Source organism: Schistocerca gregaria, chromosome 3, assembly GCF_023897955.1.
Source record: "Schistocerca gregaria isolate iqSchGreg1 chromosome 3, iqSchGreg1.2, whole genome shotgun sequence".
In the NCBI taxonomy this organism is placed as follows: Eukaryota; Metazoa; Arthropoda; class Insecta; order Orthoptera; family Acrididae; genus Schistocerca; species Schistocerca gregaria.
Window position 1 is genome coordinate 567,631,721 of NC_064922.1, and position 72,089 is coordinate 567,703,809.

Genomic DNA, 72,089 nt, shown 5'->3' on the forward strand with positions numbered 1-72,089 from the left:
ATGGTACCAAATGCATCGTGAATGTGTCCGGCTCTAGTATTATATTATTCTGCAGGTTAGGACTTTTGCTGTTATCTTTTTTCTATGCTTAAACCAGGAGTAATTAGTTGGAGAATTGTTGATTATGGCCGCCCCTATCCCAATCAGCGTCAAAAATTTAAATAAATTAAACTGAATCACTGTAAGTTCAAATGTGTTCAAATGTGTGTGAATTCCTAAGGGACCAAGCTGCTGAGGTCAACGGTCCCTAGACTTACACACTACAACTAACTCATACTATGAACAACACACACACCGAAGCCCAAGGGATACTAGAAACCCCGGACTGAGGGGCAGCGCAGTCCGTGACACGGCGCTTAGACCGCGCGGTCACCCCGCGCGGCTCACTGTAAGTAGTTTAACGTGTTTCAACGTGAGTCTCCCACGAAACCAAAAATGACATTTCTTACCGTTTCGCAGTCTGCTATTCGATGGGAGATTGGAACGACAAACTTGATTGGGCCACAGGAAGTTTCCATCAAACGGACTATCAGAGCAGAAAGGAGATGGATTAGTGAATCCACCTCCAAGTAACGTACATTATGCGCAATCGAAAACAAAGTGTCCAGGCTATCCATTTATACTGTAAAGTAAGTTAATAGCAAAATCTGACTGCTAACTCAATTAGGTATGTGATCTAGAGGCATGGCCCTACTGTTGGGAAATAGTACTATGTTGACGTTTGTGAACACGATAATTTGACAGTTTTGCTATAGTTTAGGTACATCACAATGCATATATGTTCCAAACACACTCAACAAAGTTGCTCTCCGCTGTCAACTGCGCACTGAAACATTTCTTAATTTACTTCACAGAGTGAGGAAGGTTTCGCCTCCAATGGTTTTTATTGGACTCTGTGTTGCCTTCCAGACCGATACCTTTCACTCGTCTAGTTACAGCGCCTACGCAATTACATCCAGCGAGCTTTGACGTTCCTATGTTCTAACGTTTATGGTAAGTTCTACAAGCTGAAATAATGGCCATATGTTAACTTCATAATGTAATCTTTTGGTGAAAGTTGTGTATAGTGTTTTTATCTGTCACAATACTGACATTGGAGGCTAAGGATAACGTGTCTCCCCTTGGGTTTTCTGGTTGCCATCTTTCGATTGTTAGTTTCTAAGTGTACATTATCGCAATAGCTTCTTAATCTGTTCATCTGATGTTATCTGACTGCTGTAAAATATTAGTGAGAATCCGCAACATGCAAACTTTAATCGTCATCAAAGGAAATCCCGAGTCCTTATCTTGAAACCATGTTCCGATGTACGTTCTACTTTGGGGAAGTTTTATGTTGCTCAATCGTATAATCGTTTCTGTGTTATCTTCAAGGTAACAGTGACCTCCAATTCAGAGCATAGATCTTATCTTGATCTTGATTCTTAGGGAGATGATTAGGTCTACGTAAAATGACGAAATCCCTTTTGAATTAAAACTTACTATTACCAGTTGCTTTTATGGCTCCAACTGTCATTATACACTGTTACAAATGATGGCACCAACTTATTCCATTGAGCTGAACACTTCACTAAAATAAAACTTATTCGATAAAGTTGCTATTATATTTTAATGTGGGTCTTGTGCCCGCAGTATTCTGTGTCACATACACTGACAGAAGAAAAGATCGCAGCACCAAACGATAATTAATTTAGAGTAATGAAATTTAGGGAATACATTTGTCTAGGTAACATATTTAAGCCATTAACGTTGCAAGATAACGGGATAAAGTAAGCGCACGAGAAGCCGTTGCAAGTACGAAATGCTGGTACATTAATAATCAGTGTAACCGCCAAAATGTTGAATTCAAGCATGCAAATGTGCATGCATTGTGTTGTACAAGTGCCGGATGTCAGTTTGTGGGATTCAGTTGCATGCCTATTGGACTTGCTTGCTCAATACAAGGGTGGTTAATACTGTTCGTTGATGACGCTATAGCTGTCGACCAATGATGTCCCATATATAGTCGAGTGAAGACAGATCTGATGATCGAGTAGATCAAGGCAACATGTCGACGCTCTGTAGAGCAGCTTGGGTTACAATAATGGTAAGTGGGCGAGAGTTAATCTGGTGGAAAACACCGAGTCGAATGTTGTTCATGAATGGCAGCACAACAGATAGAATCACCAGATTGACGTACAAATGGGATTACTATGAGTGTGCTCCGACCGTCATACGAAACCGCACCCAGACCATAACTCGAAGTGCACATGTAGCATGTCCAGCACACAGACAGACTGGTTGCAGGGCCTCAATTTGCCTCCTTCTAGCCAACACAAGGGTGCCACTGGCAACGGGGTGGGACCAGCTTCATCAGAAAACACAACACATCTCCACTCTACCCCCATTGAATTCTCGCTTGACGCCACCGAAGTCGCTAATGGTGGTAGTTTGGGGATAGTGAAATGCACGCTAGAGAGCGTTTGGCTCGGAGCTGGCTTAGAAGTAACCGATTTGTAACAGTTCGTTGTGTGACTGTGGTGCCAACTGCTCCCCAAATTGCTGAAGCAGGTGCAGTACGATCCAGCAGAGCCATACGCCGAGCACCATTTTTTTCCTCTGTAGTGCCAGGTGGCTGTCCGGAAACTGGTCTTCTTGCGACAGTACATTCCAGGGACCACCACTGGCCGTGATTATGTGCGGTGGCTACATTCTGCCAAGTCTTTCTCCAGTATCAGACAGCATATCCAGCTTCTCGCTCGAAGTCAGTGAGGTATTGATAATGGCGACTTTGTCACCTTAAAGGCATTATTCACTAACATCAAATCACGACGTGCAGTCTCAAAGGAAAATAAAGCTCGCTACGGTTATACTGTGTGCTATCAGCGCCACTCTTATGTGACTGGCGTCAACAAACATAACTTTTCAAATGTAGAAACACGCCTACCAACTTAATCTTATGTCGCATAACTCCTTGGTTTTATGTTTTTTTCTTCTGTCAGTGTATTTTTCTCAAATATTTCCAAGGCACTCCCACACCACTTACGTTCTTCGCTCCTCCGCTCATCACCATGGACGTCCGACGCCGTTACACTCATTTGCTGTTACGTGCTGTAACACTACTTGGTGGTCCGCTCCCTCAATTTTCGTCGCTGTGTCGCCCGCCTGACTTCCCACCAGTTACATCGCATAGCCTCACGTAATTTGCCGATGAATACAGTATTCTTTCAAAGACTTTCCTTTTATTACTGGTGTTCTCTTGTTATCAAGCTCCTGCATAAATTTGGGGCTGAGCGCAGAGTGAGTTAACATATTCATTTGCCTATACAAAAGTTCTAATGATGTCTCAATTAATAAAAAAAAATGTGACGTAGCATCGAAGATTTCCGAAGATACAGTCAACTTAGAACTTGCACGGTTTATGTTAGGGATGCTGAGAGACGCCACATCCACAGGAATTGATGGGGATTCTTTATGCGTCAGCCGAAACCACAGTGTAAACGTCAGGATAGAGCATTCAAAAGACGACGATTTGTGAATGTGGTTTTGTGTGAACGAAGCAGAATTATCTAATCCCAGGAAAGAATTTGGTAATATTTCAGCTCGCAAGGGCATAGTGCCTGAACAGTACGTCTATGGATTTCGTAAATAAACGAAGTTCGTACGTAACAGCGGAAGTTTATTAGACCATGTTTTGGAATGACTGACGTATTGTCCATATAGCCCCAGCTTACTAATGTTCTCGATGTTGCTTTATGGGTTGTCGATCTTTCTGCGTCGACGGTTCGACCCATTCTGCAATCAGCTGCTCTGGCAGCATGCAAGCTGTTTTGCCAACTTTCTGTAGCTAGAAATATATTCTCGAATAACGCAATAGACATGTAAACGTCGTCTCTGCTGCGGTGGGTTGTACTATGCAGTTTCCAGTATAGTTTAGTGTCAACTTGATTCTACAGTGATAGTCATATTTCTCTTCCATGCCCACACTATGACTGCAACCTGTCAGTTTACATCGTTTTGCGGCATAGCACAAATATCACGTGTGTAACAGTTCAAGAAACCAATCTGTTGAGGAAAATCAGAGCATCTATCGCTAAAAAAACATAATACAGTCACATACCTTGCAGCCCTGGACGATATACAGTCATCTATGGTGAGAATTGTGCGAGAAATTTCTGTAAGACTGAAGGGTACCACTGCTCTCACGATCTACATAATCGCTTGTCTTTTCGCTCATCGATATGTGTAGAGCACAGTCCATAGTCAGACCTTTTCGTGGACACAAATTACAGTGTCTCTTTCATTTCAAACCACGACGTTTAGAGAGTCTGGTTAGAGCATGGAACAGCCTCAATTTTCTTCATAAATACACTGCCCAGTCACATTAATGTGACCGCCTGCCAAGAGCCTGGAATGATCGATAAGGATAGATGCGTTCATGTGTTGATCCACAGTAGCGCCCCTTTGCGCCCTTAGACATCTCAGCAGCAGTCGATCAAAATTGTAAAATATGGCCGTTTTGCTTCATAGTTGCTTTGGCGCTGGTTCTGGGTAGCACCATTTTGCTATGCACGGCATACTTTAACCACAGCGACACGCGAACTGTATAAAAACTTACTATTTCGCATTGCCTGAGTTGTTCAGAAGTACGATGCAAAGTGCCTTCGGACATGCATAAAATGATCGTTTTCATTCGCCGAAACCCGGCAAGCTACAGCGAATTAAAAATGTATCTCCTCTACAGAAATATATATAACAGATGTAAGAGTGCAGGTTGTAGATAAATGGTTGATGACACTTGGAAGTTTTGGTCTGGCTTTGAGTCGTGCTCGGATAGCCTAATGGTAAGACATCCTCTGGCGATAAGTGGGAAATCCGGGCTCGAATCCGTGTCCGGCACAAATTTTCAGTGCCGTCATTCCATTATACTGGTGGAATACACTTCATGTTTACAGACTTACCGTTTCTGAAATCCAACCACCCTTGTCCCAAAAGCCAATAATCATGTTCTTTTGGAGGTCAGATAAACCGCTTGGTTTCCGCATTACAACATCTGCACTGTTTTCCGCTTTCAGCAACAAGCTTTACATACCCTCCAATGCTAGTTCTGCCAGCCGCTGGCTTATGTGACAGTGAACACAGAAACATGGTTAGCTGGTTGACACACTTGTAATCCGAATACTTGCATTAATAATGAAACCACTGTGTTTGCAATATAATGGTAAGGTAAACATTCACCTTATTCTTCTTTTTCCACGTATGAAGCGTACCACACTTTGCATACTTGTTTATACTCTCATAGGGAGGACCAAATACGTTTTTTTTATTTTTAAAACTCCGTCCGAACAAGCCTTGGAAGGCCTAACGGTACCGACCGGCAGCCGTGTGATCCTCAGCCCACAGGCGTCACTGGATGCGGATATGGAGGAACATGTGGCCAGCACACCGCTCTTCCGGCCGTATGTCAGTTTACGAGGCTGGAGCCACTTCTCAATCAAGTAGCTCCTCAGTTTTGTCTTACAAGGGCTGAGTGTACCCCGCTTGCCAACAGCTCTCAACAAACAGGATGGTCAACCATCCAAGTGCTAGCCCTGCCCGACAGCGCTTAACTTCGGCGATCTGGTGGGAACCGGTGTTACCACTACGGCAAGACCCTTGGGTTATTTTTAAAACACTATATTTTTAATATTTCGCTCAACGGGTCAGACTGAATAAATCCTCTTGTCGACAATGACTTCTCTGAAGGAATTAGCTAAGGTTTCTGATAGAAAAAAAGTTCAAATGTGTGTGAAATCTTATGGGACTTAACTGCTAAGGACATCAGTCCCTAATCTTACACACTACTTAACCTAAATTATCCTAAGGACAAACACACACACCCATACATGAGGGAGGACTTGAACCTCCGCCGGGACCAGCCGCACAGTCCATGACTGCAGCGCCTAAGACCGCTCGGCTAATCCCTTGCGGCTAACGTTTCTGTTACTCTGCAAGATGATTAATGTCAATGCCATGACACCACACAAAAAAATGAAAAGAACACTTCATGACTTAATCGATGTTACAGGAAAACTGTATTTAAAGCGGAGTAGGAAGTAAACTAATTCGAGATTCCTTCGGTGAACATTGCCTGAGTCAGTCGAACCAAATTGTGAACCGAGAAAGCAGTTAACTCTGAGAATTCTTAATCGTCAAAATGCGTGTCTGTATAGTGTTTGGATTGACAGAAATAGTTTTTTAAAACTCCTATGTTTCCCTACTCGAACTGTCCTTCCTCTGTTCAATGGTGCCTCCCTTATCAGTTGAGTAACAGGCGCCAGCATGTTATCTAATCAGGTTATACCCGCTACCAGCTGACCTGCATATAAGAGCCTCCGCTCCAGAGTCAGCTTCACTAATCGCCCATTGGCGCCACGATCCGTTGGAAGCACCAGCAGACATGGAGTTGAGACTTTCATCGTGTCTATGGTTAACGCTCTTCACCGTAGCATCTTTAGCCCAGGTGAATATCGTACACATTGTTTCAGTAGAAACACTTGTCAGTTTAGAAAGTGATCAGATGAGTGTATTCGTATTACATGGACTCACAAGATATTTAAGTGCGGAATATTTACTCGAACGTGACCAGGAGTAGATTTCTGTTACAGAGGGAATGCGTATATCCTTACACAGTATTTCGTAGTTTTTCTAAAGCACTTTTCTGTACTGTTTTAGACTTTCCACGCAAGCAGGATACTGAAAATTAGTTTCGTTATGCAAAGAACGTGTAAACGAACAGTTTGGATAAAAATTCGTTATATTTCGATAATTTAGTGACTTGTTAATCGCCATACTAGCTTTAAGCGGTTTCTGCGAGTTGTGCGTTACGCTGTACAAAGTCCTGTTTCAGGTGTCGTTAATTGTACCCGATGGACGCTGAGACCTGGCCAGACATGCGTACACTATTTTGACCTCAGAAACTTTCTTCATGTTCTACATTGACCTGTTTGTAATGACGTGAATGCCAACAGTATGTTAAGATTGTAACCCTTCACTATTTGTACGTCTTCCGTTTCCGAGCCATTTTTCGGAAGGGGCATAAACTGGGAGTATATAGCTTATAGTCACTCCATGACTGGAGAGAATATCACCTTTTTAAATTAATAGATTCATGGGGTAGAAAGGACCGTGACCGATATAAACTGGACCATTGATGACACACAATGTAGGTTATTATGTAGGTTGAGATGCGGCATGCGGAGAGAACCGTAGGACCCCCACCATTATATGTACGGGGACTCTCCCCTGAGGGTCGCCAGGCGCATTCTCTCTGGTATTTCAGCAGATACTTGCAATTTAGTTTTTGCATCGTACAGCTGGAGTCAGCCCAAACAAATGCCGGTGGTCACGTCCTTTACGTAACACCCAGTTTCGTCTGAAAGCGTCAATTTGTTTCCCATTACAAACAAAATGATTTTTAAGTGGACTTTTACCTGCCCATTCGATACAGTGGTCCCAGATTAGTCTGGTGTGATATTTGTTCCATCGATGTGCATTAACAGGAACAGTGGAACTCTGAGAACATCCAGTTCTCCAGCAGTGACAGCACTACCCTGGCCCGCGTTGACTGCTAGTGCCAAGCACGAAACGCTGCAGCTTCTTCGCTGGATTGCAGGTTATTTTTGTAGTTTTACTGTCCCTAGTACCACAAGCCGATGAAACGAGTATCACATTAGACTAACTTAGGAATGTGAACTTTAACTGCGGAAACAGTCCATCTTAAGGACGTGGGGAAAATGCTGAAATTTAATTAATTATTTGTGTATTTATTTTGTAAAATTCTTTTGATGGTGCAGAGTTTTATCCGGTCAATTTATGTGGAGAAAATATTTTTCATCTACTAACATCTTACACATGGTTGCTGCTGAACTTCACCTCTTTTCCAGGCACCGAGCGAGGTACCGCAGTGGTTAGCAGTTGTTGTTGTTGTGGTCTTCAGTCCTGAGATTGGTTTGATGCAGCTCTCGATGCTACTCTATCCTGTGCAAGCTTCTTCATCTCCCAGTACCTACTGCAGCATACATCCTTCTGAATCTGCGTAGTGTATTCATCTCTTGGTCTCCCTCTACGATTTTTACCCTCCACGTTGCCTCCAATACTATATTGGTGATCCCTCGATGTCTCGGAACATGTCTTACCAACCGATCCCTTCTTCTAGTCAAGTTGTGCCACAAGCTTCCCTTCTCCCCAATTCTATTCAATACCTCCTCATTAGTTATGTGATCTACCCACCTAATCTTCAGCATTCTTCTGTAGCACCACATTTCAAAAGTTTCTATTCTCTTTTTGTCTAAACTATTTATCGTCCACGTTTCACTTCCATACCTGGTGATTAGCAGACTGGACTCCAATTCTGGAGTACGACATTTCACATCCGCGCCTCCGCGCCCGTTTTCCGTGTCCTTAAATCGCTGAAGGCAAATCCTGAGATGCTTCCTTTCAAAAACCACGGACGATTTCCCTCCATATCCTTCTTAATCCGACCTTGTTCTCCGTCTCCCATCGCGTCATTGTCGACGGGGCGTTAAACATTGATCTTGCTTGATTTTTTTTTGTTCCAGGGAGAGGATGTGCTGGTGACTGTCAAACAAGGAGTGCTAAGGGGGACTACATCCACGAGCGTCTACAACGTGTCTTACACGTCCTTTGTGGGCATCCCATATGCTACGCCTCCACTAGGGAAACTCCGGTTCCAGGTAAGTGTTCACCTGATGGAGAGTACATCTGCACATTTGTGACGAAGTATCTCGCAGCACAATCTCTAAGCTACATTTGTGCCAGTAGAACGAGAACTGTTCAAAAGCTGCAAAACAAAAAGGTATCGAAACATAGTTAACATTTTTGAAAATGAAATCTGAAGACGTGGTTTCTGAAAAATAATTAATATTGAAACATAGAAAGCATTTGAAACTGACGAATGTGACGTGCCAGTTTACGATAATTCAACTAACTTCCACACGAAATGTGATTATGCTTCACATAATTTTGCACTTGATGTGAGTCACGAAATTGATATAGGCTGTGTGCAGGGCCTATAAACAACTAAATTCTGAACGCAAATAAATTACGTCACAAATTCATATCATGGATTTCATCGATAACATTAATTAATTAAACTGGCTACAGCCAATACGGGAAATTGCTGTAAGAGTTTACTTACGCTAAAGGTGCTGTGTTCCATCTAACAGATAATACGACAAAACATTGATTAAAAGTACGTAGTTTATTAAGAAATACAATTCCTTGAGTTCCCAATTCACAATAAAGGTCATCAGCCATGTTTTTCCTTGTTACCAACTTAATTTCGGCAGGCCTGTTCAAAAAACTAAGTTTTGGAAATCTCAGCATCACTTCAGAATTGGATGTGGTTTCCCTTAAAAACCTATGCCTCTAGCCATCAGATTAAGGATTGTGAGGTCACAAAAACAAGTATCAATATGTACTCATAGAATAAGTTAGCTGTCAAGAAGAAAGCACTAATTTAATTCATGGTACTTTGAACATGAAAGAGATTGAACGTAAAATTAGTTAGAATGTATAAAAAAAATGTTCAGCAAAAATATCTGAGCCAGTCATTCTATCCATGAATCTCCTCTTGTCCTAGTAAATTAAAATAAAAGTAATACTTAAAAACTTTAGAATGAGTGAAATGACGTGCAAAGTATCTCCCCTTAAAGGAATTGTTGTACTGATTAAAAATGGGTCTTTGGATTTTGGAGATCAGTAATGTTTCCAAAATTTGTGAAGAATTTAATACTGTAGGTAATATTTTGTCAATATTAATTCGCTTGATGGGAGAGTGGGGGAATGGAGGGGGGAACCCATCATGTCTTCAGTGCAGTGTTGCCACATCTACACCAAGGGGAAGGGGAGAGGGCTTGATAGAAGGTCGGTCATCTTGAACAAATTAAAATTGGCGTCGTTCTGTCTTTATGTCCCCTACTAGTATGATGCAGGCTGGCTATCCAGCAGTAGCTGACACTAGAGCTGGATGAGCACCTCCGTGACAATTTCGCGCATGCTAAATCAACCAGTAACGAAACGTGCTACTCTTCTTTGAATCTCATTATTTCGTCTATCAATCCCATCTGGTATGGATTCCGAACTGACAATTAGTATTAAAATATTGGTCAAGCGAATGGTTGGTGAGCGATACCTCTTTTGTCTCCTCTGGATTCTTCCAATGATTCTCAGTTTGGCATGTGACTTACCCATCGTGAATTGTCATTTCGCTTCATATTGTTTCGTATGCATAGTCCTGTATATTTTATGGAAGTAACTGCTTCCTGCAATTTTTCTGCAATCTGCTGTCCAAACAACCTATTTAATATTGCCTGGAAGTGTCGGGTGTAAAAATTATAGGGGCGGGGCGGACGAAGAGATGAATACAGTAAGCCGATCCTTATGAATTCAAAAGAATGTAGATTGCAGTAGTTATTAAGACATGAAGAGGCTTGCACACTGTAGAGTAGGATGGACAGTTGTAACAAACCAGTCTTTGACCTGAAGACAACAATAACAACAAAGCGTCAAAACGGCGTTAACGAAACGTGTTAGGGAAGTGGAACTATAAAAGGCACACAGGGACCCCAGAAAATAAGTTACAATGTCGTCCCCAGCTAATGTCACTGAACAACAAGAGTGGTGTATTTTCAGACCTGCGTACCAGCCACTGGGTTTCCAGCAGACCCGTGCATCACAGTGTGGGAGTTACGTGAAGCGGCAATCATAAATGTACTCCAAAGTTGAAATACGTGGGCTAGTAGGATTCTCGTGTGCAAAACGTCTAAATTTCACCCAGATTCAGAAATGTTGCCAACAACTTGACCAAGCTCGCAAAGAAGTTGGTGACGCTGATCGGGGAGGGAGGCTATGTACTCCGGTCACATACGACTGCGTTCAGGCAATCGAGGATCTGATTCTCAGCAACCGAACAAGAAAGAGATTTCCCAACGATGAGGATGTTCACGCGGCAGTTCTCGGATGTCGGATAGTCCAGGAACTTAACGATAGGTAGAATGTTTCGAGAGGGTTTAGAGGAACTTGGTGACAATGTTAAAAATTAGTATCATGAATGTTTGACACTTTGAAGTGCAGTTAAAACAGTGACAAGAATATGTTTCTCTTTGAAGGATAGTGCAGGATTCAATAATACTTTGAAACCTTCCCGTCTAATATTGGATGAACGTTTGCTTGCTGACTGAACGCTGCGTCTCTTAAAATCTTTTAACTGCTGCTCTGTCAAGACTACCTGCTGATTATTACGACGAAACATAAAATGTGTTGTCGCCGTGGCCCTCAGTCGTTACCTGAAATTATTAAGACTGATTCTTACCTTTAATTATTTATACTGGATCGCCATCTGACTGCTACAGCAAACTGTGGAATGAATATACTTACTTCTCTTTAACATAATTATAAGCTGCTGGTGGAGTTTCATAATACTTTGTGACTGGAATTCTTTAAGTTGAAGTTAATTTAGATTTGATAAAAGCTGAAGCTCAGTTTAGACTTTTCTTTTAAGATAACAATAAATTCCGTAAAGCATTTACGTGAATGATTTTGGGATAGAAAATTCTTAATGCATTTAATCTGGTAGAAGTTAACTATATTCTGAGAACGATCTTGACAAACAATTACAAGGGGTATAGTTCTTTACAAAAATTCTTAAAAAGTAGCGTTGCGCTACATACCTAATTTTCCATCAAAATTACATAACTATATTCTGAGAACGATCTTGACAAACAATTACAAGGGGCATAGTTCTTTACAAAAATTCTTAAAAACTAGCATTGCGCTACATATAGCGAGTGGCTGGCGAGCACACCGCTTCTTTCGAAGTGTTAATTCATACCTCGCTTACAGCGACCTCCTCTCATGTCTCGCTAGCTACGACTGCCTCGTCTCACATCTTACTCGCAATTGCTCGCTTCCAACGCTCAATGCTACAAAAGTGCGGTCTCGCCGCCAACAATGGTTTTTGGTGCAGACAATCCCTGCTACCATTACAGATGTATTACTGCGCGCTGTTTCCCGCTCTTTCTCAAAATGTATCTATGCGCGGTTTCCCGCTCTTTCTCAATAATACACAATGCAATTTAATTAACAAAACAATTTAAATAAGAAACAGTTCAGATAATTACATGCTAAAACAGTTTAAATACGCCTATTACATAATTACAACTTGGCACGCCATAAAAAGTGTAGCTTAACTTTAAATGTCCGCTCTTACTGAATTGTCAATGTTGTTTGCCTCCATTTGTTACTTTCATTAAATGGTAGTTGCTATCGTTAATAGGGATGTTAAAAACAATTCTCCTTTTCATTGACGTGCTACGCCTGGTGTCTGTAAAATAATTTTGTTTATCTCTAACACTCATTTTTTCTTCCCTCCATTTCCATCCTGGTGTGTTTGAAGGTGTGAAAGTGAGTTCGGGGTAAATATAGGGAGATCAGGTCTGACGAGTGATACTAGCGGCCTAGTAGAGTCTGTACCAAGTTTACCCTGTGAGCAAAATCAGCAAAGGGAAGCTAGCACCAAAGATAAACGAAGTTAGCAGATAACAGGGTTCATATTGCTCACCGCCGAGGAGAAACAACACCTCCCTCCCCTCACTGAATTCGAACAGATAGCCGTTGCCTTCTAGTTCCGCCCTTTAGGACAAACTTGGGCTGGCTATTATGGTAAAAAGAAGGTATCAGAATGTACCGTTTAGTCGTGCACAAAGCTAACACTGTTACCTTCAGGGTCACTTCAGTCAGAAGTGAAATATTGAAACACCGACACCAATTTTGTGGGGAAATTTTACTGCAATTTGAGTGTTTCCTTTGTGCTTCGTATCCGCCTGTGTCTACATGTTATTTATTATTGTGCCAGATCAAGGCACTCCTAGAGATCCAATTTAATAATTTTATGTTTCGCCCGAGCTTATTTGAGTGCTGTTTATTGTCGATGACACGTTTCGTACAGGGCGTTTGATCAATTTGAAGTGATTTTGTTTTAAGTCCAGCTTGACCAAGGGTTCTCACGTTTAGCGTCCACCGTATGTTTAATGTAGACAACGCAACCATTATTAATCCTCTCGAATCCACTTGAAATTCAACTTATGTTCAAGTTTAAGTATTGATTTTTTATTTCTTATTTATTTATTTATTTATGTTTGCTTTTTGTTTTGACGTTCAGACCTCTCCTTGTCGTTCTATCTGAGTATCAGGTTTGAGGCCACGTGCATAGATTTCACTGTGCATTTTCATGTTGCTATTAAACTGACTGAAAGAATATTATGCAGATTATACGAAATAAATGGAACCAGTGGCATGTTACTCCAATTCTAACGGACTTGCCGCAGTGGTATACCGGCTCATGTCGTATCACCGAAGTTAAGCCTTGATGAGATTGACTAGCACTTGGATAGATCGTCGATAGGTCTGACGAGCGCTGTTGGCAAGCAGGGTGCACTCAGCCAATTGAGGTGGTATTTGTATCAGAAGTAGCGGCTCCGCTTACGAAAATTGACAATGGCTGGGAGAGGAGGCCGCTGACGACGTGTCCCTCCGTATCCGCATCCAACGACGCTTATTAGGTTGTGACCAGTCAAAGAGTTAGAGAACATGTGTCTAATGGTCACATATAGCCGAGTGAAGTTCGTAGCACTGTTGACGTTGATCTTTACATTACGTAGTTTTTGATACACGTCCTGTATCGCACTAATAGCATGGGAGAGGATGTGACGTGGCGTGCTTGTTGTGTTGATGAGTGTGATATTCGCATCTCACTCCTCTCCCATCGATAAATCACGTGCGACTGTAGTCGTATTCCTATAGATACCAAACTTAAAAGTCGTTGAAGGCACATTCTGTGAGCTTGAATAATGAGGCAAAGTGTCAATAAGTGTTCTTTTGCTTCGAGATAAAATAAACTTTAATCTCAATAAAGGTAGACCTTTTCATTGCTACTTCCCCTAATCTAAGTCCAATGGAAATAATTTAATCGAATAATCACTCTTCTAGCCATTGGTAATGAAAGTGTTATCCTCATTAGCTAATCAAAATAGAAACCCTGTAAGAAAGCAATCTATGGCAATTACAAAGTGTTACAAGCTACTGTGCTGTAAGTATTGTGCCATGGTAAATCGTCACTCTAGCTTTAACAGTTGCATTTCTAACTAATCTCTATAACAGTTTAGAGAAGGGATTACATTGACCCTACACAAATAGATTCTCGAGGCTATTCACTGAATTTTGAAGACAGTTCTAAACTATGCTATACAATGAGCAGTAAGACGAAAGCACGCCTATCAATGAGCAAACACTATCTTTTCATTGAGGAATCAGGCGGTAATCTTTCAGTACGAGCAGTAACATATGACTGATATCTTAGATAAGTTATTTTCTCTGGGTGTTTAAGTCAATCAGATATTTTCACCGAACATAAGATACATTTTTAGAGTAATAACAATAAAATAAAATATCCCAGGAATGTAAGTCCCCGTGTACATTATTTCTGTTTGAGTTTATATATAAGCAGAAGAACAGAAGCGGCACAAAGAGTATGTATTACTCTAATGTGCTGTATTTTTCATTCCACGTTTACTTAAAATCACTAATTTCAGTACATATTTTCCCCACATATAATCGTATTTAGCGTATTACATTACGTGTGTTCAGGTTTTTCACATAATATAGTCTTGCGTAAGTGATTGTGAAGCCAAAATCAATTAACATTCAGGTAATCTGCTCAATATAAATTCCAAACACTGACATTTCCTATTGTACGTGCTTGATACTTTTTATACTATAACAAAACGCTACTTTGAGGAGAAATAAGCCTGATCCAGGGTGAAAGAGAGAAAGAGAGAGAGAGAGAGAGAGAGAGAGAGAGAGAGAGAGAGAGAGAGTGGTTTATTATTATCGCCGTGATTGTTATTATTTTTTTAGTTCTTATCTCTCCATTTGGGCCATCGTCAGTTATTTTGTTGCCAAAATAGCAAAAACTATCTACTACTTTAAGTGCCTCGTTTGCCAATCTTATTCCCTCAGCATCACGTGATGTAATTCGACGATATTCCATCATTATTCTTTTATTTTTGTTGCAGTTCATCTTATATCTCCCTTTCAAGGCACTGTCCATTCCTTTCAAATGTTCTTCCAGTCTTTTGCTGTCTCAGACAGAATTACAATGTCATCGACAAGTCTCATAGAGTTTATATCTTCTCCTTGAACTTTAATACCTACTCCAAATTTTTCTTTCGATTCTCTTACAGATTGCGCAATGTACAGATTGAATACCAACAGGGATAGTCAACTATACTGGCCCACTCCTTTCTCAACCACTGCTTCCCTTTCATGCTCCTCGACTCTTGCAACTGCTATCTTGTTTCTGTGCAACTTGTAAATAGCCCTTCACGCCCTGTATGTCACCTTTTCTATCTTCAGAATTTCAAAAAGAGTATGGCAGTCATCATTATCAACGGTCTACAAATCTTATGTACGTAGGTTTGCCTTATCTTAACCTATCTTCTAAAATAAGTCGTGGGGTCAGTACTGCAAAACATGTTGCTAAATTTGTCCAAAATCCAAACTAATCTCCCCGAGGTTGGCTTCTACCAGTTTTTCATTTCTTTTTTTAGGAATCCATGTTAGTATTTTGCAACCATGACTCATTAAACTGATAGTTTGATAACTTTCGCAAGTGTCAACAACTGCTTTATTTGTAATTGGAATTATTACAGTCTTCTAGAAGTTTAAGGGTATTTCGCCCTATCGAATTTGAAATCACTCTAAAATTCATTACAGGCTCCGCAACCGGCAGAAAACTGGGAAGGAGTTCTCAACGCCACCGAGTACGGCAGTGACTGTGTCCAAGAAAGCGGCATGGGCTCGGAGGACTGCCTCTACCTGAACGTGTACGTGCCGGGAGTGCCAGAAGAGGGCGCCGGGCTGCCCGTCATGTTCTGGATCTACGGCGGAGGATACAGAGTCGGCAGTGGGTCTGGAAAACTGTCCAGCCCAGAATTTCTCGTCTCCTACGGCGTTATATTCGTCGCTTTCAACTACCGCCTGGGACCGCTTGGTAAGTATTGCTTTGAGGGGATCCAATCTGACGGTAGTGTATTTGATTACCGGTCAAAAGGTCCTGAATCGTGTGTTAGATCTAAGAAACTGGTTAAATTTTGAATAAAGTGTATCAGCAGTACCTATCAAAGACTTTCAGTTTAAGTAGTTACCGTCATTCTGTCAACGGTCGGTCCAATTACATAATCAGCTTAACAGATCACGCATCCATATTACTTACAAGAATAAAACAAACTAGAATGAAAAGTATGACAGTTTGAAGTTAGGAAAGATAAAGATAGCAGAGCCACAATTCTGAATTTAGGATATAGTCGTAGGATCTGTCGACTTTGAATACCAGGCGAAGGGGTATCAGTGGTAATATTCACTGATGACAACCTCGGTGAAACAGAGGAAGATTTACAGGATGTCTAGAATGGAATGAATAGTATAATGACCATACACTATAGATTGAGAGTAAATCAATAAAGACAAAAGTAAAATGAGCAGTACCAGAGAGTGGTGACAACGAAGTAGACAAGGTGAAGGACTTTTTGCATTTTGGATGCAAAATAAAAAGTGATGCACGAAGCAAGGACGACAGCATAGAATTGGGCATTCCTGGTCAAGGGAAGTCCACTAGTCTACATAGTCCTCAATTTGAGGGAGTAATTTTTTAGAATATACTTTTCGAGCACAGCATTGTATTAATGTGAAACAGGAACTGTGGGAAAACCAAAACATAAGAGAATTGAAGCTTTTCAAACGTGGTGCTACAGAAGAATTTAAAAAATTAGATAGATTAATCAGATAAGGAAACAGCAGATTTTCCAAATATTTGGCGAAGAAAAGAACACATGGAAAACACTGGGAGAAGGGACCAGACGACCGAACACGTGTCAGTACACTATGGAAAAACTTTCATCGTACTAGAGTGGTAGAGGATAAAAACTCCAGGTAAAGACAGAGATTGGGAAACATTAGGCAAATTATTGAGAATGAAAAATAAAGATGCTACTGTGAGATGGAGAGGTTGGCACGAGAGAGGCATCATGGCAGACAGCATCAAGGTAGTCAAAATACTGATGACTATGAAAAAAAGAATTCAACAAGCTGTGAGATAAATTAGGGAGAAATCTGGAAAGAAGAAGTAACGTTCAGGGTGGAGAGATAATAACTTTAAAGTTTTTCCATTGTATTACATTGTTTTCATACATGGTACATGACTTAGAATATCAGTGGATGTAATTAATAGTTTATTGAAAAGATGTTACAAGATGTATATAACAAAAACGAATGAATGATAAACGTAATATAGGAAACACAAATCTGGCGATGCTGAAGGGATCACACACTAACAGTAGTAGATTAGTACACTCGGAACACAAAACTAGCCAACGAAAGGAAAGCAAGCAGGACATAAAATATAGACTAGCAACAGCACAACGAAGCTCATCCTTAAAAGATAACATGGTAATATCGCATACAAATTTCCCTGTTGGAATGTTCGCTATCCGAAAAAAAAAGTTGAAGCAACCAGAAAGCATGGTAAGATGACAGACTAATTTCTTACAAGTGCACACATCGGCAAGAAGGTAAATCATTAAAGTTTGCAACTCGGTGTAACAAGTTGAACAGGCACTAAGTGTGTCGGTGTTGGTAGTGTTTCTTATTGTTTCCAGCTCTCGTGGGTACATAAAAGTGAAAAGCGTAATATGTTGAGTCATTACTGTGAAAGACACGGAGAGGCTGCATGTAGATGCACGACAGTGTTGTCAGCACGTAACAGAGTTTGAAAAAGGTGTGTCATTGAAGGCTCCATTTAGTTGGCCTGCCGAAACATGCAGTATCTATGTTTGGGGAACATTTGGATGTAACCGTGTGCTGACATCTGACTGTATCACGTGAGGTCGGACTGACTCATCATCAACATTTCATTCCACCACACGTGACCACCACACGAGTGTGGGAGGGGAAAGGGGGGTGAGAGGATCGGTGCATAGTGGACCTAGCACACTGAAATAGAAGAGGAGTCTTAGATTTGTTTTTTGGTATGCGATTTCTTTATTGCGGCTTTCCACCACGGTACATTCCGAACAGAGGCAGTGTGGCTGGGGCATCCAATTTTTCTTCCTCATGTATTTGGGTGGCGCCCCACAATGCTGACAGGCGGTATGGCGTAACGCCACTGCTGAGGAGTGGCTGATGTTTTCTGCGCTGTGGCGGCCGTGACCCACTGTAGAAGCACTGTGGCCAATGTGCTGTGTCCCAGGACTGGGCAAGCCCCGCAGAGGCGGCTCTGTAGCTTATGTCTCAGGGCGGGTTGCTCTGATGAGACGTCCAATTGCAGATTCCTTACAGCATTCCAGACGGCGCCTCAGTGTTACAGATATGTGGTGGTAGTGCTTCAATTCCACACAAGAATATTTCTTTACAAAAGTGGCTAGGAATTAATAATTCACGGATCTCACTTGCTTTGGCTTTGCTGTGCCCTGCAGCATGAATAATAAACACTTCTGCGTTTGCTGGTGTCCAAATGCTTCCACCTTCTTCTGCTTAGGTGTTGCTGTATCAACTATTTCCCTACCTCGCCTGGAAGGCTCGCCTCGCAAGACGCTGCGGCTGAGTTGTATTTTGTAAGGCGTAACATCGGCGCTCACCTGTATCTGACTCAGCTGTGACCTACTTCGCAGTTTGCGCGTTTCTAACAGAATACTGTCGGAGTAGCTCCTTCACATCTGTGTGTAACATCCAAGATCAAGTAATGAACGCCCTGTATCATTCTGTGACATCGCACGTCACTGGTTGGCTGCCGGATAAGAGCATAGCCTACCATTAACACCACAACACAAATGGCTGAGATTGGAGTGGTGTTATGAAGGGGAAGCATGGACTACGGCACTACCTAGAATGAACATCATCTGCTAGTACAGCTGGACCCTAGGGCAGATTTGTTCTTTATCTTCCAGAGTGACACTACTGTTACTTCTGGTATCGTGTGGGGATCCATCAAGTACGACTTCGGGTCACAGTTGGTACTGACTGATTATGTTTGGTATGTGGGGCGCGGTCATCAGGGCCCTGTTACTGACTGAGGGAACTCTGACAGCATAGCTGTACATCATGGACACATTGCATTATGTCTTACCTTTCGTATGTTACTAACGTGGTGTCATTTTTTAGTGAGAAACTACCATCCATATATGGCACATGTCTTATGAACAGTCTTCTTGATGCCGAGGTACACTAGTCGCCGGGAAAATCCACTGATTTGTTCCCAATAGAACACACCTGGGAACAGTTTGAACGTCAACTCTATCCCAGTGCCAGAATATCAACACCAGCTTGCCTCAGGTGACAATACAACGGCTGTATGATGCCCATCCCAACAGAATCAGTGTGTCAATGCAGATCAGTGAGAGTGAATCATCATACTGATTCGTGTGCTCATGCTGCCCAAGATTTTGAGAAATTTCATTAGGTTTTAGAATCACCGGAGTAACGTCATATACCCCTCCAACCTGTGATATTTCATATCCTTTCGTCCTCATTTCTGGCAGCGTCACTTTTTTGTCACGAAATGTGTTTTCTGTATGTGTGTGGAGCGTTCGTTGTGTGTAAGTCAAACGTGGGCGGTAATATTACCATACAAGGACTCAATGGCAGGTTTTGCAATTTGGTGTTATAGAAGAATACTGACTGAATCGAGCTGGGAAGAAAATTTTATGAAACAACTTGAGCTAGATGTGATACGACACATACAGATTCATCAAGGAACAATAAATTTGCTAACGGAGGGACGTTGGTTCTGGGGTTAAAAATCTGCGTGGGTCATCAAGAACTGAATACTGTCAACATGTTTATATCTCCAAAACTTATAGTAGGTATGAAGTGTTGAGGAGACTTGAATCGGACAAACTGTATTGAGAACGGCGTGGCATTTATCTTCAGACTAACGACTACAACAAAATATGTTCGAATATTTTGACGATGCTGTGTACAGAGTGACTAGCTGAAAGATCAGTCATGTCCGCTTAGAAGCGAAGTCACCGCATCTAGTCCTATCTTAATATGATTTGGGGCGAGGTACTTTATTTTGATTACCTCAACTATTACCTTAGATTTACGAATATTATGGTTGTAGGGATGGCATTTGGTACTAGTAACATGGTAAGGTATTTTTCCAACCTGTAGGTAGGACACACTAACGATTCGGCACACTGGTACATGTCCTTTAAGGACCTTAGACCGATCGTGTGGTTTAAGTAGTCTCGCTGTCGGATTATGACACGACTAGACTTCTTCGTAAACAGCTCATGGTTTGGCAAATTGTGAATGGTTGGTCCATCTTGAGTACCTGATAAATGCTGTCAATCGATAAAAAAAGACTCTGTTTATGACAATCTTACTGAAAATTGATTATAATTATGAAAATTTTATATTTGTGTGTGGCCCAAAAGCAGTTTGGAGCGTGATAAAGTAAAATAGTAAAGATGTGAATAGGGGAAAGAATGGCGAGTGACAAGACAGGTGGAAGATGAGATTTCCCTTGGAGACACTGTAAGGTCTGAGCAAAAACTCTTCAGTGTTGGTCACCAAGAGCCTGCACTGTGACAGTTATGATAAAGTGACATTCCGAAATTACACTTACACTAATGTCACGAGAGGGAAGTAATATTAAAATTACAAGCAACTACCGTTGTTTGGTACTAAGTGTTGCATAGGAATATCTTGTTAGCAACTTTTTTATATTCACATTGATCATGCTCTCCGGAAACTTGGATCCGCGGTGTCAAAGTATGTGAATTTGACATGTACTTACGTTACATTATATGTAAACGTCAACTGTATCTACAAGCTGTACGTTAATGTTCCGCTATAACTCTCCCTACATCTAGAGGATGTTTGGTTTTCCTTATAAGCCGCACGGTACTCCTTTTCAGTTAGCCTTTGATACTTTGTAAATTTCTTGAGTATCTTATCATATTACAAGAGCTACTACCCTTTCACGAATTTTACATTGGGAAATGTACTATTTTGTTCTTGTTGGGTTTTTAGTCCGAAGACTGGTTTGACGCCTCTTAATAACTGCTGTAATCTCTATTCTTCTGTATCTGCTTACTATATTAATCTCTCGGTCTCCCTCTATGACTTTTACCTCCCACACTTCCCTCCAGTACTAATCTGATTACCCACTGATGTCTCACAACGTGTCGTATCAACCCACTCCCTCTTTTTGTCAAGCTGTGCCATAAATTTCTTGTCTCGCCAATTCTATTCAGTTTCTCCTCATTACCCATCTATATGTGTATGTAGACATTTCTCGCTTTGTTTTGTATGCCGTGCACGATTAATTCAGGTACTTTTCAACCTCAAATTAAAGATACTTTTCAAATGAATCATTAAAAATTGTCTATAAACAAGTGTGATCAGTACAGTTCACTGTAACATTTGGTGTCTACTTACAATTATCACTTGGTTCTTCTGTGAGTTGCTTTCTTATGTCATGGATGTCGTGTTCAATTACAGGTTTTCTGGGAACGGGAGACGCAGTCGCACCTGGCAACGCGGGACTCAAGGACCAGCAGCTGGCGATGACCTGGGTGCAGAACAACATCGCCAGCTTTGGCGGCGACCCGCAGCGAGTCACGATTTTCGGACAAAGCGCCGGTTCCATGTGTACCTCAGTGCACTTCGTCTCACCCCTCTCGTCAGGTGCAAACTTGTGGTAGTGTTTATCTCCAACTTTACTTTACACGGTGACCCAGAGGGAACGCCGCTTTTTCAGCAGTTCACAAAAAGTTTATTCACACAGGTCGTCATGATTTACAAATGCAGACTTGTTAGTGAGACTTATGAGTTTGATTCGATATGCATTACTCACTTCGTGAAGATCACATCACTCAGATGACCACCGCCGTTATCGGAGTACTCATGTAGATGAGCCATGAAGCTGCTACGAAACGTGTTCTCCAGTACAGGAGCAGGAGTACCGACGACATCTTTACTGGTGTTTGTCACCGGCACCTGGAGGCTTGCACGTCAATTTTAGAACACTTACGGTACTCCCAGAGGAAGAAATCTAGATTGGGGATGACCGTTATCGTTCTTTTCAATGCCAGTTTAACCTGACATCTGAAACCGCGAAAATAGCCGGTTTCTGAAATAACCGATTTTCAATTTTTTCTGCCCATTACGTCCTACAGTAAACATAGAAATCGAAGAAAGACTGAAAAACTATGCCTTCCTTCGTTTCGAAATACATATAATCCGAATATTAAATGAAATATAGAGATGAAAGGAAAGAAAATAATGTACCGAGGGATCGCTGCTTCTCTCGAGGAATGGAAAGTGTTGAACTACTACAAAAAATTACTGGTACAGTCCTCTTCATTGTAATTAACTACGGTGAAGAATGTTGAGGATCATATCATTATTTGTATATTACGAACAGGCAGTGCTAAAGGGTGAACACTGAGGTTGAGGAATTCTATTTCTCGCCTTAATTCTCCGGTTTTTAAGGGTTACGAGTTGATAAAGGCATATTATGTCAACACAGGCTGATCAGATACTTTGTATTTTTATTGTAAACTGTCAATGAATTGTTAAGTTCTACGTTTTCTTGTTATGTGATGTAGCAAGTTTGTTGTGGCTCCTTCCGTTTTCAATATCTTAAAGCAAATGAAGCGTTATACTTCACTGATACAGCAGTTCGTAAAATATTTTACGTCTAGGGATGGAGCTACTCTGTCACAAAACTCTCCGACGACGAGAAACTACCATTTGCTCGTAGATAAGATGGGGCAAAATGTTCAAATATTCAAATGTGTGTGGAATCTTATGGGACTTAACTGCTAAGGTCAGCAGTTCCTAAGATTACACACTACTTAATCTAAATTATCCTAAGAATAAACACACACGCTTGGCCGAGGGAGGACTTCCGCCAGGATCAGCCGCACAGTCCATGATTGCGAAGATGGCGTATGTCCCGTACACTGCATATACACACATAGCATCCAACAGGCCACACTACATAATAAAACGAATATTATTGTAAAATGTAAACTTTCACTATCGGAAATGTCACAATTAATAAAATGTTCTGGTCTTTTATGCCGTAGTCGAATGGATTTCACTTTAAAACCCGAGTTTAGTGCCCATCTGCGGAGGGCTTTTTATGGGGCTTTGTTGAATGTCGGATTCACACCCCGGCTCGCTACAGACTACAGCAAAATTTAGTTTCCGCGAGCTTCCGTGCGGTGGAGTGCTCTCAAGTTTTATATACGTGATAGTAATTGGTGAATGACGACTGCCGTCGTCCGCTGTAGCTATCATCTTGTGGTGGAAGAATGGTACACATCTTCTTCAACACGGGAAAACAATTTTCATTCAGTTTCACGCCCTCCTCCTGAAATTGCTGGGATGTTTCGCTATTTCTATGGCTTCTCTGAGTAGCCTTTCATGGTATCCGCTTGTGGCTGCCACTGCTCCAGTCCTGTCAAAATGAATGTGATGGTCTTCTGTCTGAAAGACATGTTCCGCAACAGCTGCTCTGTCAGTCTCCATTCTTCTGCGATTTTCCCTGCGCAGCAGCAATTCTCGGCAGGTGTGAAATTTACTGTCAGTGACAGGACGTAATGCTACACCTCAGGACCCTTTCGCAAAGGCTATTTTAATGGATACTGACCTTACGGTGCATTAGGTGGCTGCGAATGGTGCACCTTTACTTGTAGACGCGTTGGACAGTCTGCGCTGATATTCTCATGAATGCCTGGTATCCGTTCTACACTATCTGCAGCGATCCAAAACCACCAGTTCGCTCTTCTAAAGAGTTAATAAGAAATTGCAGGGATCTGGGTTGAGATCCTTACTGTTTTTGGGATGACAGCAGGGGGTGCGGTGAAGCAAATGGGTTAGCACTATTGGCAGTAACGATGCAATGTTAGCGGAACGATAACTACTTTAAAGTTTAAATCATGAATTCTTCTCTGTGGCGGCTCCAGGTCAGCGGCATTGCAGCGTATTGCTTCGTAACGTGCTGACGCTGTCTCAGCAATCTTCGGAATATATCGGCCCCGCGGCGTCCGTTTACGTAAATACGATTTCCGATGGGCGACATGTGTCGCTACCGGCAGGCGCTGCTGCACTCTCCTGGACATAGGAGAGGTGTGCCCAGGTAGTCTCTCAGTGATTCTGCACGGTGTGGAGATGAACAACGGCACGGCCCTACCACCAAGGAAGGTAGGGGGATGCCGATGACATTACCACAGGTTCCAGGCAGTAGGCGGGGGCATCGGCAGTTATCGCGCTTCCTTAACACTGCGACAAGTGGAAGGTGCACCATACATCAACAGTTCTGTTTGGCAAACCGGAGGTAGTTATTCTCTCATCAGTGGGTGCAAAGTCGGCAGCTCAGTTTCGTAGGCCGAAGTTAGCTTGGCGAACGGTAGCAGCCTATGACACGTTGTGCCTCGCAGCTCGTAATTGATTGGATGGTTCGGTAGCCTGCGTATTTTTTACTGCTCGTCTGCCGCAATGACATTATACCTGTCCGGCGATGAGCGAATGTGGCCTACTTTTCCCAGGACATCTCCATTTTACACCACTCCTCTATTTCGGAAGTATGGCTTTCAGGCTTTCTTGTCACTGTTTTACTCTCTGTTGCTGTACTGTTAACTCTTTTACTCTATCTTGCCGTGCTACTAGACTAACGTTATGTCTTCTTCTCGCTGAGTTGATGTTGCTGTGTGAGACAATATGTTCCAGATTTGCTCTGCTGTTCATGATGTCGGCTTTCTGCCCGTCTGACTGCGACACTCACTTGCCTTGGCTTGTTGCTGGCTGGAGAGGACTTTGAGAAAATTTTAAATTTGCCCATAATACATTTCTGCTACGAAATTAATTTTTCCGATGCAGTTACTTGCAGAAACAGCTTCGTTTCTCCTTTATTTGATACATAGAAGACAGATCTTCAGAAAAAACTGTAGTACATATGACTGTTTACCTTGGTTGAGATATTACACCTTCAAATTTCGTTAAAGGCTTTCTCGACGTTATTAATACAGCCATAGAGGCACTCTCTTGAGGAAAGTTTTCTCTACAGTCATATTAGTTAGGGCAAGTTACGAAAGATATAATGATACATCCAGCGCATCCTCTCAGAGAGAGTGAAGAACTGCCCCGTCTGTAATGTCTGCTTGGTTGCAGCTTTTCACCATCAGCTCAAAGTTCTTGTTAGACAGATCAGAGTAACACCACCACAATTCATGGAGGTAATATCATTTGGTTTGAGAGTGATGTCATTAAGCCTCCTCGAACAGGGATCTCTATGACTGTTACTATTGATAGTACCAATTACACGAATTATCCTGATCGATTTCAACACTAATTAAGTTTTGCAGCGTATGGAAAAATCTAATTCTACAATCTCTGATTACACAATGCAGTAACGCTTATTGAGCGCTCGGACTGTGAAATGACTGTCTCTCGTATGGCATATTCAAACCTATCGCATGAGAATGTATTAACTAGACACACGTTTGAAAGACTTGAGTGGTGTGCTGGTCCTAGTTCTGACTCGGGGAATACGTCTGTGAAGGACTACTTCCTCCTTTATAAGCGAACTGTGATACATGTGGATATCTTCGTCCACGGACATCCCAATAAATATAAATGTTCCAAATAATATGTTTTATCATCAGTTTCAGAGGCTTTCCTTCTACTTGAGTAAAGAACTAATTTTTCTCTAATATAATAAGTAATTTAATGAGTCATAAATGTTGTTGAGGCGGAAGGTGGTATTGGACAGAGAACATTCAGTTGGGTCTTCTTTTCATTCTTTTTCCATCTCCTCATTTATTTTGGCAATAAAAATATGATGTGGCTCCCTCCTAGACATAATTATTGTGCTGTAAGCAAATGGGATGAGGATTGTAAGGGTGTATGTTGTAAAACACAAAGGGCCTCACTTAGATTTATTGCTGTAAAATGAATTATAGATAGTAACACCAACTCAGGCAGTTATCTGCCTTAAATGTACTGCTTTTGAGCTGTTACTACAAGTCAACACCGAGAAGTTCAAATTTTGCTTTACGGCATGTTCTCCGTTGTCTTCCACAACACTCTCGTCATTTTAATATAAAAATGTTCGTATTCCTTAACGTAATGTACTTCTGAAAGAATGTTTAGTGTAATTATTTAGCCAATAGTGAAGAGAATGTCTTTGCATACAATATTCGATTCAATACCATTGTAGTTCTTTGCTTTATATGATCTTTGCTTCTTCTACAGCACACAATGTTATTTCATCCTCTTAAGGTTGTAAGACTGTAATTTGGACACCGACAACTGTACAACTCGCTTCATGGGAAGATCATTTCGATGTTAATTTGAAATATCTCTCAGCACTTTTATTAGATTCTTTACAAGAGGCCGTGTTATTTTAATATAAAAATGTTCGTATTCCTTAACGTAATGTACTTAATTCTGAAAGAATGTTTAGTGTAGTAATTTAGCCAATAGTGAAGAGAATGTCTTTGCATAGCATATTCGATTCAATACCATTGCAGTTCTTTGCTTTATATGATCTTTGCTTCTTCTACAGTACACAATGTTATTTCATCCTCTTAAGGTTGTAAAACTGTAATTTGGACACCGACAACTGAACAACTCGTTTCATGGAAAGATCATTTCGATGTGAATTTGAAATATCTCTCAGCACTTTTATTAGATTCTTCACAAGAGGCCGTGTTATGGACAATGGAAGAATATCCGAATCATTTTATGTAACAGATTTATGACCACCTTAAATTTCCGTTACGTGCTTTATTTTTTCGAAATCTTGGTACTCGCTTATCTATGTTTTCTATGTTTTCCTTTCAGCCCCGCCGTTCTTAGATAACTAACAATTTTAGACTGACTAAAGGAATCTATGTGTCACTTTTTTCTGTTATTATTCTGCTAAACACAAAGTTTTAGTTTCTTTCTGTCCTAAAACCTTAACTTCGCTCTATGCATTTTCTGTTTCTCTTCTTTCTTGCATACATCTTCCTCGTAAATTTTTTGAATTATGAATCAGGTTTTGGAATACTATTCAAAACATGTATTACTTACAATACAATACTTACCGGTACTATACAATTTGAGTACTACCCATTTTTAAAATCCTGATGGTTCGTTTTTTCTGTAGTAAATTTTTGATATCAGATCTGTAAATTCTAGATAACACATAGAAGTTGCTGAGCATTGAGTAGAAGGGGTCACCTGAAGACTGGGATACAAGCCGTTGGCTTTGAGCAATGACGTCATACTCAAAGGCGTTATTGTATTTGTTTCTTCGAACCATGGATAAAAAATCGGTTATCTTCTGTGGCGAGGCGTCGTCATGGTCAATGAATATAAATGAATAAGACAGATCTAGACTCTGTGCGCTATTTTTGTCGTTTGTATTAATTTAAATCATTCATTCGTTCCAATTCATTTGGTGCGTTCTTAGTGAGTTTATGATACACACATCAAAAATCTTTTGCATCACCTCAGTTCTGAGAGTTCTGGAACCTGTACAGTAAATTGGTAGAGATCAACATAAACATCATTTCACCCCTTTATATTGATCATGAAAACCACACATTGCATGTTGCACCACCATACAGCGAGACCTTCAGAGGTGGTGGTGCAGATTGCTGTACACTCCAGTACCACTAATACAAGGTAGCACGTCCTCTTGCATTGATGCATGCCTTTATTCGTCGTGGCATACTGTCCACAAATTCATCAAGGCACTGTTGGTCCAGATTGTCCCACTCCTCAACGGCGATTCGGCGTAGATCCCTCAGAGTGGTTGGTGGGTCACGTCGTCCACAAACAGCCCTTTTCAATCTATCCCAGGCTTGTTCGATAGGACTCATGCCTGGAGAACATGCTCGCCACTCTAGTCCAGCGATGTCGTTATCCTTAAGGATGTCATTCACAAGATGTGCACTAAGGGGGCGCGAATTATCGTCCATGAAGACGAAAGCCTCGCCCATATGCTGCCGATATGGTTGCACTACTAGTAGTAGGATGGCATTCACGTATTGTACAGACGTTACGTCGCCTTCCATGACCACCAGCAGCGTACGTCGGTCCCACATAATGCCACCCCAAAACAGCAGAGAACCTCCACATAGCTGCACTCTCTGGACAGTGTGTCTAAGTCGTTCAGCCCGACCGGTTTGCCTTTAAACACGTCTCCTACGATTTTCCTGTTGAAGGCTTGTGCGACATCGGTGAAGAGAACGTGATGCCAATCCTGAGCGGTCCATTCGGAATGTTGTTGGGCCCATCTGTACCGCGCTGCATAGTATCGTGATTGAAAAGATGGACCTCGCGATGGACGTCGGGAGTGAATTTGGGCGTCATGCAGCCTATTGCGCACAGTTTGAGTCGCAACATGATGTCCTGTGGCTGCACGAAAATCACTATTCAACATGTGGACGTTGCTGTCAGGGTTAGGCCGAACCATAATCCGTAGGTTGCGGTCATCCACTACAGCAGTAGCCCTTGGATGGCGTGAACGAGGCATGTTCCTGGCTCACTGTATCTCCTCCATTTTCGAACAACATCGCTTTGATTTACTCCGAGACGCCTGGATACTTCCCTTGTTGAGAGCCCTTCCTGGCACAAAGTAACAATGCGGCCGCGATCCAACCGCGGTATTGACCATATAGGCATGGTTCAACTACAGACAACACGAACCATGTACCTCCTTCCTGGTGGAATGACTGAAACTGATCGGCTGTCAGACGCCCTCCGTCTAATAGGCGCTGCGCACGTATAATTTTTTATATTTTTGGGCGGGTTTGGTGATATCTCTGAACAATCAAAGGGACTGTCTCTGTGGTACAATGTCCACAGAGGTAGATCTTCAGGAGTTCTGGGAACCGGGGTGAAGCAAAACTTTTTTGATGTGTGTATTTTGGGAGAATGGTTTTTCATTCTGGACAATTTTTGTTTTCTGATTTTCTGTTGTAAGTATGATGCAGGATTCGTCAATTGCAGTACGAAATTCAAATTTTATAGCTGTCGCTCTTATTCGCATTCTTTAGCAGTATTACTACGATGTTTCTCAATCCATACTAGTACTGTCCAAGGCGAAAATATCGGCATTCGGCAGATCCGTATGCCTTACTTCAGTTGATCTATATAGCTCAAGCAAAGAATTGAATACTAGGACTCAAAGAAGCGACAGACTTAGCATTTTGTTCGAAATATGTACGTGCGTGCTGTATGTCTACCATCCGTTTTCTCTGTCCTGCATTCCTTTGTTTCTTACCATTCGTCTTCGCTGTTAAATCTGTGCAATACTTCATCTCTGGTAACTTCTGACGTCATCGGTAAAACCTCACGGGTTGTGTATTATTCTTCAGTAATCTCTTGAAAAAGGGAGATTTTTGCATTTCTTCCTTATCTGCTTAATGTATCCAGAACTGCTTTCTAATTATTTTATAATGTCCTGCAGACAGCGCCTGTAGGTGTTTAGATGAATAACACAGAAGCGAGGTGAATATGTCACTGAGTACAATACCTATCATGCCTTTCTCCGCTCCAGCACTAAATTAAACTATGCAATACTTCGTTTTGCAGGTCTTTTCTCACAAGCCATCCTTGAGAGTGGGACCGTTATAACGGAACATCCTCTGACAATCGCAGAAGCCCGGAACCATTCTTTTGGACTGGGTGCCGCCCTCGGCTACGAAACGGACGATTCGCAACAGCTGATTGACTTCCTACAGTCTGTGAGCGCTGAAGAGCTCGTGCTGGTCGACGACTCACTCATCATGCCACACCAGGTATTCAGGAGCGCAGCCTCCTTGTTCTGTACCGCGGCTTCACTGCATGGCTGCCTGGTCAAGAGCAAGGATAAGGTTTACTGATGGCGATGCTACTCTCAGTGAAAGTGCAAAAGAATTGCAGCTGTGTGCGATGAACAGTCTAACGAGTAGAAATTATGGATTGAGAGTAATCAGAAAGAAACAGTAGTGATGAGAAGTAGCAGATATGAGAATATCGAGAAAATTGGTGACGACGAAGCAGACAAAGTAAAGGAATTCTGATACCTTGGAAACAAAATAATCCGTGGCGAGAGAAGTAAGCAGTGCATAAAAAGTAGACTGGCATGGGCAAAGAGGACATTCCTGGCCATGAGAAGTCTATATTTGTCAAACATAGGCTTCAATTCGAGCAAGAAAATTTCTGAAAATGTACGTCATGAGAACAGCATTGTATGATAGTGAACCATAGACAGCACGAAAGCAGGTACAGATGAGAACCGAAGCGTTTGAGATGTGTTACAGAGGAATGTTGTAAATTAAATAGAGTGATAAGTTATGAGGGAGAGGGGGGGGGGGGGTTCTCAGATGAATCGAAGGAAAGAAGAACGTACGGGAAATACTCACAACAAGATGGGATAGGATAATGAGGACATGTGTTAAGACATAAGGGAATAGCTTCCATGGTACTAGAGGGAGCTATATAAACTGTAGGGGAACAGAGGATGAAGTATATCCAACAAATAACTGAGGACGTACGGTATAAGCACTACTCAAAGATGAAGACGTTAGCACAGCAGACGAACTAATGGCGGGCTGCATCAAATCAGTCAAAAGGCTGAGTCTCAAAGAAAAACTCTTGGTTCAGTTGTTGCTAGTCAGTATATATTAAACACACTACTTCTTTTCAGACTGATACTGAATACTCCTGTAGGTGCTGTGCGCCACAACGAGATGTTGAGATATGTAAATTACTGCATACTTTATGATTTGGTGTCCAGATCACAATGTCATATGAGCTAAGAAGCATTGTTGATTATTGATTTGGTACAGTTTACGATTGTAATATATGTTTAGAAAGCCAATATACTTTTTGTAGCTTACATGTTGTGGTACAAATAGTCGTTTTTAGGGAACTATTACAAAAATTAAATTGAGAATATGAATTACAACTCTTCGACTGAATGTTTATCTAAGGTATGCCACTTAGTCCACGACCAAAAACTTTAAAACGTCACCAAAAAGTAATGTGTGGCCTTTTGCTTTAAAACGAATACAAACTAGGTCATATAAAAAGAAACACATTGTCTTATGTTTGGAGTGTACATTTTCTGACGTCTTCATAATTAATTGTTGCGTCTCAAAACGGACAACTATTTGTTACACATCAGACAACAATAACTCAGTATGGAGTAATTTTCTTAGGTAACAGCACCTATTATCCGACACCCTACGATAAAACTGTTTCTTTGATTCCATTAACATGATCAGTCGACTAATGCATTCTTTTGACATTTTCTGCTCTATGCAACTACGATGCGAATGTGCTCACCAGCAGCTGAGAAAGCAATACCAAAGTGAGAATAAGTTTATTTTCTCATTTTATTTATTTTTGGATTTAACATGATCTGATTAGGGCCTTCGGGCCTCATGTACTTCGGAACAAGGTTTCACTCATGCAGTACTTCTTTTTATGTTACCTAAAAATAGCTATAATTATAATATAAACTCAAAAGTGACTTGAATGTCTATAGAGACAAAGTAAGCTAGTTCTGGGGAACGGAGATTTAAGAAGACTGCACCATATAAGTATACTGGGAAATAAGGCACATCTGGCTGGAAAGAAGAACTTAAAGGGTTAACGTGTTCCGACAGAGACAATGGTAGTCATTATTCCTGTTTCAGTATATATGTCATTACCTGTCTTTTGAAACTGGAGATGTTATTGAATTCTCTAATACACTGAGGAAAGTGTTTCCAGAGTTCATTTCCTGCAAGTGAAAAGGACTGACAGAGTGGCTGGGTGATAGAGTAGGACAGAAAGGATTTTGCTTTGATGGGATTGGGTGTTCCTGCCATGTTTTTAGATAAGAACATGAAGGTCGAGGAGATAATTAGGGACAGTGTACGTTGATAAGACATTAGATGAGGCAGAGCGTACGGCAATCTCTGCGCTTTCCTGCTCGCAGCCGAGATAGCTGTGCATATGATGTTGAAGTATGATCAAAGGGTCACACACCACAGATGTATCGAACATAGGCGTTCTCGTCGTGTTCCAGGCACCGTGAGCTTTCCTGAGAAAGACGTCGCACAATCACATCGCTATATTCAATAAATGAAACTGTAAATGTTTTTACAAGTTTCTTTTTCTGTACAAGAGGAAAGAGTATTTTATATTTTTGTAGGGCGTAGAGAGATGCTGATGCCTTTTACACACTGAAGCTATATGCGCAGACCAATTTAAATTTTCATCCGTCATTGCTCTTCCACTCTAAGGTGAGTGAGAGAAATTAGTATTTCTCCCATTTAGTACTAAAGCTTTAACAATATATTTTGAGTCCAATACCGTAGTGCATACGGTTCAAATTTTCGCAAGGTGTTTACAAATTTGTCGGTTTCGCTCTTACATCTACATGACTACTCTGCAATTCACATTTAAGTGCTTGGCAGAGGGTTCATCGAACCACAATCATACTATCTCTCTACTATTCCACTCCCGAACAGCGAGCGGGAAAAACGAACACCTAAACCTTTCTGTTCGAGCTCTGATTTCTCTTATTTTATTTTGATGATCATTCCTACCTATCTAGGTTGGGCTCAACAAAATATTTTCGCATTCGGAAGAGAAAGTTGGTGACTGAAATTTCGTAAAAAGGTCTCGCCGCGACGAAAAACGTCTATGCTGTAATGACTTCCATCCCAACTCGTGTATCATATCTGCCACACTCTCTCCCCTATAACGCGATAATACAAAACGAGCTGCCCTTCTTTGCACCCTCTCGATGTCCTCCGTCAATCCCACCTGGTAAGGATCCCACACCGCGCAGCAATATTCTAACAGAGGACGAACGAGTGTAGTGTAAGCTGTCTCTTTAGTGGACTTGTTGCATCTTCTAAGTGTCCTGCCAATGAAACGCAACCTTTGGCTCGCCTTCCCGACAATATTATCTATGTGGTCCTTCCAACTGAAGTTGTTTGTAATTTTAACACCCAGGTACTTAGTTGAATTGACAGCCTTGAGAATTGTACTATTTATCGAGTAATCGAATTCCAACGGATTTCTTTTGGAACTCATGTGGATCATCTCACACTTTTCGTTATTTAGCGTCAACTGCCACCTGACACACCATACAGCAATCTTTTCTAAATCGCTTTGCAGCTGATACTTGTCTTCGGATGACCTTACTAGACGGTAAATTACAGCATCATCTGCGAACAACCTAGATACCACTAGACGTCAACAGCATACATTGGTCTGTGCAGTAGAACATAACTGACGACACATCATTGACAAATCTATGAGGCAATAGCGAGCTCTGGGTGAGTCCTGATACTGCATTGTGACTTTATGGCACCGAACACGGTGAGAGAGAGGGAGGTATGAGCGGAGCCATTGCACTGTATTTGGCGAGAAATTTAAGACTGGCTAGTAAAATGTCGAAGCCTATAACGTGAAAAGGCTTTGGTGAAGCCAAAGAAGCACATGTTGACGCCTCTTGTCCACCCATTTAGGGCTTCAGATCATCTGTTACATTTATTAAGGCAGGCATGTTGTGATGTTTGTTGAAACCTGATTGGCATTCGTCTGGTTAATTTTTTATAGATGAGCAGCGGGTGTGCACCATATATTCAAGGCCTTGCACAGTTCAGGAAGAATTCAAAAGGGTCGGTAATCAGAAGGTGCTGTGTCAATGTTCCTTTTTAGGTATTGGCATACTTAGTCCCTGTTTCTAGGCCTCATGGGCAACACCTTCCATTATGGAGTGATTCAAAATACCTGTAATAGTGGGCAGATGTGGGTCAATAATAAGCTTCATCATCTGGAATGCGATGTCATTGTGTCCAGTAGACGCTGATCTGAAAAGCATAATGGCTTTCTTTTTGATGATACTGAAAATAATATGCTTTAAGCAGAATTATTCCTAGCCGCAGTCGTTTACCCCCATGAAGTAATAAATCATTCTCTGTTCCATTTTCGCTTTAATTGCGATTGCAGGTAATGTGAAGCAACAGTCAGTTCAGTTCTTCGGTTGGAACAATGGAATCAGCTATGTATTATACCTTGCATATACCAAGACCACGCAGACCATGTCTGAGCTATGCGTTTGTCACAGCTTGACTGACTGTTCCGTTTCTGCTTGTAACATGATTTTCAGGTGCTGGGTGAAGTTGTTATGAACATGTGCAGCGTCTCTGGCATTCAAGAGGTGTTTCAGTTCATCAGTTAGCCAACGTGCAGACTTCTTTCTCACTTTTCCGTTCCTTAGGGTATGATATTCAGTGAGATCATAGGGAAGGGAGATAGCTCATCTATCGTCTGACTTCTCAAAATTCTGATGTGTAGTTGCATCCGTGAAACAATACTCTCATTAAGGATGTGTTTTCTAGAGATGAAAATGACGGAGTCTATTGTGAACAAAAATAAGTAATATTTGTGGCTGAGCGTAGATTTGATACCTCGCATGTATCCTTTGTAACATTACATGTGTGAACTACAAATTGCGTTTCCGATTTCAGCCAATAATAGGCCTTTTGTGGGGACCAACCATCGAGCCAGACTTGGAGGGTGCCGTCCTGTCTGAATCCTACATTCAGAGGCTTATCGACGGCCGTTTCAACAACGTTTCTGTCATGGCGGGAACAGTTTCTGATGAATCCGGTAAGTATTCCGGGTCTGATTTATCAGATCAGATTCAGTTGACAACACTTGTGCTTTAATATGTAATAATCAGAGATTTAGAAGTAAAACTAGGATTCAAATACAATGTATTTATGACCATCCGTTCAGTTATTCCTAAGAATCGGCGGCAGTCCATCTACTTCATCGAGCGAGGTGGCGCATTGGTTAACACACTGGACTCACATTTGGGAAGACGACGTTCAGACTTACGTCCGGTCATCCTGATTTAGGCTTTCTCATGATTTCCCTAAATCTCTTAGGCAAATGAGCGGGATGGTTCCTTTGAAAGGGCTGGCCGACTTCCTTTCCCATCCTTCCCTAATCCGATAGGACCGATGACCTCGCTCTTTTGTCCCCCCCCCCCCCCCCCAAAAAAACAAAATCAAGCAACCATCTACTACCCTCAGTTTTCTAGGGTCAGTCTGTTACTTCCCCTAAAATTTGCTTTCTCGATTCTTCTTTCAAACGTATCCACTGAGGACTTAAAGAATCTTTGCTTACATTGCAGCTGCGATTAATGACTGCAAAACGCTTCGTAAAATCCATCATGTGTAGATAGTAACGCCGGTCGGGCTGGCCGAGTGGTTCTAGGGGCTGCAGTCTGGAACCGCGCGACCGCTACGATGGCAGGTTCGAATCCTGCCTCGGGCATGGGTATGTGTGATGTCCTTAGGTTAGTTAGGTTTAAGTAGTTCTAAGTTCTAGGGGACTGGTGATCTCAAAAGTTAAGTCCCATAGTGCTCAGAGCCATTTGTACCATTTTGTACATAGTACTCACTCTAACGTTATTCAGTATCTGATAGTCAAATATACAGCCGGAATACACCTCACCAAATAAAGAACGAGGCCGGTGGTTCATCTTCATCTGCTACTATAGAAGGAAGGAAACAGTGAGTTCCCTCTGAGCAATAATGTCAGAACGTTGACTTGTTGTTGAAGATCATTACACACAAATCAATAAATCTGATATAAACAACTTTTTTGGGAGCTCACCCGAAGCTCAAAGACATTTTGAACAACACTCAACCCTCAACAACCATACAACATATGATAAAACTTATAACAAAAAGTAAAAAGTGATGAGTTGTTTCGAAAAGCCTCATAGCTATATGGATTAGTTTTATTTGCAAATACAGGTTTCATGTCGTTATAGATGTATCCTCATGTTTATGGCTCTGAGCACTATGGGACTTAACTTCTGAGGTCATCAGTCCCCTAGAACTGAGAACTGTTTAACCCTAACTAACCTAAGGACATCACACACATCCATGCCCGAGGCAGGATTCGAACCTGCGACGGTAGCAGTAGCGAGGTTCCAGACTGTAGCGCCTACAACCGCTCGGCCATCCCGGCCGGCCATCCTCATGTTTATAATAGTTACATTTCCATGTTATTGATGGACAATTACGAGTCCAACCTTTCGGGAAGTTGTCTACGTTAAGAGTGAGACCATATTGCTTTGTTGTCACAATAAATTCGAGTAGACCCAAAAGATACTACTCAAATTTTACAAAGTATGAATGTTGAATGATGCAGGCCGGATAACACCCTGAAGGATTTATGAGGCATTCGGAAACACCTGGTCATTATGGACATTTTGTTATAATTCGACAATTCGAATCGTTATGGCGTGTTGAGTGTCTTTATTGTTATTTACAACAAACAATATGCCCACAATATCGAAGTTTTCTCAATAAATTAAAAATTCCACCCTATAATTCACAAAGGTTCTCTAGACAAATACATTTAAAATATGACACTTCCCAAGCTTGATTGAACAAGTAGTAGGACAAAAATCCATTACCGTTATGTTAGCGAACATGTTTACTCCATACAAATATTATCTGTTTTTGCGCATATCCAAGTTATATAAGGTCTACTCACACCTACTGTTGTCGAAGTACTGAAAAGAACTGACACCTCATTAAGAGATGAAATAGTTAATTCCTCACAATGTTCTTTCTAGTCTTTTTTGGAGTACAGTGTGGCAGAAGAAAGCATTATAAATTGGCTGTTTTCGGAATTGTTTACATGTTTTCAATAAATCACTGGTGTATAATAATATACCCTTTATGTTTTTAATGGATGTTGAAATTTATTTATCTTCTCTTGTCATAAGAGTTTCGTAATCTGATATCCTGTGCTGTGGTACACAATATTTGTTCTAAGTGGTTGCTTATATTTTCTCACAGGAGACGAAATTCTTAGTGATTCGGAAGCGATCGCCAGTATGAACGAAGACTTTGTGGCGGCGATAGGCCCCTTACTCCATCTGCCTACAGTGGAACAGCAAACAGAGGCCGCCCTAAAACTGAGAGACTTCTACTTCGGCAACGACACCATTTCAGCACAAAATCCAGACCCTCTGGTTTACGTGAGTGACTGCTTATTGCTGAATTAGTTCATAGTTGTCTTGGTAGCCTTTTCAGCGCAGATAAATGTATTCAGACACCCAAGAAGAGGTACTCATTGCGAAGCCACTCGTTAATGAACAGATGAGAAGACTGTAAGCAAAGGGAGTTTTATCATTTATTTGAAGAAATTCAAAGCTTCGTAGACAAATAAGAGCTCGACGAAATCAAATTGATCTTAAGGAGTCCAACGATAAATCGTCCAACTAATTAGAATGTGAAATGTAACTAACAACCTCGTAAGTGATCGTAGAACGCTTTCATCTTATGTAAGGCCAGAAAACAAATGAAAATCGTTTATAGGACACTGAGTCATACTACTAGGACCGAAACGAATTGTGTAGCTAACGTTGAAATGAATTCAGTCAGGATAAGTTGTTTCACTTCGAAAAAACCTAACATTGCCCCTCTTTTCAAATGTCGCGTGAACGATCTGATGTACGCTGTCAGTACAGAAACAGTGATTAGTGATCCTGATGTGATCATGTAGAAGATGATTACTAAAGTCACAAATCCGTCAAGAAGGCCAGGACAGTGTTTAAGCTAGAAAAACAGGTAAGCAGTTGCTAGCATTCCTTAGACAATGAATGGACATCCAGTGTGGTGGACGTAGAGTGATTAAGGAGAAAGTTTAAAGTGGACATACGTGCCAAGAAGTGGATTAAGGATGGAAAGGACCCGCCGCAGTTTAATAATCAAATTCGGAAAATACTGAGGAAACAGATATTGTTGCACGTTCTATTAAAAAAAGGGCCACGTGAGTGTTGAGACTATAGCTAGCAGAAATTCGTGCGTCCGTAGTAAGCAGAGCAATGCGTGAAGCGTACAATTGCACCGTCATAGGTTAGCAAAAGACCTTTCCGACAATTCGAGAAAGTTCTGGTAATACGTAAAATCAGTAAGCTTGTCTAAGTCTTCTGTCCAGTCACTCGTCGAGCAATCTGGGCTGGCAACAGAAGTTGGTGAAAAGAAAGCGGAAGTATAAAGTTTCACGTCTAAGAAATCATTCACGCAAGAGGATTTTACATTCATTCCGTCGTTTGGCTGTCGTACGGACTCCCGCAAAGTGGACGTAGAAACTGGCGTCCGTGGCGTGGAGATGCAGCTGAAAGATTTGAAGAGAAATAAGTCACCACGTCCAGATGGAACCCCAATTCAGTTTTACGCAGGGCCTTCTCCGGCGTTGCTCCTTACTTGACCTGTGTTTATCGCAAATCTCTTGCCCAGCAAAAAGGCTCAAGCGAATGGAAGGAAGCGGTGACTCCTGTATATAAGAAGGGTAAAAGAACTGATCCGCACAATTACAGACCGGTATCCTTAACACCGGTTTGCTATAGGTTCCTTGAACACATTCTGAGTTCGAATATGAAAATTTCTTTAATAGTGAAAAGCTCCTGTCCATAAATCATCACGGATTTAGAAAGCACCACTTGTGTGAATCTCAGCTTGTCCTTTCCTCACATAATATCCTGCAAACCATGGAGAAAGGGCAATAGGCAGATTACATGTTCCTAGATTTTCGAAAGGCATTTGACACGTTGCTACATTGTAGATTACTGGAGGAGGTCCGAGTATACCGTTCATGTTCCCAGATACAGGACAAGTATGTAGTTCTCGATGCCTAGTGTATATCAGAGACCAGGGAGTTGTCAGTGGCGCCCCAGAGAAGTATGATAGTGTGTGTCCTCTACGTACATAAATGACCTGATGGACAGGGTGAGCAGCAATTTACGGGTGTTTGCTGATGACGCTTTGGTGTACGGGAAGGTATCGTTGTTGAGTGACTGTAGGTGTATACGAGATGACTTACATAAAATTTGTAGGTGTTTTGATGAGTGACAACTGTTCTAAATGCGGCAGAATGTGAGGTGTTGTGGACGAGAAAGAAGAACAGTTATGTAAAGTACAAATACAGAACACGTCGGTTAGATACCTATGCGTAACGTTGCAAGGCTATACGAAATGGAAGTGGAATGTCGGGTTGGCAGAAAGGAAGTCGAATGTTCGTCTTCGATTATTGGGAGAATCGTACGAAAGCGTAGCTCATTAAAAAAAGAGACGGCCCATAGAACGTAATTGTGACCCATTTTTGACTATTGTTCGAGTGATTGGAATCCCAACGAGATCGGATTAAAGGAAGACATCGAAGCAGCTCAGAGGCAGACAGCTGCATTTGTTACCAGTAAGTTCGATCAGCATAAAAATATTACGAAGACGCTTCTACCCTAGAGGGTAGACGATGCTCTTTCCGCAGATAACCACTGCGTAAATTTTCAGAAACGCCATTTGAGGCCGACTGCAGACCGGTTCTAGTCCCGTCAAAGTACATTTCGCGTAAGGATCATGAAGATAAGGTGCCAAAATAAAGGTTCGTACAAAGGTCTTTAGACAGTAGCTTCTCTCCCGCTCTGTTTGCGAGCGGAGCAGGAGAGGAAACCGACTAGTAGTGGTACAAGGTACCCTCCGCCACGCACCGTACGGCGGTTTGTGAACTATATGTGTAGATGTAGACGATGTAATAGATATTAAAGTAAGTGATGGCGGAAAATAAAATCAAACAAAGTTGCTTAATTGAGGGAAGGAACACTGGTGTGCAAAACTTAAATACGAAACCTACTTTCGGATGATGCGTCACTGCCAACGTTGTTGTGACACTGTACTCCGTCCCTTGTGCGTCTTCTCAGGGGTTCATTTAGTCCTGTCACTTCTGGATGACAATCGAGAGTCAAAGTTTGGATTACCTTTTCAGTGCATTCCAGGTCCATAGGATAGATTATCGTCACCTTCTGCAGTCTCCTCCTCCAGAATTCTCTTTTCCCTCCTCCTGTTTACTCTGGCTTGTATTTCTAGGTTATTTACAGTCCCGTCAGCAGCCCGGAGACGTTCCTTGTCTAAAGCAAGACTCGTTGGTGCCATGTACTTCATTTCCATATTTCGAAATACTTTTCACCTTACAACGTTGTCATCACTGGAACATGTACGTCATATTTTAGCCTTCCCTTTCATTTAGTGTCGTTTAAACTGTCCGAAACCAGACAAAGGCTGGCTATTAGTTCGAAAAGAGCCTACCACCAACAGCGAAGCTTCCTTCGAAAAGTGGTAGAAGCTTTGTACGTAAGTAAATTTGTACACTTTTGACGGTGCACTGACAGGACGTTACGGTTCAGTTGCTAATTTCCTCTGCACGGTAGCTTCTGTGAGACAGTTTTCGATCAATATTAATTGTCCACGGTCACATCTGATACTTTAAAAATGTATTTATTTAACTAAGCCGACAGAATCCTTGCTAAACTGGCGAACACCAGCAAAGGAATCCTTTCCAAACGTCATGTTGTCTTTGTTCGTATTTCACTGTCTACTGACAAGAACTTAATTTAACACCAAATAATTACCTCATGGAGTATGACTTCCCACATCGAGAGCCTTCAGAGCATGACTGTTAATTACGTATGACATATTCCAGCCTCGGTCCTTTCGAAACATGCAACACCGCTTATGGTTGCCGACTTCGCCATTACGTTCAGGTGTGACATAAAATTACGCACAAGGTCTGCAGCATGACGCAAAATTGAGAAGACTTATGTCACAGTTGAAAAAGGTCGCTAAAGCAACTGGTCACTTATTGTTCAAAATTTCTTATTATTGCCGCGTTTCGACCGTAGCCCATCATCAGAACACCCAAAATAGAAGTCTTCATACAAAGTATGGAGTCACGCTTGACAGCAGTCAACATCCGTAGTCAACCGAGTACGATGCATTGCATTAACACTTTTTCTTTTGAAGTCCTGACGAAATGAGCCAAAAACTAGGAATTTTTGAGAAGCAAGTGGCCAGTTATTTTAGCGAATTATTCATCAGTGGCATAAATATCAACACCCAAAATAGAAGTCTTCATACAAAGTATGGAATCACGCTTGACAGCAGTCAACATCCGTAGTCAACCGAGTACGATGCATTGCATTAACACTTTTTCTTTTGAAGTCCTGACGAAATGAGCCAAAAACTAGGAATTTTTGAGAAGCAAGTGGCCAGTTATTTTAGCGAATTATTCATCAGTGGCATAAATATCCATTTAATTCCAAATTCGGAATCATTTTCTTCAACTGCGGTGCGGGAGGAGGTCCTTTCCGTATTCCTTTAATGCTTCGATACTCGCGAAGAGCAGTAGCACTATTGCTGTTATTTTGACAAAATACCCGTAAAGCCCTGCTCATCTCACTCAGACCCCTTCGACTGTCTGCAGCTGTACTGTACACTGATGCTTATGTTCCAACGTACGGCGCCGTACCATTACCGGCACCTAAAGGCAAGTCATGGCACTAATACTAATCAGTTAGATAACTTGTCAAGCTAAGTTTTGACTTCTTTAAACACCGCATACCACTAAATTTCAGTTTATTACATTGATTTCGCGTCCAAATAACAATTAGAATACGGAGGTAAAGATTCAAATATGGTTCAAATGGCTCTGAGCACTATAACTTAACATGTGAGGTCATCAGTCCCCTAGAACTTAGAACTACTTCAACCTAAACAGCCGGCCGCGGTGGTCTCGTGGTTCTAGGCGCGCAGTCCGGAACCGTGCGACTGCTACAGTCCCAGGTTCGAATCCTCGGGCATGGATGGGTGTGATGTCCTTAGGTTAGTTAGGTTTAAGTAGTTCTAAGTTCTAGGGACTGATGACCACAGCAGTTGTCTCATAGTGGTCAGAGCCATTTGAACAATTTTTTAAACCTAAATAACCCAAGGACAACACACACATACATGCCCGGGGCAGGATTCAAACCTGCGAACGTAGCGGTCGCGCGGTTCCAGACTGAAGCGCCTAGAACCGCTCGGCCACACCGGGAAATAAAGGAAATGCAGTATTTGAATTTAGAAAAGATATTTCATTGCAGCATCCTTGTTTGTTGCATCACTATAATCTTGTTTTGTAAGATTTTGTGATTCATCGTTTTTCGTTCGATGTTAATATAAATGAGTCTCTTACTTTCATAGTTCTTCGACGACCTCAAATGGTTCGACCCTAATGATGGCTTCATTAGAACCGCCGCCGAGCTCTCCAACAAGCCAATTTATTCCTTTGTATTCGACTACAGAGGAGAAAATATTCACACAAGTCAGTGGGGTAAGTACAAAAATCACAATTTTACATATACCTGCCAGTGATGTCGATAACATCAATACTGCTGCTCTTACTGTTTTACAGATCTTAGCGAATAACACTAAAAATGATGTTATCCAATCCTCTGATGCTTCACCTCCAGAAATCTACTATTAGCGATGCTGTTCATGTGTTGATTACAATAATCGTGCTAACTTCTTCTGATACCATGTGATTACCAGCGTACATTACAAACTGAACAACGTTTCCTTGCTTAGTGAATCATTTCCAATATCTCCCTTCCGCATTAATTATGTTATTAGATTACACAACCTGACGAGCCGCTTTCTTAATAGCCCAATTCACAACCGTTCTTTTGCAACACTGGACTCGCATTTGGAAGGAGGGCAGTTCAAATCCAAATTTAGGTTTCCCATAGTTCCTCTAAATGGCTTCCAGAATAGTTCCTGCGGAAACAGCACGGTCCATCTCCTTCCTCATTTTTGTGCCCTCCACCCCTGAAACAGACCTTCGACTATGTTGACTTGGTTGTCGACAGGATGTTAAAACAAAAGAAAAAAGAAAACAATCCGCAGTACTGAAATCACCTTTGTTTAGAGCTGACATCTACGAAAAAAATACCAGTACTTCTCAACTTTACATTTAAATATTGGACCTCACTGAAAGCTACCACCATCTTCACAGTCGGTTTGTTGAATTGTATAGCAACGTGGGCTATTTAATTGTTAAATTTTTATTCTCATTGTGTACTCGTAAATTGAAGGTGGCAGAGGGGTGAAAGGAAAGAAAAAAGAAAGAACGATATCAGCTGCATGCGAAATGAGCGGCGACTAGTGAAAAATCGGCCGGAGTGGGAATCGAACCTGGGATCTACTGCTTGGCAGTTACGTTAACCACTGCAGCAAGCGGACACAGTGTTTATCAAAAAAGCACGGACTACCTCGGCACGCTCCCCCGCTGACCCACACTCCTATCTAACGCAATCTATCCGCAATTCGTTTCCATGTCCTTCACGTTCGCATATTTTAGATTCTCCATAGAAGTCGAACGAACATGTCCGTAACAACCGACGGCAAGGGTTCGTGTAACTGATTATCCTCAGTTGACAACAAATCCACAATCTTCATTGTGTGTGCACATTTATGTTTGACCTCCTGCGGAGATCTCTCAGTAGTGAGCATGGAGCACATGGACAGGAACTGCAAATAGGTGGCGCCACGTGAGAATGTGTGTGTCAGCTGGGGGAGCGTGACGAGACAGTAGACAGTGTGACTGGGTTTCGCAGTGGTTCGGAAATGTGTGAGAGAACACACGGCACGCATTCCCATAATTTTTACTTTCATTTGTAAACGACTGTTAATGTTCATTCCTAAGGTTCAGTGTATGATTCTGTACAAGCCAAGAATTTACTTATTTATTTATTTATTTATTTTGGGTCATTGGTCTTCTGACTGGTTTGATGCGCCTCGCCACAAATTCTTCTATTCTTCTCCTCTGCCAACCTATTCATCTCAGAGTCACACTTGCAACTTACGTCCTCATTTTGTTGCTGACTGTATTCCAATCTTATTTTCCTCTACAGTTTTTGCCCTCTACAGCTCCCTCTAGTACCATGGAAGTCATTCCCTCATGTCTTAACAGATGTCCTATCATTGTGTTCGTTCTCCTTATCAGTGTTTTATACATATTCCTTCCCTCTCCGATTCTGCACAGAAGCTCGCCTTGTGAGTCAGCCTAATTTTCAACATTCGTCTGTAGCACCATATCTCATATTATTCGAATCTCTTTTGTTCTGGTTTTTCCACAGTCCATGTTTCACTACCGTACAATGCTGTACTCCAAACGTACATTCTAAAAAATGTCTTCCTCAAATTAACAACAATGTATGATACTAATAGCCTTCTCTTGACCAGGACTTCGTCTACTTCGTGACCAGCAATCACGATGTTAAGTTTCTCGCTGTTATCATTTCTGCTGCTTTTCATTGCTTTCATTTTATTCTGTTTACTCTGAATCCATAGCCTGCAATCATGCTGTTCATTCCTTTTAGCAAATCATGTATTTATTCTTCACTTTCACTCAGGATCGCAATGTCATCAGCGAATAGTGTCATTGATATTCTTTCACCTTCAATTTTAATTCCACTCCTGAAGCTTTCTTTTAATTTCGTCATTGCTTCTTCGATGTAAAGATTAAATAGTAGGGGCGAAAGTACATCCTTCTCCTATCCCCTTTTTAATCCGAGCGCTTCGTTCTTCGTCGTTCACGCTTATTATTCCCTCTTTGCTCTTGTACATATTGCGTATTATCCGTCTCTTTATAACTTACCCCTGTTTTTCTCAGAATTTCGAACATCTTGCACCATTTTACACAGTCGAACGCTTTTTCCAGGTCAACAAATCCTATGAACGTGTCTTGACTTTTCTTTTCTCTTGCTTCCATTATCAGCCGCAACGTCAGTGGTGCCTCTGTCGTGCCTTTGCCCTTTCCAAAGCCAAACTGATCGTCATCTTGCACGTCCTAGGTTTTCTTTTTCATTCTTCTGTATATTATACTTGTCAGCAACTTGTATACATGGACTGTTAAACAGAGTCTGCGATAATTCTCGCAATTATCAGCTTTCGCAATCTTCTGAATTGTGTGGATGATATTTTTCCGAAAGTGAGATGGTATGTCGCCAGACTCATACATTCTACACACCAACGTGAACACTCGTATTGTTGCCGCTTCCCCCCAATGATCTTACTTCACAGCAGTACGTCTAGGGTATTCTACGTACCACTTTGTTGCCCCTCATTGCAAGCTGTCCTGGGCTTACATCTCAGCCAGACAATGTCCACTCGCACACGGCGCGTGTTTCTACTGCTTGTCTTCGTGCTTTCCAGACCCTACGTTGACCAGAAAGATCGCCAAATCTCTTCCCAGTTGAGAGCGTTTTGAGAATTACGAGCAGTGCCCTTTAACCAGCTCACAATTTTGACAGTCTAACGTGCAAATTCGAGACAATTTGCCGCGATATCCATCAAGAGGGCGGCCAACTACTCCATAAATCAATGCTTAGCCGTGCAACTGCTTCAATAAGGGCCAGAGGTGGACCAACGCGTTACTGTCATGCTCAGTTTGGGAAGCTTCCTCTCTTAAATAAATCAAAATTTTCCTGACCTTGAAATCATTTATTTGTCTGTACGTGTACATCACCTCCATCGATTTTCGTCCTATTCAGATAATTTTTTTTGTCTGTGTATATATGTATAAGATGCAAGTCCAATCTCTCCCCTATCGAGAATATGTGAGACGCTATGAAGCATGTTACCAGACTCCTACTCCACCCACCAATTTGTAGGGTCTCTGCCCTCAGGTGCAAGCAGAATGCGACAGAGTATCGCAGTGTTATATCCAAGATCTATACACCTCCACGCTGCACGTCTTCATTCTTGTATTCACAACCAGAGAGGCTCACTTAACACCTTGTCAGCACATACGTTCATGTCCATGTAACACGATCATGTTGGCCCTTCCAAGTTGAATGTGTAATCATTTCATAAATTTGATATCGTCTACCTGCATGCCAACAATAGTCACAATCCGCCTTGTCCTTCTGGGTGCAGCTCTATCTACGGCGATGAGTGTATTTAAGTTTCTTAATATATGGACACAACCGACAAACCACCACCGGAGGAGTGTTGGAACTAAAGTGTCCCTCTGTTTAAGTCAACTTCGAATGATAATGATCTGAAAATGAGTCAGAATGGTATGGGAAGAGAGCACATATCCTGCCAGGACATACTTAACTCATTTTTACTGTTTTTCTAGTAGATAAAATGAAAATGTGAAAGCCTACTGTGTGTGTGTGTGTGTGTGTGTGTGTGTGTGTGTGTGTTTGTGTGTGTGTGTAACTGGTCGTCTGTGCAAAAGACTGAAGTTGACGACTTTCTCGACATGTGCAGTATTCTGGGTTGAATGTGAACAAAACTAAATATTTTCTATTTGTCATTTCTATTTATTTCAGGAGTTGGACATGGGGGAGAGTTATCAATGATCTTCTATGAAAAAAATCAAGACTATAACTTTGATCCTGAATCAGAAGAAGAGAAAGTGCGCAGAAATATGTTGCGTCTCTGGACGAATTTCGCAAAATATGGGTACGTGTTTTTGCAGCTTTAGACCTGGAAAACTGATAATGTTCGTTTTCGGAAAGAGAGTAAACATTTACTGCAGTGAAGTCACTAGTAATTCTATACTGGCAGAGTACGAGAAGAGAATTGCAGGTGAAACTAACAGCAGTAACAAACTGTATCCAGAAAGACGCCAAACCACATTAGTAAGCATGCCCCCTAGTGATGCATTTAGCCTTTTGGATACGATGGCAGTATTTCAAACAAGGAGAGAACTGCAATACTGTCTCCACTGAGTTATCAACAGACTTATTAAACAGAAAAGTATGTTAAGAAAGTTGAACTGAAAAGTCGGAATTATGTGTAGGGTAAGCCTAGCAATATAGAGAACTATGTGGCAAACGAAGGAGAAAGCGACTTAGCTTAAAACGCCTCTTACTATGATGTTTTGCAGAGAAACGCTTTAAATACTTTTAAACTGACTCTCCTGGCGACATTATTTTCCGGGCACTGTCTTGAAGTGATAGATTTCGTATTTCATACTTGATTCGTTGTTTCTCTTCCTTCTACCGTAATTCTGACAGCTGCTTGCATGGAGGGATAGCATATTCTGTATTTTGTACCGAATGCGGAAGAGTGAATTTATAGACGTCAACTGAATATTGTTTTTTCCCGCGAATTCGTAATTTTACGATGCAGAACCACAGAGAATTTGATCACCTTTAGAAACACCTGCTCGTTCATGTTTAGTCTTACCCTCCATGATGAATACAGAGGAGACAACTTATGAACCGGTATTCTTATCCATATGCCTGAAATAAGTTAAGGATACACTTCTAGTTGAAAACAAATGATATTCAGAACCATTCTTGACTCGGTAGCAAGCCGGGGAAGAAAGGGGAAAAATTGGTTGAACAATGCTAAAGTTTCGGAACATGAGGAAATGCTACGAGCAACACAAACTGATAAGAATTAGAAATGACGGGTTAAATAATTATGCTCTGGGGAAAAAAAATCCAGTGGCATCGTCGCAAGGAACAGTCAAATGCAAACGCCTTTGTGGAGCTGAAATAAAGTTTGGGTCGGTAACATAAACGCAGATAGGGAGCAATGGAATAAAAGCACTAGACATCCAACGCTAAATAATCAATTTAAAAGGTAACTAGACAGGTACACCAGCAAATAAAATCTTTTGATGAGTTAGAAGTGGAACTGTCACATTAGAAACCAACTGATACTAGAGTATTCGAGAATTCCAGTGTTAAATAACAGCATCAGACGTTACTGGGAATAGCGAACATCCCTCTGGTATCAGTCGGAACAGGAAACTTAATGCAGCACGAAGTCAACATTTGCAAGATTTTATGCCTCATAATACATTGCACTGATACAGACCGACTACAGTCGGTCACTACATTAAAATGCAACAAGATAAAAGTTTTTGTTGGGTGGCCATGTTTGATTTTGGCGCGACAATACTCACAGCTCCACGAATCGTTGCGAACTGGCAATAGAATCACAATCTAATACATACAGTCGCGACACTCCCTGTTGAGAAATCGGATAGCTGACTCGACGCTTGCGATTCCAGCTGTCAGTTAGGGTAACTTCTGTTAGTGTCATACACATAATAAGAATAATGTTTTATTTTGTAACCTTTTTGTACGTCATTTACGATATGATTGTTTTATATTTGATTCGAAAGCTTGAATGAATTTAAATTCTAAGGTAAATAGTTGAACAATCTGAAGAAACCAAGTAAAATAACAATGAGAAAAAAACAGATTTGCAATACGCTTGACCATTACGCTACGCCGTTAACCACGAACAGAGCGCTCAATAAGTAAATACTGCTCTCGGAAAAACTTTCGAGAGCATTTTCTCCCTTCCTAAGGCCCACTCAGGCGAAATATTTAAGGCACGTGAAGTGGGACCCACCTGCTTCTACACACGCTATTTGGGCGAAATCGGCGTGTCCCGATTGGCGACCTCCCCTTGTGAGGCGCAATGGCAGTTCAGAGTCCTGTCTCACAGAAAATGTCTCAGATTATTGGGAACATCTAGTGAAACGCAGCAGTCTCTACTCGATATGATCACCAGTGGGCGGTCCCTGCCAGTTATGATACATCTGGAGAAACTTCTGGAGTCACATCCTCACTAAATTGAGACCTTTACACAATACTCGGTATTAGGGTAGCATGCTCTGAATGTCACCAGTTTCTTGCGCAGTGTTCTTGTAATACTTAATATTAGAGAAATACAAGCGCATGACTAGATACTTTACTTGCACTTGCTTCAATTTGTTATTGATAATTATCTTTTGATAAGAACTTTCAACAAGAAATTTAATGCTGCTCTTTACATTTGTTTCTTAATATCTCTAGAAAATATAAAGGAATATGCGTGTATTGTGTGTCTCAACAGGAACCCAACCCCTGAGGCTGATCCTGTGATTTGGGAACCGTACGACCAGAAGAACCGCAGCTACCTGCTGATGCAGGCCAACTTTACACTCGCACACGACAGGCTTGGGGAGCGCCTGGGATTCTGGAGAGAGAACGTGCCACTGCTGCCATTTCCCGACACCCAATGATACACCATAAGAGGTACAACCACACCATGGGCAAAAAACATTTTTGTGAAACTTCTGATAATTGTATGGGAATATTCCTTCTAGAATATTGGAACACTGGTAGACTACCGTCTCCAGAAGAGTTATAACAAAATTTTGAAAATATCGAAAGAATGAAAGAAGGATGTATTATCACTTATGTCTACATTAATCCTACAGACACTTAACTTTCAAGATGTAAGTAAATACGATTTCTGTTTCCTGTTACAGATATGCACAGACAAAGGAGAAAAGGAAAAACATCAGACTATAGCTGAGTACTGAGTGTCAGCAAAGAAATCACCCAAGAGTTTGAGCCAGATATATCTTATGCAAATATGCTGAACCACTGTGAAACCCATCACGTAAAATTGATCGCCAATGCGGTTCCAGGCGTCAATTCATATAACTGAGACACATTCACCACATAAATATCAAGAAATGTCTGTTGGCATTGGAAGAGCAGCGGATAATTACAAACTGCAATAATGCGTGGCATACATTAATGTATATTGTACAAAAGATTTGTTTCAGTAATCCTTTCTTTCAGTACAGAGGATTTTGAATACAAATATTATGCGCTAACTCACTGTGTTACTTATTATTTACTCATACACAATAATCCTGAGAAAGAGTGATTTCTTGACAGATGTGAAAGCCGATGAAGTAATTTAAAATGCTACCAATGTAGTAACTCTGGAAGTGACACGCATTGTCTCTGCCCCTGCTGGCGATGGACCACCCCTCAGCACTCCTCACTGGAATTCTTAGCGTCTTGAAGCTGCTCATCAGAGTCACTTTTCAAAACTAGCATATAGTCAAATTATACTGCAAAATGTAGTACAAAAAACATTTAATTTATTCTTGGCGTTCAGTAGCTACTAATGTCAATTACCAGTGGCCCTTGTAGCTCATGAACATCCGATGAGGTGAATATGAATATAAAAAAGGTGAAGAAAGAGTACATTAAATTTAGTTTATAATTCTGAAACATCCATTGTGGCATAAAAGGCAGATTAAAACTCTCATATCCGCCAGTCATTTATATTTCCTTCCGCAACGTGTTTCCAGGAGGACTTAAACCTTCGCCATTAGTTTTCATCATTATTTCTTTATTAGCATCTGGTCTATTTCATTCTTCAGTTTCAACATTTCCCAGCGAACGGGACACTGCAGATCGTTATAGTGGTTTGGTTTACTAAATGAGTTCCAACTGCAGGAAATGATCTCTGAGAAGATAACGAGCAAGATAGGTCATACAGATTTAAAACCGGAAATGTTTCCCCACATGAAGATGGATAGGTGGACATCAAAGATGTCGACACTGTTGGTTTCAGTGATTAAAAACACACTTCAGAACACAACACGTAAGTGGGGATGTTCTGTTTTTACTAGTGTTTCATCTCCACAGTCCACTACTGTCACTGCCGATGTCACTTACAACAAAAATGGTTCAAATGGCACTGAGCACTATGGGACTTAATTTCTGAGGTCATCAGTCCCCTAAAATTTAGAACTACTTAAACCTAACTAACCTAAGGAGATCACACACACCCATGCCTGAGGCAGGATTCGAACCTGCGACCGTAGCGGTCGCGCAATTCCAGACTGTAACGCCTAGAACCGTTCGGCCATCCCGGCCGGCTCACTTACAACACTTACAGGACTTATTACCCACGTATCTGCCTGTACAGCAAACAGTAGCCCACACGTCACGCATGCCCTTTTCACTGTGGTGCTAAAACCCCAGTACAGGGAGAGCATTGCTGTTTGACGTATGTGAGTAGACCGGTTACGTTCTTTCTGGCATACTTTAATTAATTGGACATTTACACAAATTAGTTGCAAGGTTTCCCCTCCAAGGTAAAGGTGAAGACAAATATTGGCAACAAGTTTACCACTATGACATCACAAGATGGCGGTGGAAAAAGACGGGAGGTCCAAGATGGTGGACTACAACAACGTGCTACAGAATTTGGCTGGCTATGACATCATAAGATGGCAGACTGTGCTAGCCTGTGGCATCACAAGATGGCGGACTATGATCTCAGATAGTTCATGGTGCCGTAATCGCTTACCAACTGACACACTTTTTTTCTGTTTGGTGTAGAGGAAGAACCATCAAATATCAGCAGAGACCAGCAACCACCACTCGCGGAATAATGAAAAGAATACTGTCACATTTGAATGCTATTATTATTATTACCAACCATTTCTTCTCACTATTCGTTGTGTACAAGTACTTAAGGTTTTTCTTCTTTTCAACAGCAGAACACCCTTCTGATACAGCACTAGCCTAATGCTGGAGCAGGGCACACATCTATTCCAGTATCTGTTTGTTGCCACAGCAGTTATTACACAGGTTGAAAGATATATCTGGTCAAGACACTTGAGCTGCAATTAATCGGTGCTACTCTGTGCCACAACATATAATTTAACTTTCTGTAGATCAAAGCATGTAAATGAAGGCATAAGGGCATGAACCATGGACCTTGCCGTTGGTGGGGAGGCTTGCGTGCCTCAGCGATACAGATGGCCGTACCGTAGGTGCAACCACAACGGAGGGGTATCTGTTGAGAGGCCAGACAAACGTGTGGTTCCTGAAGAGGGGCAGCAGCCTTTTCAGTAGTTGCAGGGGCAACAGTCTGGATGATTGACTGATCTGGCCTTGCAACATTAACCAAAACGGCTTTGCTGTGCTGGTACTGCGAACGGCTGAAAGCAAGGGGAAAGTACAGCCGTAATTTTTCCCGAGGACATGCAGCTTTACTGTATGATTAAATGATGATGGCATCCTCTTGGGTAAAATATTCCGCAGGTAAAATAGTCCCCCATTCGGATCTCCGGGCGGGGACTACTCAGGAGGATGTCGTTATCAGGAGAAAGAAAACTGGCGTTCTACGGATCGGAGCGTGGAATGTCAGATCCCTTAATCGGGCAGGTAGGTTAGAAAATTTAAAAAGGGAAATGGATAGGCTAAAGTTAGATATAGTGGGAATTAGTGAAGTTCGGTGGCAGGAGGAACAAGACTTCTGGTCAGGTGACTACAGGGTTATAAACACAAAATCAAATAGGGGTAATGCAGGAGTAGGTTTAATAATGAATAGGAAAATAGGAATGCGGGTAAGCTACTACAAACAGCATAGTGAACGCATTATTGTGGCCAAGATAGATACGAAGCCCACACCTACTACAGTAGTACAAGTTTATATGCCAACTAGCTCCGCAGATGATGAAGAAATTGAAGAAATGTACGATGAAATAAAAGAAATTATTCAGATAGTGAAGGGAGACGAAAATTTAATAGTAATGGGTGACTGGAATTCGAGTGTAGGAAAAGGGAGAGAAGGAAACATAGTAGGTGAATATGGATTGGGGCTAAGAAATGAAAGAGGAAGCCGCCTAGTAGAATTTTGCACAGAGCACAACTTAATCATAGCTAACACTTGGTTTAAGAATCACGAAAGAAGGTTGTATACGTGGAAGAACCCTGGAGATACTAAAAGGTATCAGATAGATTATATAATGGTAAGACAGAGATTTAGGAACCAGGTTTTAAGTTGTAAGACATTTCCAGGGGCAGATGTGGACTCTGACCACAATCTATTGATTATGACCTGTAGATTAAAACTGAAGAAACTGCAAAAATGTGGGAAATTAAGGAGATGGGACCTGGATAAACTGAAAGAACCAGAGGTTGTACAGAGTTTCAGAGAGAGCATAAGGGAACAATTGACAGGAATAGGGGAAAGAAATACAGTAGAAGAAGAATGGGTAGCTCTGAGGGATGTAGTAGTGAAGGCAGCAGAGGATAAAGTAGGTACAAAGACGAGGGCTGCTAGAAATCCTTGGGTAACAGAAGAAATATTGAATTTAATTGATGAAAGGAGAAAATATAAAAATGCAGTAAATGAAGCAGGCAAAAAGGAATACAAACGTCTCTAAAATGAGATCGACAGGAAGTGCAAAATGGCTAAACAGGGATGGCTAGAGGACAAATGTAAGGATGTAGAAGCTTATCTCACTAGGGGTAAGATAGATACTGCCTACAGGAAAATTAAAGAGACCTTTGGAGAGAAGAGAACCACGTGTATGAATATCAAGAGCTCAGATGGCAGCCCAGTTCTAAGCAAAGAAGGGAAGGCAGAAAGGTGGAAGGAGTATATAGAAGGTTTATAAAAGGGCGATGTACTTGAGGACAATATTATGGAAATAGAAGAGGATGTAGATGAAGACGAAATGGGAGATACGATACTGCGTGAAGAGTTTGACAGAGCACTGAAAGACCTGAGTCGAAACAAGGCCCCCGGAGTAGACAACATTCCATTAGAACTACTGACGGCCTTGGGAGAGCCAGTAATGACAAAACTCTACCAGCTGGTGAGCAAGATGTATGAGACAGGCGAAATACCCTCAGACTTCAAGAAGAATATAATAATTCCAATCCCAAAGAAAGCAGGTGCTGACAGATGTGAAAATTACCGAACTATCAGTTTAATAAGCCACGGCTGCAAAATACTAACGCGAATTCTTTACAGACGAATGGAAAAACTGGTAGATGCAGACGTCGGGGAAGATCAGTTTGGATTCCGTAGAAATGTTGGAACACGTGAGGCAATACTGACCTTACGACTTATCTTAGAAGAAAGATTAAGAAAAGGCAAACCTACGTTTCTAGCATTTGTAGACTTAGAGAAAGCTTTTGACAATGTTGACTGGAATACTCTTTTTCAAATTCTAAAGGTGGCAGGGGTAAAATACAGGGAGCGAAAGGCTATTTATAATTTGTACAGAAACCAGATGGCAGTAATAAGAGTCGAGGGGCATGAAAGGGAAGCAGTGGTTGGGAAAGGAGTGAGACAGGGTTGTAGCCTCTCCCCGATGTTATTCAATCTGTATATTGAGCAAGCAGTAAAGGAAACAAAAGAAAAATTTGGAGTAGGTATTAAAATTCATGGAGACGAAGTAAAAACTTTGAGGTTCGCCGATGACATTGTAATTCTGTCAGAGACGGCAAAGGACTTGGAAGAGCAGTTGAACGGAATGGACAGTGTCTTGAAAGGAGGATATAAGATGAACATTAACAAAAGCAAAACGAGGATAATGGAATGTAGTCAAATTAAATCGGGTGATGCTGAGGGAATTAGATTAGGAAATGAGACACTTAAAGTAGTAAAGGAGTTTTGCTATTTAGGAAGGAAAATAACTGATGATGGTCGAAGTAGAGAGGATATAAAATGTAGACTGGCAATGGCAAGGAAAGCGTTTCTGAAGAAGAGAAATTTGTTAACATCGAATATAGATTTATGTATCAGGAAGTCCTTTCTGAAAGTATTTGTTTGGAGTGTAGCCATGTATGGAAGTGAAACATGGACGATAACTAGTTTGGACAAGAAGAGAATAGAAGCTTTCGAAATGTGGTGCTACAGAAGAATACTGAAGATAAGGTGGATAGATCACGTAACTAATGAGGAGGTATTGAATAGGATTGGGGAGAAGAGAAGTTTGTGGCACAACTTGACTAGAAGAAGGGATCGGTTGGTAGGACATGTTTTGAGGCATCAAGGGATCACAAATTTAGCATTGGAGGGCAGCGTGGAGGGTAAAAATCGTAGAGGGAGACCGAGAGATGAGTACACTAAGCAGATTCAGAAGGATGTAGGTTGCAGTAGGTACTGGGAGATGAAGCAGCTTGCACAGGATAGAGTAGCATGGAGAGCTGCATCAAACCAGTCTCAGGACTGAAGACAACAACAACAAGGGCAGAGTTCCCTTGTAATTTTGGTCAGCTACAAATTAAATCGGTGACAGTGTCTTAGGGAGGGTTGGTCAAAGACAGTGCAGGGACTTCAGTTGGAAGGACCACATAGATAATATTGTCGGGAAGGCGAGCCAAAGGTTGCGTTTCATTTGCAGGACACTTAGAAGATGCAACAAGTCCACTAAAGAGACTGCTTACACTACACTCGTTCGTCCTCTGTTAGAATATTGCTTCGCGGTGTGGGATCCTTACGAGGTGAGATTGACGGAGGACATCGAAAGGGTGCAAAAAAGGGCAGCTCGTTTTGTATTATCACGTTATAGGGGAGAGAGTGTGGCAGATATGATACACGAGTTGGGATGGAAGTCATTACAGCATAGACGTTTTTCGTCGCCGCGAGACCTTTTTACGAAATTTCAGTCACCAACTTTCTCTTCCGAATGCGAAAATATTTTGTTGAGCCCAACCTACATAGATAGGAATGATCATCAAAATAAAATAAGATAAATCAGAGCTCGAGCAGAAAGGTTTAGGTGTTCGTTTTTCCCGCTCGCTGTTCGGGAGTGGAATAGTAGAGAGATAGTATGATTGTGGTTCGATGAACCCTCTGCCAAGCACTTAAATGTGAATTGCAGAGTAGTCATGTAGATGCCATGTAGATGTAGATGTGATCTTTCAATCTACAACTTTATACTAAGAATGCGAGAATACTCTGTGAGTTCCATCCACATAGGGAAAGATGGGCAATCGTAATCATCAATTACACACTGTGATATGAATGTTAGAAATATGTAAATAACCTAATTGCTATCTTGTATACTTTGGTGTATACGTTCGAGAATGAACCATGAGTGGACATTCTGCACAGTCACCTATCTACATTGCCAGTCTGCCATTTGGTAGTAGATAACCTAATTGCTGTCTAGTATAATTTGATATATATGTTCGAGAATTAATCATGAATGGACATACAGCACAGTCACCTATCGATATTCGTCGTCTGCTATTTGGTAGTGGATTGGTGGTTTAGCTATGATACAGAAATTTGGAAGCGTGCTGGTGTGTGACTGGAGGATGTTGAAATTACGGAAAACACTGTAAAATTGTTAAAACTGCTCGCACTATCAACTGTGGCGCTTATTATAGTGCAGTGCTTCATATCAAAGGTGACTTTTCTGGCGCATGCATACACTGGTACACTGTTGATTACCACATAATGATTGAGTGACACTATTTGTTTGAGGTTTAGAGTCTTGGTGGAAGCAACACCTTGCAGGGACAGCTAGCACTGAAACAGTGACCGTGTGCATGGCTGCGATATAACGAGTCAGTGCTCTTGGTCCCTTTGAAATGGAACACCTAGACCTGTGCCAGCCACTCACTGGAAAAGATGAGGTTGAATGTGAAAGTCATCACCTTTGGTCAAATGTTTACAAACGCTCCATAATGCTGCAAACTCTTACAGTTTCCGTAGGTGGCGACGTTTTCCACATTTTTTGTCTTTTATTTCAACTATGTGGTGTGTTTGGGAGCAGCACAATTTACACCATACGATACCCAGCTTTCTGTGAGAGCCAATGCATCAAACTGTGTTAATGTCAGTTTAGCATCTGACAAAGACCTCAAAGTCATGGTGGAAAAACAAAATGTATGGTGGTGTACAAAGCTGTAGTCATACACTGCTTGGATGTGTTTCAGCAGAAAAAAACACTGTATTAAACTGTTTATGAAAGAACAAGGAAGATCTCTTTCAATTGGTCATCTGTGAAATACGGTCCTCCTACAGTACAGGTGATGAAATTTTTGCACTGAGCTGCTCCAGCGGACCAAAATCTGTATACTTAGTCGGATTGTCACATATGCTCGATGTCAGCACACGGACCTTATGTGTTTTTGGAATATCAGAAGTGAGTGACATGGTAATATCCTATCAAGTCCTCCGTCCTCCTGCTGGTGACATTTGTGGAACTTTAATAGGACATAGTTTTTCTCTGTTGGATAGTACAAAATAGCGAGGATAGAGAGAATCTTTGGGTGATAGACATGAATGCACCTTGAGGTATGTAAATCTTCAGACTGCAGTACCTGTGTGGAGTTTGGAGATGCACCACAATGCAGTAGCAATATCCTCACCCTTCTTGCATTTCCTGTGTGACGAGGAAACGCAGCACACCGTCTACCAAATGTGATCATTCTCAATCAACCATAATCCTCCCTTGTTTATAATACCATTGCTATATTGCGGGGATCTGTATTACACTGTCTAATGGTATTGAGACAGAAAGCGTTACAAATACTCTTTCATAGCGTGGGAAATACCTGGCAGTGGCAAGAGGGAGTGGCAAATATAGGCTTAATACAACTTTCCGTAGCGGAATCGATTTCCAAATTAAGCGAAAAGGGTGCTTTCATGATGATTTTACACTACTGGCGGAGTGCATCCATACTTTCGGTCTATTAACACACAGGGTGGCGTACGAGTGGATTGGCGTGCTGTGAGTGAGCGTTGGGATGTGGCGTGTGGTATGTGTGAGTGTTTCATCAATCTCCGACATCTATCCATGACAAATACTGCTACAGATTTTATTGTAGTTCATGTGCGTCATGTGAAATGCTTGCGCCAGCAGGTCAGAGCGGATTAGGTAGTGGAAAGGGGCCAAAATAAGTTGCTGTCAGTGCACTCAACAAACAAACTTTATTTATCAACACACAATATTACAACAAGAATGCAAAACACTCAAAACTTTAATCGACCTGCACTGATTGACTTTAGATCGGCTGAAGGCCAAACTCAAAATCAAAGACACAAGGCCTAAGCAAGAAAAATTCTGGAGTTTTCACCCACAAATATTTTCTAAATCTTAAATTTAAACAGGCTTAAGGACTTAGCAATTTAATTTTAAAGGAACTTGGCTGGAGGCCGCATATTAAGCAATAATAAGAGTTTACCTTAAAACATTTCATGCAAAATTCGGCTGGAGGCCCCATACAAAAGCATAACAATCTTATGCCACAAGAGCAAGACAAGAACATTAATTTAAGAGATATTGATACTCGGCTGAAGGCCACACATCAACCAAATAACTAAAACCCAAACAGGGAAATTACTATGTAACACACAAGAAAGGCGCTCAGAAGTTTCCAAGGGTCGGCCTGGGATTGTAACACTAACGCCCATTTGGGTGAGACAGGCAGCCTGTCCAACGACTTCTTAATCTGAAGGCAGCCCAACCGACAGACAACCGACCGACCAGTCAACGAAATCAGTCCCGCTCCACGCAACTAGCATAACGACCACAAGATTTCAATACAACGACACACAGAACATTGGCGCCCACATCGCCCAACATCACGTCAGCTGTAGAACAAGTCGAACCACACGCCGCGCAACAACAACATGACAAGGAAAATACACTGCCGAAAATTATGTCAACAGCCGGGACAAGTAACCGGAACGTCAACGGCTACAAGGCAGAAGACACCGCTGGTCAACTCCAACAACAGGGAATAAATTAAGTTAAACTCCACAGGAAGGCGGCTGGAATCTTAGTCGACTTGAATACACACACGTTGTTATTCGCGGGAATGTCACAAAGGCGACAACCAGAATCAAGCGACGAAATGTAAGCAGTTGAGACTCGATAATAGGTTACGTGAGGACCCAACTTTCATGTCCAAGATCGGTGGACGACGAACTTCGTAGCACTAGCAAGCAGCACCTCACACTCCAACCACGCGTTCACACCGCCAGCGGCCCCAGCCAGAGTTCGTGCGACGGAGACTTTCTCGCTGCTCGACGCCAACCGACTAACGGCCCAGGCCTGGAAATGGTGAAAGGACCAAATATACGTCAGCCGATGAGACGACCATCCTAACGACTAACCAACGGTCGTCCTGCTCCAATCTCCCTCCATCGGACAGTTCGTATGCGTCGCCAGCGCTCGGCGAGCACTGGCTGTCCGCGCCTCCCCGACGCTCCGTCCCCGCCTTCACTGCTGCTACTTCCCAACTGTACTGCTCGTCCGTCTCCAACTGACTGCCCGGAAAATACTATCGGTCGCTCCAGAGATGGTACGACAGTGCACTTATCGATACGCTGCTGCTGCTCACGGGCAAGTAAGGCAGGAAGTTAGTGACGCCTGTAAATGGAATAAGAAAACGAGTCGGCAGTACAGTAATAGAAGATGACAAACAGTAAATGGCATGAACACGAACTGTGCATGGCTCATGGTTAGTGCTTCTCAATACAATGCAGTGGACTCTGCCTTGTAGATGAATTTGTTGTAGTCATTATCGTATCACACAGTAGGCTCTGCCTCCTCCTTGTGAATGTAGCAGAGAGAATCAATTTAAGAATTCTGTAGTTCTTTACAAAACCAATCAGAACATAAAATAAGTGATTGATTAATTTATTGTTTCTGACAGTGGTATTGCGAGTACGCATCAGTCCAGTCTCTCCCACAAATTGTTTGAGGACATATCATGCAAACTGAACTGAAATCTGAAATTTTCAGCTACCTCAAACATATGGACTTCCTACCAAATGACCTAACTATGATAGTATCCACGAATAAAAGGGGGAAAAATATGGAGTAGGCTTTGGAAACCAGGACCGCGCAGGATTAGCTGAGCGGTCTTGGTGCTGCAGTCATGGCCTGTGCGGCTGATCCCGGCGGAGGTTCGAGTTCTCCCTCGGGCATGGGTGTGTGTGTTTGTCCTTAGGATAATTTACGTTAAGTAGTGTGTAAGCTTAGAGACTGATGACCTTAGCAGTTAAGTCCCATAAGATTTCACACACATTTGAACATTTTTTTTGGAAACCAGGCAGCTGTAGGATCGAATCATGCCAAATACACTAGTCCTAGTATCGACCTATAGAATGTAAGGATAAAACTGGGTTCACACGAAAGGTATTGATATAGTTAATTAGCCAATCAGTCTGATAGAGTGAGACACTCACAGCTGGGGGATTTTACCAGGTATACACTTAAGTGGAACCTCGCATAGCGAGCATAATTAGTTCCAGAAACTTACTTGTAGTGCCAAACACTAGTTAAGTGAAACAATTTATCACATATAAATTAATGTAAAATATGACAATGCGTTCCATATTGATAAAGTACTAAAAGCTTTATCTTATTCATACCATTTATTAAAAAAAATTATACATGCAGTATTGTGTACAATGTATATCTAATTCTTTTTTACCTGGAAGCCATCTATTGTCATTTGTTTCTGCTGACGCTTCAAAACGTGGCGAAAATGCGACATAGCATTATCGTCAAATAAACCTGTAGCACTGCTTTATTGGGGTGATGGTTTTCAGTGTACAAAGCAACCAATTACCATGCTTTCAGAAGTTCTCTTATTGCAACAGAAGCATGCTGCTCTCCTGTTACCACCTCCTCCTCCTCCTCAGAAGAAGAACTCCTCTCCACAACTTCCTGCTGTGAAACACACTGTAAAATGTAAACTTTCAAGGCCGGAACTGTCATGATTAATAAAATTCTTTTCCGGGCTATTATGCCGTGGTCTGATGGATTTCGCATTGTAACCCGACGTTTCGTCCCCATCTGCGGAGGACATCTTCAAGGGGGTTCGTGGCTTCTGTTAACTTCCGAAACACACACTGTCTCACTACTAACTGCAGCAAATTTTTGTTTTCGCGTGCTCCCGCGCATAGGCGTGACGTCACATGTTTTGAATACGCGAGCGCAATTGGCCGTTGTCGGTTGCCGCCGTCCGCTGTTGCTATCATCCCATGGCGGAAGACTGGTACACATCTTCTTCAGCACCGGCATCCAGATGTCATTCAATTTCACGCCCTCCTCCTTCCTATTAAAATTCCTGGGGTGTTTCATAATCTCTATAGCCTCTCTGTAAAGCCTTTCATGATATCCGCTTGTGGCTGCCAGTACTTGAGTTCTATCAAAATAAATGTGGTGGTCTCCTGTCTGCAAAGCGTGTTCCGCAATAGCTGATCTATCAATCTCTCCCCTTCTACAATTGCCCTTGTGCTCTTCTAGTCGTTTTTTGACCGTTCTTTTTGTGGTACCCACATATACCTCCCCACAACTACACGGGATCCTGTAAATTCCTGCTTTTTCCGCCATGGGATGATAGCAACAGCGGACGGCGGCAACCGACAACGGCCAATTGCGCTCGCGTATTCAAAACATGTGACGTCACGCCTATGCGCGGGAGCACGCGAAAACAAAAATTTGCTGCAGTCAGTAGTGAGACAGTGTGTGTTTCGGAAGTTAACAGAAGCCACGAACCCCCTTGAAGATGTCCTCCGCAGATGGGGACGAAACGTCGGGTTACAATGCGAAATCCATCAGACCACGGCATAATAGCCCGGAAAAGAATTTTATTAATCATGACAGTTCTGGCCGTGAAAGTTTACATTTTACAATTAGACGCCTCTACGGGGAGGAGATGTCAAGGAATGTGCGACGCATGGAAAATCTCCAGAAGAAGAGAGTGCAGCTTTTGTGTTCACTCACATTTCTGTCTCGTTGCAGAGCGGTCGGTGTTATTCCAAAGTTTTTGAGGATTAAGCGACTATGCAGCTCGGCCAAGGCGCAGCGTATTTTCAAACGGACGGAAGACGCTTTACTACGAGAGCGGGTTCAACAGACCCGCCGGGACTTGGCAAGCACAAACTGTAAGTTAATGTCTCTCCATATTACTATCAGTAATAAATTGTGTAGTGGTGACTGGGATAGAATTGACAGACTGTTGCATGGCGTGATTAGGAACCACATGTTGACAACGTCTAGTAGACAGAGGAAGAAATTTGATAATTTGCATCCTAATCAGACGATCCGCCAGTTAGACGCTTCCCGTACTGTTATCAATTTATCCGAACACTTGTTATCTGACGATGAGAGATCTGTGCTTGCCAAGGGTGGAAATTTTGCCATTAGTCCGCGAGTTGTGCCCACTGAGGAGATAATCGCCAGTGTAGAAGCAGGCATTCGTAGTGTGGACGCGATTACAGCCGAAGAAATCCGCATAGAAACTGTGAGAGTATTAGCTCGCGCAAAGCCTCCAAAAAGTAATTTAACCGTGGGTGAGAGGAATGCAATAAAACGCCTAAATGAGGACGATAGTATTATCATTCTCCCCGCTGACAAGGGAAATGCGTCGGTGGTTTTGAATGTTACTGACTATCACATCAAGATTAATGACTTACTAGATCCGCAGACTTACAAGAAGTTGAGTAAAGACCCGACTGATAAAGTTCTTAGAACGGTTACGCGGTTAATTAAGAAGTCCTCTATCGAACAGAACGTTCAGAAAAGTCTGTTCAATTCAGTTGCGCTGCCACCAAGACTCTATGGCTTGCCGAAGGTTCATAAACAACTTGTTCCTCTGAGACCTATAGTGAGTGCCATTGGTTCGCCCACCTATTCTATTGCCAAGTTTTTGACAACGCTATTACGGCCGCATGTGGGACGATCGGACTCCTATATGAAGAATTCTGCACATTTCATCAGTAAATTAAGCGGCATAGTGGTCCAGCCGGAGGACATGTTAGTCAGTTTCGATGTGGCATCGCTATTTACTATGGTTCCTTCAATGAGGTGTTGCAGCAGCTGAATAGAATTTTTCCTCCCGACATTGCAGAACTATTTAAATATTGCCTTACGACCACATATTTCAAATGGAACGATGAGTTCTACTAACAGACTGATGGCGTGGCAATGGGGAGCCCCTTAAGCCCGGTTATAGCTAACTTTTTCATGGAAAAATTCGAGGCGCAGGCTCTAGAAACTGCCAACAAAAAACCGAATATCTGGTTCCGCTACGTAGATGATACGTTTGTGTTGTGGAGGCATGGCAGAGAGGAACTAGACCGTTTTCACAAACATCTAAACGGTATTAACCCGAAGATTCAGTTTACCATGGAGGAGGAGGCAGAAGGGAGACTAAATTTTCTGGATGTGCTAGTTTACAAGAAACAGGATGGTAGCTTAGGCCATACCGTTTACCGGAAACCCACGCACACGGATCGTTATCTACACCGGGATTCGAACCACCAACCCACAACAAAAGCGAGGCATAATAAAAACGTTGGCGGATAGAGCGAGGAACATCTGTGAACCCGGGCTACTGGATACGGAACTGGAACACCTCACTGATGCATTACTCAGGAATGGTTACTCGGCTGCTGAGATAAAAAGAGCGTTAAGACCGCCGCGTGAAAATCATAGCAATGCACAAGCGCTTGCAAAATCGAAAGTTTTCCTGCCTTTTATTAAGGACGTCACTGACCGCATAGGGAAAATATTGAAAAAACGGAATATCGCGGTGATTTACAAACCTACCCGGAAGATACAAGAGCACCTGAGATTGGCTAAGGATGCTCGTAAACCGCTGGAAAAAGCAGGAATTTACAGTATCCCGTGTAGTTGTGGGGAGGTATATGTGGGTACCACAAAAAGAACGGTCAAAAAACGACTAGAAGAGCACAAGGGCAATTGTAGAAGGGGAGAGATTGATAGATCAGCTGTTGCGGAACACGCTTTGCAGTCAGGAGACCACCACATTTATTTTGATAGAACTCAAGTACTGGCAGCCACAAGCGGATATCATGAAAGGCTTTACAGAGAGGCTATAGAGATTATGAAACACCCCAGGAATTTTAATAGGAAGGAGGAGGGCGTGAAATTGAATTACATCTGGATGCCGGTGCTGAAGAAGATGTGTACCAGTCTTCCGCCATGGGATGATAGCAACAGCGGACGGCGGCAACCGACAACGGCCAATTGCGCTCGCGTATTCAAAACATGTGACGTCACGCCTATGCGCGGGAGCACGCGAAAACAAAAATTTGCTGCAGTCAGTAGTGAGACAGTGTGTGTTTCGGAAGTTAACAGAAGCCACGAACCCCCTTGAAGATGTCTTCCGCAGATGGGGACGAAACGTCGGGTTACAATGCGAAATCCATCAGACCACGGCATAATAGCCCGGAAAAGAATTTTATTAATCATGTGAAACACACTGTTACTACAAAATCTCTTTGGTGATCATTTGCTGCCTGTGACTTCCACAAGTTCATCTATACCATTGTTATCCATTTCTAGACCCATGTTCTTGGGCAAAGACACTTTCTCATTGACTGCAGGCTTGACAGGTACAGACTGAAATGCCTCAGAGTCACATTCGGCAAAGTACTCTGGCCAAAGCTTCTTCCAGGTAGAAATGAGAATTCTCTTGGTAACTCTTTACTGACTTTTCGATCATCTTGATGGAGGCAATGATGTTGGAGTGATTTCCAAAATTCTCTGAGAGTGAGACTGGTAGCTTCAGTCACTCAGATCAGATCCCGAAGAGTATTTTTGTGTAGAATTTCTTAAAGTTAGAGATATTCTGCTGTTCCATAGCCTAGAATAACAGAGTGATGTTGAGAGGCAGGAACCGGATCTTGATAAATCAAAATTCTTCTAGGAGAAGACACGGAGTGGGAGATTCATCTCAAACAAATATTTTTTCACCGATGGACCAATCACTTCAATGACATAATCACAAAATAGATCGTCATCCAAGTCTTTTAGTAGCACCTCCACATCACATTTAACCTGCTGTTCTGGAATTTACACTTCCTCAAGCTCGTGGAGTTGCTGAATGGTAAACAGGCAACGGTTTAATTTTCAAACCGCCGCTTGTATTGCCGCAGAACAGCACCGTGAGGTAGTCTTTCATGGGCTTGTGACTGGGCAATGCACTCTCCTTTACTGTTATAAAGATACAATTTGGCATCTTTTTCCAGACTAAATGTGTCTCGTCACAATTATAAACCTGTCCCGGCAGATAACCATCGGAATCGACAATCATCTTGAAGTTGCTGACGAATTTCTCTGCTGCCTTTGTGTGGGAACCAGCTGCTTTTCTTTGCCTTACAACGCCGTGGTTGTCAGCCCTTCTCTTCTCGAACCAGCCACGGCTTCCATTAAACACTTCTCCAGCCGCTGATATTCCTGCCGTCTTCTTAACGAGTTCTTTTTCTCGCCTTCTCACAAATGATATTCTCGTTAATAGCGTCACCTTCCAATTGCTTTTCATTTATCCATGAAAACAGCAACCTTTTGAGATCGGCCAGAATACGAAATCGTTATTTAGGTACGCTTGCCGTTCGCTTTTAAGCGTCTATCTCCTTAATCTTGTTTTTGTTCTTCAGTATTGTGCAAATAGGTGATGTATACCGATTGTATGTGCGTGCTAAATCAGCAACGCTGACACTGCGTTCGCGTTTTCAATGATTTTATGTTTCATTTCTGAGCTTATTTTCCTCCTCATATGCCTGCTCGTTTTCTTATGACTTAATCTTTGAGGTCATTTATACGAAGATTATTCAAATTTGCACTAAAAAAATTCTGTATTAGTACAAGTTTAGAATAATGTGTGACCACAAGCTGCACTACGAGGTAGCGCTAAACCCATGCTGCAGTACGTACTAAAGACATTGCTCATGTGCTACTGACGACAATGAAAGGCGTACATATTGTTGAACATTTCCCCCGATACTCGCAAACAAGTCATGACATCACACTAAATCATCGTCACTCGTTTTGTGAAACATCGCTCGTTGAGCGAGTCATTTCTTTACACTTTGTTTTGCTCGTTATGAGAATTGCTCGTTATGGGAGGTGCCCATTAAGCGAGGTTCCACGTACTTTGTTGAGCACAAAGATGGGGTTAATTCGGCACACAACAGAAGCTACCTACTCCTTCCTGAATGTCTTTGTTCCATCAGCCACAGGTTTCCATAGCAGTGAAAGTGTTAGAACATATGGATGTAGCGACTACCAGAAACAAGTGTGCATGAGTGGCTAAGGGGGGCGGGGCAGGGGAGAGGGATGGAAGGGAGGAGGGGTCAGGGGGCAGGGACGTCTTGGTCTGTGTGTGTTTGCATACCTTGGTTCACTTGAGTGAGAAGTGGGAGAGCATGTGTTGTGACAGGAATTTCTGAGGTACCAATATCAAAGGACTGCCACCACCTGAAGCTTTTATTCATGGGAGCAGCGTAGCTTCTGGTCTATGCAGCGCATTAGTTGGGTGGTGCATAGTGCAGCTGACAGCTGCCACCGGGTGCGAGAGGGCAAAGTGTGGCCTGCACTAATAGGAATCCGTGAAGGAGCAGTAGGATATATTGTTTCTGGGTTTGGGGAATCAGACGGTTGCTCATGAAGCAATAGGGCGTCATTGAGAGATGATAGTTCGTTTCGACGGTATCACAAGTCTTACACTTTCTTGTGGGACAGTAGTTTGTTGTCGGCTGGCCAGCCATGGTCCATTAATCGAATTATATCCTGGATAACTGGGTTGTCTAAATGTCGGTGGGCAGTGACTGCCAAATCCAAGGAAATGCTGGCCATCACTGCTTATAGATCGTTATCCATGTGGAAACAGATCTATGATTCTATGTCTAACTCCAAGTGTTGTTGCACAATGGGCCCCTACTGTCAGTCGTAGGTATACCACAAGGTGGAAAACACTGATTGATGGAGAAGATGTGCCATTCAGGATGGAATGGTGGAGTTGGCCTTCAATAGTTGCAAAACAGGCATATAATCCATTAAAAGAGTTAAATGTCTGCCATGTATGTCATTGTGTAACTTCGTCAGGATGAAGATCATTGTCGAGGCTTCCTTCTCTATTCGGCTGTAAATATATCGTGCTTGAGTTAGTGTCTTGGGGATGAACACAATAGGGCATTCAACCCCAAAGAACCTCATGAGTAAGACCACCCAAAGTCATAGTCTAATGCGCCTGATGCCATAATTATAGAAGAGCTTGTATGAGATCTCAAAAATCCTTGTGCTTGCAGCCATTCAATACCACATAAAATTTTTCTGCAGAAGCTGATGAGCTGTTCAGCGATGGCCAGCCACATGAGGAATGAAAGTTCTACGGTAGTTGACTTGCCCAAACAGTTATTTCACACATTTAGTGTCATTGTGAGTAAGGAGTTTCTAGGCATCCCGGATGTTGCACAGTATAATATTCTACTTATGGTACGAAAAACTGCCTTTGTCTGTATTGCCCTTGAGATTTGTTTTCTGGAGAAAACTAAATAAGGAGTCGAGATTAGTGGCTAAACGTGGAACATTTATCAAAAGTTGGCTGGCCCTGGTACATGAAGTGTAAGATGCTCTATGTGGAGTTGAAAGATGGAGAATTCACTCGTGATGTTGAAGAGTATCTCATTACACAGGAAAATTTCAAATCGAGCAATGATGACCAAGATGTTTCATGACACCTCATCTTGTGGGAGTTGGAGGTATGCATCGTGCATATCAGTTTCTGTGAAGATATAGCTAAAGGCAAAGCATGTCATAATGTCTTCTACTTTTTATGTAGGATAGGCATCAGTGACAGATTGGGAATTAGTGCTGGACATTAATTGTGGTCCACTATCTGTTGTTGAATGGAATCAAGACCCCCTCACACTATAGGCATTGGAATTGTCTCTGAAGCTTATCCCTGATGACAAAAGGAACATTTCTTACATTAAAGAAAAGGAGAGGAATGGGTCATGTGCCTTAAATCCTGTGAACCTCGTTATAAGGACTTGAAAGAACAGATTCTTATTTGGGGCAAACGTCCCCCAGGTAAGAACTGGCTTCGAACTTACATACTAGAAGAGTGAACTCCCCGCCACATGGTGGTAAAAACGTCTAACCCTAAACTGTTCATAGCACCTGTCACTACCAGAAGGCGAACTATGAAGGAGGCTGCCCGGTACTGGACCGACATTAAACAACTGGACTTGATGGCGATAGTGACACTGTTGTAGCTCTTCAGCAGTTTGGGGAACACCTCACAGTTCGTCTGGGATTTGGTGAAAAAAGTACTTACTCATTGCAGAGGGCTAATATTCAAACCAACCTCACACGTCTTGCCTACACTTTTGGTTATACAATCAATATTTTAAGAAGTATCGGCTATATTGTCAGTATGTGGGCGTTATGTTGACGAGTTGCGCAATGGATTGATCTGACAAGTACCCTTTGGACCTGGCAAGAAGCAATTTCCACCCCACATTCCTACAGAATTCAGATAGACGCTCCTAACGTACCAAAAAGAAGTGCTTGAAAATCTTTCAGCAATACGTATCTTCTGGAGTTCTCCACTGTAAGAAAAACACATAAAAATATTCTATTTTCTTACATAACTAGCGGGGTACTTCGCTACTGGAGTATTGCTAGTCAGCGTAGGAGAAACATCGAACGGAAAATATTATTTATTGCAAAATCTGAGAAAATCAAGTGAAACTTTCATTTATAAACTGATACACAAATTTCCGGGTTCTTTACGGAATAGGAGGTTACCTCTTATGGATAGGAATTATGTTAATGAAATTTATATACGAAGTGTGGGAAAGCTCTTTTATCTATTTTCTTTAAGAATGTTATTTACTCGGAAGAATGGCTGAGAGTCACGCTTACTCAACTTTAATAATTATCTGACTGAATTTTTCTAAGTACGGTCGAGGCTGTCGTGTGAGAAATGTAATGGAGTGATGTGAATGAAGTATGTTATTTCTAATGGAGGAAAGATAGGGCTCGCCTCCACTGTAGTGCACAATATCATGAGCTGCGATGACTGCTGCCAGCATCGTTCGCATAAAGATAAATTCCGAGATATCGACTTCATCCAAGCACTGACGCCACAGGCAAACAAGTTAAAAGGAATAGTGGCCTAAGTTAATTAACATGGACACTATACTGGTGTAGAATGTACTGATCGCTGCTACAGGACCACTTTTACAGATTGCTCGGCACTTTTTGATTCCCTACTCACTCAGAGTTTATTTTCACTGTCCCATGTGGAGGCAGGTTCAGATTTATTCCTCACACCAAATGCTCTCTTAATCCCTTGCAGCACTGCTTTCTTCAGTTCTTCCTGCACTCTCTTGGTTATACGGTCCGCTACAACATAGGAGTTTTCTTGACCACAACAAAATCCTGTCGTTGAAGCAGGAAATGACTGGCTCAGTTGAGCATTGATATCAGGACGCGTAACTACAGATTCCCTGATAGCTTAATGCCTGAGCAACAGTGGACTTCGTATGCCTAGAGAATACAACATCTGCAGAACGGCGTACCTCTCTGCCTCTTTTATTGTGCAATTTTCTCAACAGTCTCACTTTTTGCTATACAGGTTTTCTCCGAAATTTTTGTACTGCGTCACAAGTTCGACGAGCATTTCCAAATTGTAACTGATTACTTGGAACTGTTTCTCTACTATCAAGCCATTTAATATTCTCTCCCAAATTGTTTTCAGCCCTCTCCTCCTCTCTCTGGATATGAGAGTTCTCTGCATGCCGCTGTATGCTCTTTTATACCTCTACATGAACATCCCTGGTACCCTCGTTACACTTTTCCCAAAACTTCGGGATTTCCAGCAGCTCTTCACGTCCACCTGCCAATGGCTCGCCTCAAACGACGTCCCAAGATCATATTTTTGACAATTACACAATATCCCAGTATCTACCACCTTAGTTTTAACTGTGTTACTCATGGTACCAAAGGGAGGAAGAAAACTGTGGTACCACGACACAAGTGAGTTAGCAGCAACAGCACTCTATTGAATCAACACTTCACAAGCACACGAATCGACACGCTGTAATCAAGGAGATTCGGCAGAGAAGAGAGGATACCTAAACACAAAAAGAAAGAAAGAAGGAAAAAGACTGTGTAAGTGCCACACGTGGGTATATACACTCCTGGAAATTGAAATAAGAACACCGTGAATTCATTGTCCCAGGAAGGGGAAACTTTATTGACACATTCCTGGGGTCAGATACATCAAATGATCACACTGACAGAACCACAGGCACATAGACACAGGCAACAGAGCATGCACAATGTCGGCACTAGTACAGTGTATATCCATCTTTCGCAGCAATGCAGGCTGCCATTCTCCCATGGAGACGGTCGTAGAGATGCTGGATGTAGTCCTGTGGAACGGCTTGCCATGCCATTTCCACCTGGCGCCTCAGTTGGACCAGCGTTCGTGCTGGACGTGCAGACCGCGTGAGACGACGCTTCATCCAGTCCCAAACATGCTCAATGGGGGACAGATCCGGAGATCTTGCTGGCCAGGGTAGTTGACTTAACCTTCTAGAGCACGTTGGGTGGCACTGGATACATGCGGACGTGCATTGTCCTGTTGGAACAGCAAGTTCCCTTGCCGGTCTAGGAATGGTAGAACGATGGGTTCGATGATGGTTTGGATGTACCGTGCACTATTCAGTGTCCCCTCGACGATCACCAGAGGTGTACAGCCAGTGTAGGAGATCGCTCCCCACACCATGATGCCGGGTGTTGGCCCTGTGTGCCCCGGTCGTATGCAGTCCTGATTGTGGTGCTCACCTGCACGGCGCCAAACACGCATACGACCATCATTGGCACCAAGGCAGAAGCGACTCTCATCGCTGAAGACTACACGTCTCCATTCGTCCCTCCATTCACGCCTGTCGCGACACCACTGGAGGTGGGCTGCACGATGTTGGGGCGTGAGCGGAAGACGGCCTAACGGTGTGCAGGACCGTAGCCCAGCTTCATGGAGACGGTTGCGAATGGTCCTCGCCGATACCCCAGGAGCAACAGTGTCCCTAATTTGCTGGGAAGTGGCGGTGCGGTCCCGTACGGCACTGCGTAGGATCCTACGGTCTTGGCGTGCATCCGTGCGTCGCTGCGGTCCGGTTCCAGGTCGACGGGCACGTGCACCTTCCGCCGACCACTGGCGACAACATCGATGTACTGTGGAGACTTCACGCCCCACGTGTTGTGCAATTCGGCGGTACGTCCACCCGGCCTCCCGCATGCCCACTATACGCCCTCGCTCAAAGTCCGTCAACTGCATATACGGTTCACGTCCACGCTGTCGCGGCATGCTACCAGTGTTAAGGACTGCGATGGAGCTCCGTATGCCACGGCAAACTGGCTGACACTGACGGCGGCGGTGCACAAATGCTGCGCAGCTAGCGCCATTCGACGGCCAACACCGCGGTTCCTGGTGTATCCACTGTGCCGTGCGTGTGATCATTGCTTGTACAGCCCTCTCGCAGTGTCCGGAGCAAGTATGGTGGGTCTGACACACCGGTGTCAATGTGTTCTTTTTTCCATTTCCAGGAGTGTATATTGAAAGACCTAAGGAAACAAATTATGTTACTTGTCCTCAGAAATAAGATATAGTAACTGAACCGGCATACGAGTACCATGCAATATCTAACAGCACATAGGTAGACATCAGGTAGGCGAATCCTAAGCAGGGGTGCCGTATCATGCAGGACGCCAACGTGGCCTTCGACTTAAGAGTCAGTTTAATGCCTGAACCCATTCAGGACTATCGGAAATCAGGACGCCCTCATGTATTCACATACGTAATACAAAAAACTCACGCACTTAATATCTCAGAATAGCCCTTGGTAAGTATCAATGGGTTTTGATCTTGCATTAATTATTTAAATGGTAGGAAATCAGGTATTATCTAACTACGGAATATAACGATAACTCCCGATTTACCCAGTTTAACACTTCTCTTGGCCACACAAGTGAAAAAAGAATGCTACAGAGTATTTAGACAACGAAGAGTAAGAAAAGTATTAATACACATGGATTAGAATCGCAACTTTATGTTTTCACGGTGCAATGGCTGCTACATTAAATTCCGTGCGTGCAGCCGCATAAATTGCACTTCTTCTTCTGATATTTCGGCTGTTTACCGCTCAACCAATTTCGGCTCATTCTGCAAGGCATCTGCTCTTTTGTGGGCATTCTACAAAGGAAACGCACGTAAGCTTCCTCAGTCAATCAAGACACGTAACTAGTAGCTAGCTAAGGAGAGCAACATTTAGATATCCCTTCTAAGAAAATTTTGAAAATATCCAACCGGGAGTTCTCACGCAAGAAAAGAGAGAGAGAGCGTTCTCTTTCAAGGGCGGCATACCTTAAGTCCATAGTGAGGCACCTGCATTCCGAAATTATGAAGTTCCGTCACATAGTCGTTTGACAAACAAGATAGTTACGTTCCTGGACGTAGAAGTCGACTTTGTGGGGCCATGTGGACGCCTCCTCCTAGTACCGAGAAATGGCTTTAGCAGGGAAAGGACTGCAGTCCTCTTACCAAATTCCTCAAGGCGTTAATGAAGAAATGTCTCCACAAAGAAACGTGGAAAACTTGCAAGTCATCGTTACTCTATTTCGACGAGCATATGCAAGCAGTCCCCCCTCCACACCTCCCCCCCCTCTCCTCTTTGTAAAATGGACCTTTC

The 72,089-nt window shown here is 42.2% G+C and overlaps 1 protein-coding gene across 1 annotated transcript; it reads left to right on the forward strand.

The window, feature by feature from the left end:
• Window positions 1–6,375: 6,375 nt before the first annotated feature.
• Window positions 6,376–49,902, forward strand: LOC126356035 (cholinesterase-like). The gene is made up of 11 exons (XM_050006691.1): window positions 6,376–6,478; window positions 8,577–8,711; window positions 15,811–16,087; window positions 21,598–21,783; window positions 29,692–29,897; window positions 34,614–34,755; window positions 36,969–37,150; window positions 42,186–42,315; window positions 46,322–46,454; window positions 48,852–49,033; window positions 49,270–49,902. Exons 1-10 carry the CDS (start codon window positions 6,416–6,418, stop codon window positions 49,018–49,020), a joined length of 1,623 nt encoding a protein of 540 aa, XP_049862648.1. The 5' UTR covers window positions 6,376–6,415; the 3' UTR covers window positions 49,021–49,033; window positions 49,270–49,902.
• Window positions 49,903–72,089: the final 22,187 nt, after the last annotated feature.

Excerpts from the sequence above, each read along its gene's own strand:
- LOC126356035 (XM_050006691.1), top strand. The coding sequence starts at position 6,416 with ATGGAGTTGAGACTTTCATCGTGTCTATGGTTAACGCTCTTCACCGTA. Across the intron at positions 37,151-42,185 it reads ATCCAGACCCTCTGGTTTAC|TTCTTCGACGACCTCAAATG; the intron begins GTGAGTGACTGC and ends TTACTTTCATAG. Across the intron at positions 42,316-46,321 it reads TATTCACACAAGTCAGTGGG|GAGTTGGACATGGGGGAGAG; the intron begins GTAAGTACAAAA and ends TATTTATTTCAG.